The 67,007-nt window shown below is 47.7% G+C and overlaps 1 protein-coding gene across 1 annotated transcript; it reads left to right on the top strand.

Moving 5' to 3' along the window:
• Positions 1-7,094: 7,094 nt before the first annotated feature.
• LOC306815538 (uncharacterized protein) lies at positions 7,095-34,303 on the top strand (the record flags this gene model as incomplete). The annotated part of the gene is made up of 3 exons (XM_079332117.1): positions 7,095-7,161; positions 7,316-7,831; positions 34,167-34,303. The coding sequence occupies exons 1-3, from the start codon at positions 7,125-7,127 to the stop codon at positions 34,301-34,303; spliced, it is 690 nt and encodes a 229-aa protein (XP_079188243.1). The 5' UTR covers positions 7,095-7,124.
• Positions 34,304-67,007: the final 32,704 nt, after the last annotated feature.

Genomic DNA, 67,007 nt, shown 5'->3' with positions numbered 1-67,007 from the left:
CAAACCTCCTGTAGATCCAAATCCACAGTTCCTCTCAGTGGTCCTTGGGCCTCCTTAATCAGCTGCTGTTGTGGAATCAGCTTGAGCTATGCGGCTTCCTGCAGAATACTGACAGGAGGAAAATGTGTATGAACCATAATCATAATTTCACCTGTATAATCCGCATCGATAATTCCAGGTTCAACAGTTAGTCCCTGTAAAATAGTTGAAGATCGTCCCAATAACAAAGCTTCATAAGATTGTCCACTTAAAATTAAAGGTCCCAACAACCCCAATAGGAACCTTTAGAGGTTTGGAGTCTTTAAGTACAATGTCTATTGCGGTTGCCAAGTCCAGGCCAGAGGCTCCCTCTTGAGGCTGGCTGAAGTTCACCGGCAGGAGCAAGGAACCTGTTGCAGTGGCTGGCTGACGTTGCAGGCAGGGAATAAGGAGGGGCTACCGGAGGCACTTGGGTGACTTGGTTCGCAGTTGGTGTCTTCCGCGCTGCATCCCCTCACGCTCGACTTGCCGTTTTTTGACTTGTATCTGCAAACGGCTGTGGAATGGGAGTTACGCTGACAGATACGGCACCAAACATTTGTAATTTGGACAGTCTTGTCGTATGTGGCCATTCTGCCCACATCAAAAACACCTCACATTGGAGTGAGACTTGTCAGCAGTCTGAAATTTATGTGGCTTTAATGGCTCAACCGGCAGCAACAGCAAAAGCTGATCCTGAGACTGCCTGCCTTTTAGAGTTAATGTTAAATCCTTAACAGCCTCAACTAACATAGCTTGAGTTCCTTGTGGAATTTTACTCATACGATCTAATAAATCCACTACAGTCCAATCACCTGATAATGTAGCTATTATCGATCTTACTTGGGCATTGCTATTTTGTATAACACATTCCTTAAGCTGTGGCCCCTGCATATATTGAGGTACTCCTGCTCTCTCTATTGCAGCAGTAAGCTTGTCCACAAAACTAGAAAATTACTCCTGTGGACCTTGTCTAATATGCATATAGGATGGTAATTCTCCTCTCTCAGTTCTAACTAATCATATGCAGCCCTAGCTAATCGCATTGCCTCCTTTACTATATCTGGGCCCAATAATGCTTGGGCAGTCTATCCTGGCAAATTGACCTATTCCCATAAATCTGTCCATTGTGACTCCCCTAAGTGGGATCATTAGGTGCCTCTTTGAACTACTGTGCAGCCTCTTCTAGCATAAAGCTTGAAATGAGCCTGCCATAGCATAAACTGTGATTGTGTCATAATTAGTTTAAAAACATTTTTCATGTCCTCTTGTAACAATAGTTCCTGAACCCCAAATATAATTAAGCACTGTTTTGTAGGCTCCCCTGTATTCCTGCCTCATTTACTGTACTATGTAATTGCACTAACAACTTCCAATCCAAGGAGCTATTGTTACCTGCATGCCTTCTGCAGTAGGAGAATATGTAACCAGAATGCCTGCTGTTTAACTATTGAGTCTCCCTGTAATTTTGCAACAAAATTTTGGTCCCCAGCTGCTATTGCTTCCCCCATGATTTTATTCCAATCTCTAGCCTCAATTTCTACTTTTATCTTTGCTTTTTCCTCAACTTCCTTATCTGAAACTTGCTCCGTTTACTGTTTCATTATGTCCATGGGAGAGGCAGAGGGCTCTGCTACAGAAGGAGACTGAACAGCTGCATTAGAAACAGATTTTTGTGGCATTGTAAATTGTGACAGAGTTGGTGGATCTGGAAGATTATTTTCTCTAAAAACATACATACCAGCTTGTGCAGCTCGCTCTGCAGCAAGAGGTTACCATTAAATGTACAGACTCAACAGCAGCAATATTTTTCTTCAGCCTGATATGCTTCTAAAAGAGTTAAAGATAGCCTACCAAGGCCGAAACTAGCCTTTTAGCCATCTTATCTTTCCTGAATGACCTCCCAAGCTAAACAATCTCCTAGTTTTTTCCACTCCTCAACTGTAAAAAGCTCCTCAGGAGCAATAAAAATCCTTTCTCCCTAGCATAGTCTAATAACTTTAATAAGTCCTTCTTATAATCTATTTCCACCTTTCGCTTTTCTAAAAAGCATTTAAATAAATTAAAAGCTGCTTGTCCTGTCTGCTTAGCCATATTTCCCCCTTTTTTTTTTTTTAGTTTTTTAAACTAATGAAGGGGGCAGCTCAGGAATCAAAAGTTAATTTGCGTGTGCACATTACATTGCAGCCTTTACCACAGTTGTGTGAACGCTGTACGGCGGCGTAATCGGGACGGCGAGCCTCCGGAATGTGGAGAACCCAGGCACGGAACCCAGCAGTATGCCAGCATACAGGAATCTTTGCCCTCCAAGTGCTGCAACTTGGAGCTTCCCCACTCGCTTACCTCCAATGGTACGGTGGAACGAGCCCTATGGTTAGAAGGCCTTAGGGTCAGAAGCCACTTGTTCGGGCGCCACTGCGGAGGTGCGGAGCCGCTCGTGGAGGAATGGCGAGGGGATCAGCCAGACAATCAATGTGAATGATAAAGCACAATCGCACTTTATTGAGAGCATCAGACAGTTTTATAGCCCAACATAGCATAAATCACCATTATTCATATTAGTACAATCTTATTGGTTTTTACTATGTACGCCTTCTCTTATTATTGGTTATTGCAAGTGTGAGATAATCACGCCTACTGAATTTCTAACTAAAAAGCATACGTGCTATTCCGCTGCTCCTACTTCCCTTATTCTTATACTTATTGCTATATAGTATCCATCCCAGGGTTATACCTCGCTTGCTATGTGCTTCCGTGGAAGTTAAGGCCTTGATTGAACAATGGGCATATGTACTACTTATCGACTAACTCTGCAAATTATGCTAGCTCTATTGCTTTTGCAAAAGTCTCTTAAAAGCAAACACTGCTGCTCAGCAAAATCTGCTTAAGAGCAAGGCCTAGCTACTACTTAGCAGGAGCTGCTCTCATGCAACAAGGCCTCAGCCGAGCCATATCCACAGTTGTGTCCATGGCTTTCTAACCAATTCTCAACAATGGACTATTGTATTACCCTGAGGAACAGGTGGCAACAGGATGTTTCAATGCACACCAAACCATCTTTGTTGTTATGAACACACGCAGGGCAGCCCCTACCAGACCAGTCCATTGTTCTTCTATCTGTGGGAGCTTTGTTGAGTCAGTGCCCCGTGACTAGTTGTCATGAGAAACCAGTCCTGGTGGGCATCACCTGCAGAACAGTCACTTGGCGTTCCTCCCATCCCTGGCCAGCGCAGGCCTCAGGCGAGGGTCGTTGGGCAGAAACAGATAGAGAGGCTCAGACGACTCTCACAGAGCTGTCAAAAGAAGAAATCAGCAGCGACCGTGAAGATTCCAAGAAGGAGCCTGAATTGAGCAGGAGATGTCAAAAGAAGTTTCCGGAAGTGACCATGAAGAAATCCCAGGAGAAGCCTGCATTGTACGAGAACTTTCTCCAAAAGAACAAGCAGTGACCTTGAGGAATCCCAGGAGGACACCTCCATTGGGCAGGACCCATCACCAAAAGAAAGCAGCAGCTACCAGAAAGAGTCTGAAGGGGAAGTCGGCATTGGGCAGGAACTGTTCCCAGAAGAAAGCAGCAGCTACCATGAAAAATCCCAAGGTGAATTCTGCATTGAGCAGGAGCTCTCCTTAAAAGATGTCTTCAGCTATCATTTGCTCTCTGATTGGGATGGATGCAGCGAGGAAGAGCTGTCCCAAAGCGATGCCGATAGCTACCAAGAAGTGTCAGACTGGGAAGAATGCTCAGAGCAAGACCTTACCCAAGGAAAGCTGGTAGCTCCCACAGTCTGTCTGATTGGGAAGAATACAGCGAGCACGAGCTGTCCCATGGAGATGTTGACAGCTACCAAGAAGTGTCAGACTGGGAAGAATGCTCAGAACAAGGCCTTGCCTATGGACAAGTCGGTGGCTCCCACAGTTTTTTGACTGGGAAGAATGCAGTGAACATGAGCTACCCCATAGAGATGCTGACAGTTACCAAGAACCATCAGACTAAGCAGAGTCCATGGACCAAAAACTTTCTGAGGAGGAAGACTACATTGACCAGGAGGCGTCCAGTGGGAATTACAAGAGACCCTCTGTGCAATCCAGCTGGGCAAGTGGCAGCCAGCAAGACCTTGGGCAGGACATCCAGGCACAGAGCACCGGGGCCCAGCGCTCACCACGAGAGGAGGATGAGTGGGATGGAGTGAGCCTCCTCCAGCTCTGCGAGGATGAGGATGTTCGTGTGCGCAGCTGGGGAGGTTTATCCGCAGTCGAGTTCCCCTCACCATCCCCTGGCGAGGCCTGGGCTGAGCTGGGCCCATGTGAGCCGCGCTCCCCGGAGCCGCTCTGTGCCTCGGCTCCCCGTGTGGCAGCGCCGGGGCCTGTCCACAAAGGTCCCTGGCGGCTGCGGCGGGCGCTGCGGGCGCTGCGCCGCCTCTTTGGCTGCCCCTGCCTGGCTGCCCAGCCCGAGCCGTAGGGCCCGGCCCAGCCAGGCCGGGCTCTGCCATGGCGGCCCCGGCTGCCCCGGGCCTGAGGAGCCGCACGGGCTGCCTTGGCCTGCGCCGGCCCTGCAGCCTCAGCAGGGCCCGCCTGCTGCGCCGGCCCCGTGCTCCTGCCAGCCCCACACCAGCGCCCGGGGACACTTGGTGCCGCGTGCCCAGCTGGAATGCCGAGCAGCACCGAGGGGACGAGACACCTGCAGAACCTTCCATTCCCACTGGCAGCCTGGCACCACCACCATCACCTGAAACCGTGTCCTGAAGTGCCAAATCCAACACCTCAAGCACTTCCAGAGACAGCGACTCTGCCACCGCCCAGAAGGAGTTCTTCTAATGCCTGACCAAAGCAGGATTGTGACACAAGGAACTCTACTTGAACAAATGAATGTTGCTTTTAAAAATAGTAGTAGTTGTAGCAAAAAACAAAACAAAACAAAACAAAACAAAAAAAACCCCACAAAAATCCCAGCCAAAAATCCACAAAAAACAAAAAAAACCCCCAAAATAAACATAAAAAGTAGAATTAGAATAGGAATGCTAAGAAGAAATTGAAGAAGATGAAAAAACAGTAGCAGTACATAGGAAATAGAATAGTAGTTAGGAACAGAAAAATAGAAGAAGATGAAGAAGAAGATTATAATAGGAATAAGAATGCAAATAAGAATGCAATAAGAATAGGAATAAGAATAGGAATAAGGATGGGAATGAAATGAAGAGGAAGAAGAAGAAGTACGAAAAGTACAAGAGGAAGAAAATAATAAGAAGGAGAAAAAGAAGAAGGAAAAGAAGAAATAGTAGTAGAAGTAGTAAATAATTACAATAAAAATTAAATATCTGATTATCTTGCACACTCTTTGTTTCCCTCTGAGTCCTCTGAATTCATTCTAGCAGCTGCGCGTCCTCCTCATTGTGGGGCCCCCACACGGATGCAGAGCTCCAGGCAGGGTCTCACAGGAATGGCCTCGAGGGCCACGCTCAGCTCCCTTGGCTGCTGCTCTTGCTCCTCTCCATGCAGCCCAGCCCATGGCTGCTTTCTGGGCCGGCAGCAGCGACTGCCGGCTCGCGCTGAGCTTCTCCTCCGTGCGCAGCCCGAGCGCTTCTGCTCAGCCCCTGCCCCGCTCGGCTCCTGTCCCTGCACAGCCCGTGCTGAGGGCAGCTCCAGCCCCTCTCTGGGCCACTGCCAAAGCCATTGCAGAGCCCCGGGGCCCAGGCAGAGCCTCCCTGAGGGACACCCCTCATCCCCGGCCTGCAGCCGGCCATGGAGCCGCTGAGCACAACTCCCTGGCCGCGTCCATCGGCCAATTGCTCTGGCCCCGCACAGCCCGGCCTGCAAAGCCAGGCCTGGCAGGGGGGCTCGGGGTGTCTGTCCTGGGGCACCGGGCCTGGCAGGGCTCTGGGCACTGCAGCACTGTCCAACACTGAAATTATATGGGGAATGGCTGAAACTCGGCTGTGTTTTGGTCTTTATATTACTATACTTCTATTTTCATTTTCCCAGTGAAAAACTGCTATTCTAAATCCCATATCTTTGCCAGGGAGCTCCTTAATTTCCAAGTCATATTAATTTAGAGGGAAGGAGTTTACATTTTCCGTTTCAAGAGAAGCTCCAGAGCTCCTCAGCAGACACCTGTCTTTCCAACCAAGACAGTGCCCTGCTGCAGCTCCATCCCCATGGCAGGATCCGCGCTGGATGATCCCCAGGGACCCCCGGTGGGCAGAGCCCCCCTGAGCCCTGGTGCTGCTGATCCGTGTTGGGAAGACACCTGGCTGGGGGCTCCACATCCTCCCCGTGGCCTGGATTTCCTCGGCATTTCTCTTTGTCCTTCCCAAACACCCAAAACCAGGGAAAAAATAGAGATGTTAAATAACAACCTGCTTGGGGACACGGGGGGGATCTTCCAGGGGATGCGGGGGACGCTCGGTTCCAGGGATTTGAGGGGTCCTGGGAGGGACCTGGGGGTTTCTCAGGGCGTTGGGAACCCCAGTTCCAGCGGCTCTGGCTGCGCTGGGAGACGGCTGGGAGAGGATCAGCGGGAGGAGACGAGAGAGAAGCAGCGGGAAAAAGAGGAGGAGCGATTTTGGAACCAAGCGCTTCTCCCGCACGCCCGCACAGGCCTCACCGTTTCCCGGGAGCGGCAGAATCGCCCCCCAAGAACCCGCAGGTGAGTGGAGAGGGGGAGCTCGCCCCAAATCCATCATGGGGTGCTCCGGGAGGATTTTATTTTGTGGTTTGTGGTTCAGGGGATGTTTGGATCTTGCAGGAGCCTAAAGCCGAGCCGGAAATGGCGCTGCGGGATCTTGGCGGTTCCCATGTGGGATCGCCCGGTATCGGCGGGGAGGGGGCGATATCGACCCTGGGGATCCCCGGCAGAGCCAGGGGGGAAGGCGGGAACCCTCGGAGCGGGGAGAGCGCGGAGGGGCGATCCCGGAGCCGGGGGACCCCCGGCAGCCTGGAGGGGTGCGGGAGGTTGGTGCTGAGCGGGCTCCGGGCCCCCGAGGCTGAAAGGGGCGCTGACTGCTCCAGCTGCCCTTGGGCAGCGCCACCATCAAACCCAACACGCTCAGCCCTTGTTTTCCTTCCCAAAGCAGGATTTCCCAAACCTTGGCTGCATTGAGGAGGAGGCCATGAGGACGAGGTCGATGGCCCGGGAGCCGCAGGCAGGTGAGGAGGAAGTCAGTGCCCCTTTCCCCCTGTGTCCTGCTCCATCTCCCAGCCCAGCACGGCCCCGGCTGCAGCACAGCCCTGGTGGGATCTCCTTGCCCTTCCCTCTGGCACGGAGGCAAATCCCATCCTGTCCTTGTCCTTCCTCCCCCAGACAAGGAGCTGAGCACGGACAGCAGGGAGGACAAATCCCCGCGGCACAGCCTCGGGCAAGAGGCCGTTTGCAGCGGCTCCACGGCGCAGGAATGCAACGGGGAGGAAAAGCCCCGCAGATCCCGCAGCAGGAGGGGCTGCAAACGCACAGCCCGGGGATCCCAGCAGGAAAGAGCCAGCCCGGGCCGGGGAGGCGGCCGGAGCTCGGAGCTGGGGCTGCGTGAGCAGCTTCACCATGGGGAGAAGCCCCACAAGTGCTCGGAATGTGGGAAGGGCTTCAAGTGGAGATCCAACCTGATCAGACACCGGAGAATCCACACGGGGGAACGGCCCTACGAGTGTGGGGAGTGTGGGAAGAGATTCACCCAGAGCTCACACCTGGCTGTTCACCAGAGGATCCACACTGGGGAGAGGCCCTACGAGTGTGATAAATGCAGGAAGAGGTTTCAAACCCGCTCCAGTCTCCTCCGGCACTATCGCATTCATACAGGGGAGAGGCCCTTCTGCTGCCCCGACTGTGGGAAGAGCTTCAATCAAAAGTCCAACCTACTCACCCACCAACTCATGCACACAGGGGAGAGACCCTACGAATGTAATAAATGCAGGAAGAGGTTTCAGAGCAGGTCCAGCCTTCTGCAGCACTATCGCACTCACTGGGATGAGAGGCCCTTCTCCTGCCGCGACTGTGGGAAGGGATTCAAGAAAAACTCCAACCTCGTCAGCCACCGGCGCATCCACACCGGGGAGAGACCCTATGAGTGTCCTGAGTGTGGAAAGAGCTTCTCACAGAGGTCTAACTTGACCAGACACCAACGTCGTCTCCACTAAGAGAAGCCCTGTGAGTGCCCAGAGTGCAGGAAAAGCTTCGTGCTGCCTCCCTGTGGCGTGGATTTTCTTTGCGTTTCTCTTTCTCCTTCCCAGACACCCAGTTCCGGGGTAAAAATGAAGACATTGAACTAAGACATTCCTGCTGACACAGGGGGATCTTCCAGAGGATGTAGAGGACCCTGTGTTCCAGGGACTTCAAGTTTCCTTGGGGTTGCTCAGGGCTTTGGTCACCCCAGGCCCAGCGGCTCTGGCTGCACTGGGAGATGCTGATGGAGGTTCTGGGGCAGCTGATCAAGGACCCCCTGCCCTGACACCCTCCCCGTTTCCCCCTGACCCGGCTGCCACTGCCCCCTGTCCAGGATCCTCCTCTCCCCACTGTCACTGCCCTTGCCCCCATCCCATTCCTGTCTCACACCACTCTTGCCCCTGTACCAGTTCAGATCCCATTCCCGGTATCATTCCCTGTCCTGTATTCTCTGCCTGGTTACCGTTCACATATTCCCAGTCCCATATTCCCTGTCCTGTTCCCCTTCTAGTATTCCTGATCCCAGTCCCATTCCCATATTTCCATTTCTTTATTTCCAGTCCCCTTCCCATATTCCCATTCCCACTCCTTTTGCCCTATCCCCATGTCTGTTCCCTGTCCTATATTCTAAATCTCCATCCCATATATTCTTTCCAATTTCTCTTTTGATATTTCCTGTTCTGTTCCCATATTCCCATTCCCTGTTCATGTTTTCATTCACATTCCAATGTCCCTTTCCCAGTCCCCATTCTCTGCCCCTGTCCCCATTGATGGTTGTTGGAGAGTGGAACAGAGAAGCCTCTCTGACTCCCTCCAGGAGAGAACAGTATGCAAGAATTAAATTTAAAATATTTTGAGAAGTTAAAGTACAAGAAACCACACAGACATTAAATAGATGTCTAGGTTTTAGTTTCAGGAATTAAAAATATTAAGTAGCATAGATATGAAGTAGACGTTTAAATCTTAGTGTGAAGCACGTAGAAATATGTTTCAAATACCATGAAAAGTAAAAGCTGTGGAATCTCCTATAAAATACTGGCTGATTGAGACATTAAAAACTTAGTCCCAGACAAAATAAAATTACAATATTAATATTTTATATATTCTTCACATAGAACAGATAGGCCATATGCACAAGTTATATGTAGACTTTAGTATTATGGAATTCTAAAGGTTTAGGAGAAATTTGTCAGGTTCATGATTTTGGCTCATTGGGTAATTTGTCCAAAAACATCCCTGTATTGTATCCAGAGCTCTCTCTCACTCCTCTCTTGTCCTTCTCTCTTTCCCCCACCATCATCATCACCACTACCAGCACACGAGAGAAGAAGAGGAAGATGAAGAAGAAAAGAACAGAAGAAGAAAGGCCAGGGAGCATCTGCCTCTGGAGACTCTGCACCAGCCGCAGCTTCCACCTCTTGCAGCAGAGAGCTGCTCCTGCTTCCATGGGGACTTTATGGCAGAGAGATTGAACAGGGACTGGAGAGCCTTGGGCTCTTTGCCTTTGGAGCCTGACGTGCCTTGACAAGAAACAACTTTACAGCAGCCAGCAGCTGCTCTGCTCTGGGAAGATCTAAAGCCACAACCAATCCCCACAGCCGGTGCCAGTCCCGGTTGTGGACACTGCTGGAGGCCTAGGCACATTTTAGCTAGGCCTTTTTCTCAAGTTCTAAGTATTTTTCTCAGGCCATGAAACTTTCTCAGCCTCTAGCCAGGATTTTTCCCAGGCTAGAGATTCCTTCTTTACTGTAAACACAAAAGAAAGAATCATAACAGAGATAAACACCTGCAAGGTCCATGAGAAAGTCAGGGAGCAGAGGTGTCTCCTTCTCTGACCAATGATCTGTTTGTATTTTGTTTTGCACGAATTGCCTTATTTAAGGCAATGGTTTCTTTCAGTAAATTGCTCTTTCTTGCTCTTTCCTGCACCAAACAAGAGAGTGTCTTGTTGCTGATTTTTCATTGCTCCATAACCCTTCCACAGCAACAGAGCCAGACACAGCATCAGCAAATCACCACTGCTGTGTTTTGGCAGGACTTTGGTTCTGCACGTTCAAAGCAACAGCAGCTTGTGGCATTTTTGTCACTGAAGCTCAGCACTGACTGAAGTGGCATTTTTAATGCACTCCCTAACTGCAAAACACCTTCAGACACACTTTAATGACAGACAGGCAGCAGTAAAATCTGTGCTTTGCCTGCTATGAGACAGGTCAGAAGGGCAGAGCATATCAAATAAAGGGACTGCTGCTTTAGCTGCCAGGCTGTGCAGAACACAGCAGCACTGCAAGTTAATTCACTGCTCTCACATTCCAGTCATTGTACTGTAGTCATTGCACACCAGTGGTCTTTGAAATACTAATTATTTATTAAAACTGATCTTCAGAAGAGCTTCAGCAGCATGTGACTGACCAGACACTGCTGTGAATACCATGAACTGTGTGGACCACTCTGAAAACTTAAGCTTGATGAAAGTAAGATCGGCAACTTCTGTTTCCCAAAAGATCAAAAGGCACTGTAAATGCAGGAAACAAAAGAATTATCTTTCAAAACAAGATAATTATCAAATTCAAAAGAATTATCTTTCATCTTTCTGCTGATGGCAGTTTCCCTAAAACTCTCCTTACTGCACTCAGAGGAAGCAACAAGTTTCCCCCTGCCCAGCACCCGGTCTTGTATTTCACACTGCAGTACAAATGCAGGTATCCTAACAGGACTGTGCAGTCCATGTGCAGTTTTTAAGGACATGCCCAAATGGATGATTGGCTGTATTTACACTGACCAGGACACAGCCATGTTCACTAAGTGTGTCTGACCAGGAAGAATTTTCTCTAGCATACATTTAAGAGGTTTTTATTACTTATATCCATTTTGTTCTTAGTGACAACAGAGCAATTGCTCAAATTTAAGTTTCTGTTTTCTTCATCTCCTTAATGCATGCAGCAGAAGAACCTGCATCCTTTAATGCAATGGTAAGCTTTTGACAGCCATGACAGAACTTAAAATTGGAGTGTGAGTAAACCAGACTGGATGTCAGTGTGACTCACCTCAGTTTTGGCCATGCTAAATTGTATTAGAATCATATATTCTGACATCTGCACAGTCTAACTAAAACAGTGCAGAGCCCTTGGTGTTATGGGATTGCTGATGTAAAAGACCTTTGCTTCCACACCACTTTTCACAGCTGACTCACAGCTTTCTTTCAACTTCCTATCAATTCCTGCAATCGAATCTTAAGAGCAGATAGAACTCTGTTTCCTGCAATTTCTGTGTAGGATTCAGTAAATCATTTACAAAGATATAATACCTGCAAAATCCCTACATAGAGCAGTGTAAAAAAATACTTTGGCATTTTCCTGTCTTCGTAAACAAATGTAAATGTCAATACTAACAACTTCAAGCCTTTTTTTTTGCTGCTGAGTTTTTAGAACTGAGCCTCTAGCATTTTGACACAGTGTTCTCATTTTGTTCACTTTCAGAACCAGTGCTTATTTTTAGTCATCAGAGATTGTATTATCCAAAAGAAATAAAACTGGCATGAATTGGCAATAAATGAAAAGAAATTCATTTAACAAAACACTCCATCAAGCTGCTGCATGTAAGACTCTCTGATTGTAAGAGCCTGAAATGAGGGATGCAGAACTCCAGGCGGGCTCTTTAAAATGCTGCTTATTATATCCAAATGATGCAGTAATTTATTTATCATTTAAAATGCTGTTTATTGTATCCAAGTGATGCAGCAATTCATGGGCCGTGGGTGACAAGAGCCCAGCCCACAGCCTGACAGCCACATCTGTGGGTTCCTCTGAAAGCTTCCTCTAGTTCTGGTTACAATGCATTAAATAATTTTCATTACAGAGCATCCTAAGACATGACAACCAATCAATCCTTCACTATCACCTGTAGCCTATCATACCTACTGACATTACAATATTCTTGTTACTATTTTCCAATCACAAAAGGTTAGTGTGTTTCAGTTTAAGCTAGAAGTTGTTTTTCAGTTTTCTTGCAGTGGAAAATCCTGAGATCTTTTCTCTACTTGCAACATGGTATTTTTGTTTGCCTGTGAAAATTCTTTTCCTTGGTAAAAACATCTTTTGTTTGAGGTGGATTTATCCTTTGCTCAGAGTCATAAAAGCCCCTTCCAGCTCACTGCCCTTTACCTTCTCAGTTACCCAGTAAGACTGGCTCAGCAATTCTTTTCTTCTACATCAAAACTTGCTCTCATCTCTCTTCCTTCTTCAGATTCTACATTCAAAAATCTTTCTGCTATACACACACATCTGTGAGACCTTCCTGTCAACTCCTCATCCTTCCTAACACATGGGGCTGTGCCCTATAGGGAATGGGGTCCTGCCCTATAGGGGATGAGGTTGCACCCTATAGGGGATGGGGGCTGTGCCCTATAGGGGATGGGGTCCTGCCCTATAGGGCACAGCCCCTGCAGGAACAAACTGGACTTCTGGACAGCAGATCAATATGATTTTGCAGAAGCCAATTTATTGTTTATAATTCACCCTAATTATCCATTTCTAGAACCATCACCCATGTGGGCACACACTCTACAATTGGTAATTTTAGGGTGTTGATCCACCCATTCAAACCCCCCAGAGTCAGTAATTTGTGGTCACATGCAGTTTCACTGCCTCCTGTTATCTTGAATCTTCTAATCTTGGTGTTCTGTGTTTTCAACTTCTTCTCTCTCCATTTAGCATAGTTTATGTTCCAGCGGCCTTGGGGGGTTTCAATCAAGTTATCCAAAAAAACTCCTAAAACTTTCTCATGCTGTGCACCTATTATAGACACTGGTCTAAACTAAGAAATGCACAAAAACAGCTGGCATGTGAAAGAAGCGTGTGAACAAACAGCAAAATATGCAGAAAGAACTGAACAGCAAAACAGAGCAACTAAATATGGTTTTGGCTGGTGCACACCACACAAGGCCCAGATTTGTACAGACATGTCCACCAGCATCTCAACCTTGTTCAGCATTACTACAATTCCCCTTCTTTTTTTGTACCAGCCAAATCGTCCTTGTTATCTTATCCTTATCTTATCTTGTCTTATCTTATCCTAGCCTTATATTATTGTATTCTTATATTATCTTATCCTTATACTATCTTATCTTTTATGATATTCTATATCATATCATATCATATCATATCATATCATATCATATCATATCATATCATATATCATATTCTATCTTATTTTATCAAGCGAATCACTAACTTTATTTATGGAAAAAACAATGTGCTAATAACGAACAAAAATATCCAAACCCCTTTGATTATATCTTTCAACCACCCAGGTATTCCCCATCCTTTTACCCATTCATCCAAACCCCAATCGTCCACAGTTAACTTCCTCATATTATCTTGCAGTTGTTTGATCTTCTCGTGAATGGATGCAGAATGGTCAGAAAGATACATACAACACATCCAATCAAAATCCTCACACCCGTGCCCATGTGCTGATAGCAAAAAATCTATAGCAGCTCTATTCTGCAGTGTGGGGTGTCTAATGCTATTTACATCTGTAAGCATTTGTTTCAAAACAGTGGAAGTGATATTCAGCTGTTCATTCACTCAACATCTCAGCTTCTCAAGCGTAGTCAATGCCTGAGCAGCAGCAACACCTGGGGAAAGAATTGATGCTATTATTTGTGCCAGAGGACCCCAGAATTCCAAACGATTGTAAAAATTAGGCTCCAAATCCCCAATTTCTCTTTTAGCTCTTTTGCTGTGCCCTGCTCTCCAAAGGGTCTGATTCAACAACTCATGCGTGCCAGGAGCAAACATAGTTAACTTTCGGAGGATATTCGGGGGAAATTTGGGGTTTTTTGGGAGTTCTCAGGAGTGTTATAAATGGATATTTCGATATGTTAACTTTTCAACCCTTGGCCATATGCATTTGCCTCTCGCTTGGTGAAAGCTGCTGTGGGCCAGGGCCAGCACCGAGCTGGGCTGTGTGGGCCAGGCAACGTGGAGAGTCTTGGCTGATCTTGCTGTGTCCCTGGCCTCAGCAAAGGCTTGGAGGATTTGCCTCCCAAGGCATCCTGCTCATTGGCTCTTCCTGTGCCCTTGGAGAGAACAAGGATGGCATTTCTGGCAGCTGGGCATTAGCAGCCCTTCAAACGGGGGCGTGTTGTGGAGCAAGCCCAGCTGAGACACCCTGCGAGGAGCCAGCCCAGTGCTCCTTGCTCCTCTCTGCTGACACCAGATGGTTGATGTGGTTTTGGGATGAGCCCAGCTCCGTGACGGGGTGCTACGTGCACACGAGACAGCTGCCCCTGTCCCGCGGGGTCCCAGCAGTGCCTCGCAGTTGTCCTGCACACACATCAGGATGTGGCCAAGAGAGGTCCTGGAAGCTGAGGCAGCCGATTTGAAGCTTTTGCAGGTGCCTACAGGTCAAGGCCAACGGTGTTCCCTCAGGATGCAGCAGTCCTGAGGGTTCACCCCAGAGCTGCCTGATGCTGCCCACTCCTTGTGGCACCAGTTGCTTTCCTGTGGAATGTTCTACCTCCACCAAGAGGGAACTGGAGAAAGAGCTTGCCAGGCCACTCTCGATCCTTTCCCAGCAGTCCTGCTCCCTCCCTCCAGTCCTCAGACTGTGCCCATCCCTTTTGTTCCCCTTAGCTCATCCCTTTGCTTTGCTTTCCATCAATAAAGTTTGGCTTCTTCATTTTGCCTGCATCTCTGTGGAGCAAAAGTGGTGCAAATCCAGAGCCCTGGGACACACAGGCCCCTCCTGCTGTTCTGTTCCATGCCGTGTTCTGTGCAGAGACTCAGAGGAACGAGGGCAGATCAGGTTGGAAAGGTCTCTGTGCTGAAGCTTCAGTTCCACAACACTGTGAACTTCAAGGTCTTGCCACAAGGCTGATGGCTGCTGCCAGCTTGGCCCCATGGCACCCACTGTGGACGTGGCCAGGGACAGGAGGGCAGAGGGGCCGGGCAGACACCCCGCAGCGGCCGTGCTCCATCCTCTGGGGCATCCCGGGGCTTTCCCTGCCTGGGGAGCGCAGGGCTGGCCTGTGTTCTCTGCACATGAACGGTTGATATTATCCACAGGAAGCAAAATCAGCATCCCCGTTTCCAGATGTCACATTGGAGAAGGCATTTGACAGTCCAATGACAGCCGTGGTCCGAGGATATGGCAGCTTTGCTCTGGGAGAAATCCTGCACCATATGGACTATGAGAAGTTTGTAGGTCAGTCCCAGCTACCGGACCCTAGTGGCTCTTTTCCATGTGAAACAAATCTAACCATCCCAATTTCCTGATGTCAGTTCAGAGGAGGCTTTTGGCACACCAAATGCAGCCATGGTCCTAGGAGTTGGCAGCTTTGGCCTGGGAAAATCCTGTTACGTAGGGAATTTTAGCATAAACAAACCCATTACCACTCCCAAAGGACCATAAAGAATAGTGCCTTTTTCCACAGGAGAAAAACATCAACATCCCCATTTCCAGATGTCAGTTATGAGGAGGCATTTGGCACTCCAACAGCACCCAGGCTTCTCGGTGGTGGCAGCTTTGGTCTGGCAGAAATCCTGCACCCTATGAAATTTTAGCAGGTGGAAGCCCAGTCCCAGTGAGAGGCCCCTGGATATCAATGTTGGCTCTTTTCCATGGGAAACAAAACTCACCATCCCAGTTTCCTGATGTCAGTTGAGAGGAAACATTTGGTGCACCAAAGGCAGCCACTGTCCTAGGAGGTGGCATCTTTACAGGGCACACACCCACAGATTTTTCTCTCTCGAGGATTCAGAGAGTGCAACCTCCTTTTATCCTTAACTCCCGGCCACACTTTGCCCTCTTCCCTTCCCCGTTGGCCAAGGTACTCGGAAGATACAGCCTTCCCAACCCGTGTACCCCATATTCCCCCTTGAATCTGGCATTTCCCCCCAAAGTTCAGAAGTTCAGCCTTGTGCAGACTCTTGTCTGGTTCAGGAGCCAAGCTGTGTGGGCCCAGTAACAAACCTGCTGCCCAAAGCTAGTAGAAACTTTACAACCCATTTCAAAGACCCTAACAGCCATCCCTTCACCCATGAAGTGATTTGTAAAGACATTAGCACACATCTTTCCTCTCACATTGATGTTTCCTCTGCTGCTAACAGACTTTTAAAGCCAGCCTTTGGCCTGACCTCTCTGCTGTTGTAGTTCCATGCACAGAGGTTGTTGTCTCTTCCCCCTTCCATGGGCAGGCCGCTGTTCAGCCATCTCCAGGACAGCAGGGCCCCACCCCACAGCACTGTGACGTAGGAAGACAAAAACCATCACTCCAAATGTCCCCCATCCTCCTTCTTCCCAGGCATGTGGCTCTGCCAGTGGGGTTTGCTGCTGGTTGCCACAGGAAAAAGAAGAGCACTGTGATACTGTGGGGCTCAATGGAACCAAACATCCATTGTGACACTGCAGAGCCTCACAGAACCCAGAGTCCATGGTGACACAACAGGGCCTTGTGGAACCAAGGAGTCCAAAGGCCTAAAACAGATCTTGCATGGCTCTGCCTTGGAAAGAGAAACCTCCTTGGCACACACTTAAGAAGGGTGTCTGTTTGTAATGGGGAAACTCAGGAGTTTTAGATTGCTTCAAAAAGAGAAAAGGAAGAAAAGCCCTGTTTCCCTGAATGCTGCCAGATCTCCAAGCAAAGCAGATCCCAGGTGATTGAGGACAGACAGGATGGGGTTGGGCAATGTGGAGCAAGGTTGTCCACACTGGATCAGACCTCAAGGTAGAGCTTCTCTGAGCAGGCCAGATCTCCTGAAGAGAGACCCTGGATCAATACCAATCACAGAACGCTGCAATCAACTCTGCTCTGAAGAGAAACAGTAATAAAAGACACTCTTTAAAATAGGAACACTTATTTCTAAGAAGCTCTTTGAAATATTTCTCCATAACTCTAGAAAAAAACTTTCCTAATCAACTGCCCTGGACCAGAGGGAAAGAAAGGCAGAGCCATGGTTTGTCAGGACTGACTTGATCCCAGTGAGCCCCGTGGTGCATTTGGTGCTGAGCCCTTGAACCTCAGGGCCTGAGAAGAGATTGCACAAACCTTTCCAGGAGCCCCAGTCAGAAGAAAAACCCAAAGTGTCTCAAAGCATTAATGGGTCCCACTGAGGTCCATCCCCAACACAGGCTCCTCATGGACTCCTTATAGGTGAGAATTGGAGGCCATGATTGCCCAAAAATCTCTCAGAGACTCAGAAAATGTTATAAATAAATATATTCAATTTTGTCCAATTAATTGAAACAACAAGGTTAAATTTCGCAGCAATTTATTTAATAAATACTAATTTTTTTAAAAATTAAAAAATTAATAAAAAATAATAATAACAGCAATTGTATTTAAATGAATACAATCAAAATATATTAGTTACATAGATTTAAGTAAATACAAAATCTGGCAGTGAGTAATTTAGTATAAATGAGATTTGGTTTGAATAAAGCAGAAGCAAAACTGACTGGGGGTACGGGCAGGGCCCTTCCTCTCACACCGTACCAAACCAATTGAGCTAAAAATCTCACTCACATACTGTTTACTAATACATATTAATACAGAGGCTTCTGGAAAGCTCCTCCTCGTTTCTATTCCCAAAATCCACGTCCCTGTGTTGTGTTGCCATGCGTCACCAGTGGTCGGGGTCTCTCCTCCTTTCGGGGTCTTGTTTCCGATGAAGGCTCTGGGTCTTCCTCAGTGTTCGCTGTGTGACCTCGCAGGGAGCGCAGGCAACACTGAGCTTAGGGTTATATAATTAAATATATATTCCCACATGAGGCCTCAGTCCAGTGACCAACTCTGTGGAATCATCCCAATTTGGCCCAGTTAAAGGTCGAAAGCCTATTTCTAGCCACTTGTTCTTAGACCTATACCCTTCCTATCCTACCTCCCACCTAACATCTGGTGGATAATTTTTCTGCTTTTTTTAACCATTTCCTTTATCTCTTTTTGCCTTATAGCAATTAGACACAATTATTGATTAATTATAATGCCACAATTTTGCCAATATTGATACAATTTAATTAGCACGAATCATTTATAACACCTGGAACTGATTCCAGCATCTTTATAAACTTCCTGCAAGCCATTGCAACCAAGCCCAGCCCGATAAATATTCTGGTCAGTGCCCCTCTACTACAGAAACTATGAATAAGGGACAGTAGTGGAGCTATTTCTGGATAAGAAAATAAACCTAGGAACCAGAGAGGTATTAAAACCTCAAAAAACCCTAGTGACCAAAGACACATGCCAGCCTCCATTATAAAAGACATTATAAGTTCAAACAACATCTATACCAATACAAAGTAATAACGTTTTTTCCACTTTCTTGAGCTGCACTTTCAGCACCAAAAATATTTATCCTGGTGTAGGACAAATTAGGGGAAAATCTCCAAAAGGAGCCCCCCAGAGAACAAACCCCTACAACTCCTCCCCTCCCCCACACTGGGTTCGGGAAGAATTTCCTCAGAGGAAAAGTGGAAAAAACCTGTTTATTTAGCAAACACACAAAGGAAAAATACTCCCCAACACAAGAAAAAACAACCACAGATGACAAAAGAAACTCTTTCAGCAGTCTGAGAGGATGTACAGACTCAGAACGTTTTGGATGCCGGGGAGGGCAGAAGGCGTAATGCTTGTCATGAAAATGCAGATTCCAGGTGCTTCTCGATGTTCCCAGGTCCCGGTCCAGAACAGGTTAGGGTGGTATTCCCAGCTAAACTAACTAATAATAAAAAACAGAAGCGAAGCAAAGCGAGGCGGAGCGAAGCCAAGCCCCCAGCGCAGCCGCCGAGCCGGCAGAGCGGCAGCCCCGCCCGCCAGCCCAACCCCAGCCCAGACGATGGGGCAGGGGCGCCGGCTAACGAGACAAAACAAACCTGCACTGTCAGAGCAACTCTGAGAGCACCCAACATAATTCCAGGCATGAACAGCACACACGGCTGGGATACAAAGCATCGCAACGTCACCCCAGGACATTCCACCCCTTATCTCCATATTGTGAACATATTAAAAACTTCATTAAGTAAAACCTTTCAGTTCACTTGCTCAGACCTTCAACACTAACACATTTCTTTCCATCTCACTTGCTCAGACCTTCAACACTTACACATTTCCTTCTGTCTCACCCCACAATCAAATCTCCCTGAGGGACACATCGTGTTGTTCCATCTCTCTGCATTATCCACCATGGTCACACGTAGCGCTTGCCTTGGCGGGTCTGAGGCAGTGTGAAATAATCAATCTGCCAGGCCTCTCCGTACTTATACTTGGACCATCGCCCCCCATACCAGAGGGGCTTCACCCCCTTGGCCTGCTTGATGGCAGCACACGTCTCACAGATGTAAAAAATTCAGAGGAGAGAAAGGAAAACAAAGGCTGAAAAGCCTCCTCCCCTGCTTCTCCTCTAACAAACTGAATGCATAACCATAACCAGGATCCAGAAGATATCCCTGGAAACAATTTCAGCATCTTCATAAACCTCTTACAAGCCATCACAACCAAGCCCAGCACAATAAATATTTTGGTCAGTATCCCTCTAGTACAAAAGCTACAGATAAGGGACAGGACTGGAGCTATTTCTGGATAGGAAAATAGCCCTAGAGACCAGAGAGGTATTAAGACCTCAAAAAACCCTACTAACCAAACCCACACACCAGCCTCCATCCCAAAAGACATTATAAATCTATACCAATACACAGTTACAAAGTAATAAAGTTTTTTCCACTTCCTCCTGTCGCACATTGGACGCCAAAATATTTGTCCTGGTTTGGGACAAAGTTAGAAAGAAAATCTCCCAAAGGAGCCCCCAGGAGTGTGTCTTGTCATGAACAGGGTCCGGGATCTTCTTGAGGTTTCAGATCAGGTGGAGTCCGAATCAGGTTCGGGTGTTATTCCTAGCTAATAAGGGAAATAGATGCAAAAAAGCAGCAAAAAGTAGCTAAGCCAAGCAAAGAGGGGGGAAAGGAGGTGGGGGCAGCCAAGCAGCAGCAGCTGCCGAGCAGCAAGAGGAGCAGCAAGCGGGGCAGGGGGAGGGCGAGCGGGGAGGAGCGCGGCAGCCCCAGCCAGCGGCGGCGGCACTGGGCAAAACAAACCTCCCAAGCATGAACAGCACACGATTTGGGGATACAAAGCATTGTAACATCAACCCAGGACACCAGTTTACAAAATCTGGCCCAATTTTTGTACGGGGAAGCAACCGAATCTATTACACATGATTGTTTACGGAATACTGAAGAGCAAACCAAAATTAGGCCAGATCTTGAGGAAGAGGAATTAGAAACTGGAGAAAAACTTTTTGTGGACAGATCACCCCGGGGAATTAAGGGTAAGAGGAAATCAGGACATGCCATAATTAATGGTAAAACTTTTGAGGTAATTGAGTCAGGCCTGCTAAGTCCTAGCTGGTCAGCACAGGCTTGAGAACTGTGTGCAGTTTTAAGAGCACTCAAGTTGTTAAAAGTGGGAACCATCTATACAGATTCTAAGTATGCTTTTGGCATAGTACATACCTCTAGGAAAATCTGGGGAGAAAGGGGATTAATAAACTCACAGGGAAAAGGATTGATACACCAGGAATTAATAATTCAGATTTTACATGCCTTGTGAGGGCCTGAAGGAATAGCAGTAATTCATTTAAGAGGGCATCAAAAGGGACTAACTCCACTAGTTAGGGGAAATAACCTAGCAGATCAGGAAGCTAAAAAGGTGGCCTTGCTGGTAATAAGAGAAAAAGAAAGTGAAGAAGAATGGACATGAGAAAAATGACTGACTTGTGGGCTAGATTTATTTGAACCTGCCTGTAATGAATGTTGGGATGATTTTAAAAGTAAAGCTTTACACTGTAGTGATGATATTACACATAATTTTGTTGCTTACATGGGAAAAAGCATTATTTGTTCACCTTCACAGTCAAAAAAAGCCTAACAAACAAACAAACAAAAAAATTCAACCCCCCCCCCAAAAAAAACAACAAAAACCCCAAAACCACACAAAAAAACCCTAATTAGCACAAATGGGAGCAAAAGAGGCTGAAGAAGGAAAATGGGAGCTTCCCGATGGCTGAGAAGCAGACCCTAAGGAACTGCTATAGGCATTTAGATAATAAAGGAGGTCTTTGATGCCCTGGGAACTAAATGGGAATAGTATACCCCTTGGCATCCACAAAGCTCGGGAAAAGTGGAAAGGATTAACAAGGAAATAAAAACACAGCTAACCAAATTAACCATGAAAACTAACATGTCTTGGGTAAAGTGTTTCCCATTAGCCTTAATAATATCAGGACTCAACCTCGTACTGATGTAGGAATTTCCCCTTTTGAAATGCTGTATGGAATGCCATATGATCTAGACATTCCCAGAGACCATCCCATGCTTGACAATCACCAGCTCCAACAGTTCGTTACACAACTCATGGTTTGACGAGGTCAGTTGTTAAACAAGAGCCTCGTGGTGCAAAGACCTCCACTTGAGATTGCAATCCACAACATAAAAACAGGGCATAGAGTTCTAATTAGAACACAGAAAGGGACCTCACTGACCCCTCGTTGGGAGGGACCTTATCTTGTCTTGCTCACCACAGAAACTGCCACTGGAACTGCTGAGCGGGGCTGGACGCCAGTCGAGTGAAAGGAGCCCTCCCTGAGGAGCAGTGGGAATGCCAGGGAAACCCAGAGACACTGATCTTAAACTGCATAAAAGAACTAATGAATTAAGTTAATACCATATTATGTCTTGGAAAAGATTGTATATGTTATCCTTTTGCATGCATAAGGTGTAAAATTTGTAAGGAAAATGTGTAGGCGAAGGAGGCAGAGACGTAAGGAAGGGGAGAATGCTGGAAAGCCCCAGGGGTCAGCACAAACACATCCTATGGACCCCGACCACAAAATCCCCCAGCCTTTCACCTAAGGGAGGCACAGAAACCGAGGTCAAAATTACAGCATTACGGGAACCAGCAAGGGGAATTTTAATTAAGAAAAGGAATCCACCACTTTTCTTTTACTTTATGTATTTGATAATCATTTTAGGCTGCATATGGGAAAAAGGAGCGCGGGCAGAAGGTAACCTCCATCAACCATTTAAGTGGTGCTTAATTAGATAGGAAGATCAACATGTGATACAGACTATTACAACTCCTGGAGCACCTAGTTTCACGATCACTCTGTGCCAAATAGTGCCCATAGGCCCTTGCTCAAATCTGAAAGGATTCTATTTCTGTCCTAGCTCCAACCCCGGACCAGGGTATTGTAATAGCCCTGGACAGTATTATTGTGCACACTGGGGATGTGAAACAATTGCATCACACTGGAATCCAGGAGCAGGAAGAAATAAAGCTCTTAGTGTAGAATGGAAACCAAAAAAATGTATACCTCCCAAGAGAGAATGCAGCGGGGGAATAATCCAAACAGGACAAGTGATGATTATTCCCAGAATCACATACCACCCTGAAGAATTTGTGTATGATAATCAGAACTCTCCAAACCATCATTTACAAAAACGAGAACCATTTATCACTTTGACTATAGCCACCCTGATGGCTGTAGGAATTGCAGGTGCAGGGACAGGGATAACCTCACTTGTGCAGCAGAACCAAAAGTTTCAATCACTCGGAATAGCTGTAGATAAGGACGTAATTCCAATTGAAAAATCAATCAGTGCATTAGAAAAATGGTTAAGATCGCTGTCAGAAATAGCATTGCAAAACCATAGGGGACTTGACCTTATGTTTTTACAAGGAGGATTATGTGCTGCACTAGGGGAACAGTGTTGTGTTTAAGCAGACCATACTGGAGTTGTTAGGGATACCATGACTGAACTCAGGGAGGGCCTAGAGAAACAGAAACGAGAAAGAGAACTGCAGCAGAGCTGGTATGAGTCCTGGTTTAACCATTCTCCATGGCTAACTACCCTACTGTCCACTATTGCAGGACCCCTAATATTGGTGATTTTAGTGTTGACCTTTGGACCATGTATTTTTAACAAAATCATTCAATAGTCAAAAGAAAGCTGGAAGCCCTGCACTTAATGTTGGTAAGAGCACAGTATGAGCCTATACAGGATGAAGGGTTAGAACTGAGCCATGCAGAATTGCAAAGATTTGATCAGCAAAAATGATAAAAAGGGGGAATTGTAACAGAGTACGTGTAAGACTTTGCTAATCAAACATTGCTAAATTAGGGAACACGGCCAAAAGACCACTGAGACTTGCTTAAGCTAGCTGAAAGATTATATCTCAAATAGCCACAAACATCTGTATGTGTATGTGCCCAGTTTGTGGATGCTTGAAAAAAAAGATAGGAAAAAGTCAACCAATGGCTAAGAGAAGAAGACCACAGCCTTCCTCCCCACGACCACCAGGAGCCAGAAGAGCCCCCAGCAACTGGCTGTGCAGACACAGAAAGAACGTGAGAAGATGCTGAAAGGCACGGACATGGGAGAAGATGAAAATAACAGAGGGACTGACACGGAGTGGGGTGCGCGCCGCTGGTGGAGCGGAGACTCCCCGGACCCCAGCGCTGATTTGCTTATTGCTGCTTGATCAATAAATTCTTTATTGATTCCATTTATTGGAGTTGATCAATTTATTACAGAAAAATTTATAACAATGCAGACCTAGAATGGGGCAGGGACCGGGAATGGGGACAGGGAATGGGAATGCGATCAGGGACTGGGAATTCTGCACTTGTCATGGGGACAGGGACCTCGACAGGGACCAAGACCTGGAATATGAGACAGGGATAGGGAATAAAACTGGAAATGGGACTAGAAAGGGAACAGGGACAGGGAATGTGTTCAGGGACCAGGAATGCTAATGGGAATAATGAAGTGGAACTGAGAATGGGACCAGGTGTGGGAAGGGGACTGGAAGGAGGACAGGGACCAGGAATTTGGCTGATAGAATGGGGACAGGGAGCTGGATTAAAAGACTGAGAGCGTGAAGGGAACAAGGAATAAGGGACAGGGTCTGGAACTACAGGATCGAGACCATGACTGAGAATAGAACAGGGAATGGGGACAGGGACTGAGAATGGGGACAGGGACCAGGACTGGGACCGGCTGTGGGGATTGGTTATGGATTTAGATCTTCCCAGAGCAGAGCAGCTGCTGGCTGCTGTAAAGTTGTTTCTTGTGAAGGCACGTCAGGCTCCAAAGGCAAAGAGCCCAAGGCTCTCCAGTCCCTGTTCAATCTCTCTGCCATAAAGTCCCGATGGAAGCAGGAGCAGCTCTCTGCTGCAAGAGGTGGAAGCTGCGGCTGGTGCAGAGTCTCCAGAGGCAGATGCTCCCTGGCCTTTCTTCTTCTGAACTTTTCTTCTTCATCTTCCTCTTCTTCTTCTCTCACAGGTTGGTAGTGGTGATGATGATGGTGGGGGAAGAAGAGAGAGCAACGAGACAGGAGCGAGAGAGAGCTCTGGATTCAACACACGGATTTTTATTGACAAATTTCCCAATGATCAAAAAACAGGAACCTGAAGCATTTCTCCTAAACCTATTAGAATCCTGGTTTTCTAATACAAAAGCTTATGTCTAACTTGTGCACATTGACTATCTGTTCTATCTGAAGAATATAAAATATATTTTTAATCTATTTTTATTCTGTCTAGAACCCTTTTTAAGCTCCAACTGCAGCTTGATTTTTACATGAGATTCTATGGCTTTTACTTCTTAGGGCATTTAAAACATATTTCTATGTACTTCACACTATGATTTATACTTCTACTTCATATCTATGCAACTTAATATTTCTACTTCTTAAACTAAACCTTAGAGATCTATTTCATGTTGGTGTCGCTTAGTATACCTTATGTCTGAAAATGTTTTTAATTTAATTATTGCATTCTGTTCTCTCTCGGAGGGACTCTAAAAGGCTTCTGTGTTACACATTCCAACAACTGGGAATGAGGACAGAGACAAGGAATGAAACTGGGAATGGGGACAGGGACATGGGAACGGGAGTGAAAAGAGGAACCAGGAATATGGAAATAATAACTGGGGAGATGATATGGGATGGGGATTAACATCATAGGACAGGGAATGGAAATGGGAATATGGTAACAGGATTGGCAATGGGGATATGGGAAGGGGACTGGAAATATAGAAATTGAATTGTGGGAATGGGAGTAGCACTGGAAATACAAAAAGGGAAACAGGGAATATTGGACTGGGAATATGTGAATGGCAACAGGGCAAAGAATATGAGACAGGGAATGAAACCAGGAATGGGATTTGCACTGGGATGGGAGCAGGACAGGAGTGACAGTGGGGTGAGATGGGAACTGGCCAGAGGCAAGGGGAGTGACAGCGAGGAGAGGGGGATCCTGAACAGGGGACAGCAGGAGCTGGGAGAGGGGGACATGGGGACAGTGTCAGGGCAGGGGGTTGTTCATGAGCTGCCCCAGAACCTCTGCCAGGGTCTCCCAGCACAGCCAAAGCCACTGGGGCTGGGGTTCCTAAAGACCTGAGCAACCCCCAAGTCCCTCCCTGGAACCCTCAAGTCTCTGCGACCCAGCATCCCCCACATCCCCTGGAATATGCTCCCACGTGCCCAACCATGTCATTATTCAACATCTTTATTTTTACCTGGATGTCGATATTTGGGAAGGACAGTGAGAAATGCAAAGAAAATCCAGGCCAAAGGGAGCCAGGAGGATGTGGAGCCCCCAGCCAGGTGTCTTCCCAACACGGATCAGCAGCACCAGGGCTCAGGGGGGCTCTGCCCACCGGGGGTCCCTGGGGATCATCCAGTGCAGCTCCTGCCATGGGGATGGAGCTCGAGCAGCGCACGAAGCTCTTCCCACACTCGGGGCAGTTGCAGAGCTTCCCTCAGTGGAGACTCCGTTGGTGTCTGGTCAAGTGAGAGCTCCTGGAGAAGATCTTCCCACACTGAGGACACTCGTGGGGTCTCTCCCCAGTGTGGATGCGCCGGTGGGTGACGAGGGTGGAGCAGAACTTGAATCCCTTCCCACAGTTGGAGCAGCAGAAGGGCCTCTCATCCCAGTGAGTGCGATAGTGCTCGAAGAGATGGGACATTCGCTGAAACCTCTTCCTGCATTTATCACACTCGAAGGGTCTTTCACCAGTGTGGATCCCCTGATGAAGATTCAGGCTTGCCCACTGGGTGAATCTCTTCCAACACTCCCCATACTCATAGGGCTGTTCCCCTGTGTGGATTCTCCGGTGTCTGATCAGGTCAGATCTCCACCTGAATCTCTTCCCACATTCTGAGCATCTGTGGGGCTTCTCCCCATGGTGAAGCTGCTCACGCAGCCCCAGTTCTGAGCTCCGGCCGCCTCCCTGGACCGGGCTGGCTCTTTCCTGCTGGGATCCCCGGGCTGTGCGTTTGCAGCCCCTCCTGCTGCGGGATCTGCGGGGCTTTTCCTCCCCGTTGCATTCCTGCACCATGGAGCCGCTGCAAACGGCCTCTTGCCCGAGGCTGTGCCGCGGGGATTTGTCCTCCCTGCTGTCCGTGCTCAGCTCCTTGTCTGGAGGAGGAAGGACAAGGACAGGATGGGATTTGCCTCCGTGCCAGAGAGAAGGGCAAGGAGATTCCCCCAGGGCTGTGCTGCAGCCGGGGCCGTGCTGGGCTGGGAGATGGAGCAGGACACAGGGGGAAAGAGGCACTGACATTCTCCTCACGTGCCTGCAGCTCCCGGGACATCGACCTCGTCCTCATGGCCTCCTCCTCGGTGCCAAGGTTTGGGAAATCCTGCTTTGGCGGGGAGAACAAGGGCTGAGCGCATTGGGTTTGATGGTGGCGCTGCCCAAGGGCAGCTGGAGCAGTCAGCGCCCCTTTCAGCCTCGGGGGCCCGGAGCCCGCTCAGCACCAACCTCCCGCACCCCTCCAGGCTGCCGGGGGTCCCCCGGCTCCAGGATCGCCCTGAAACACTAATCTTAGAAAATTAAGATTTTAGTTACCGTACTGAAAAAAATTAAAAGTTAGAAGGGAGTAGTAATCTGAAACTTAAATATTTGATTGTTTGTCATTTCATGTGTGGGAGTCCAGGGTTTTTCCCTGGCTCCTTTGGGGATGCAAAAACCCCCCTGGCAGACCCCTCAGAGACCCCTGAGTGCTGCCCAGGAGCTGCAGGGGCTGGATTTGGCTCCTTGGTAGAATCTGCCCACATTGAGAGAAGAGACACAGAAAATAATGATGAGTAGAGTGTAAATTAGAATGTTAAAATGTAGATAAATAGGTTTTCTTGAATGTTTATGATAAGGGACACGTGGCCAAGATGGAGAATTTGGGGGGTGGACACCTTTTCCTCCTTCTTCTCCATGTCATCCATGTTGGGTGACACGTTGGCACTCTTGGATTGGTTGGGATCAGGGCTGGACCATTTAATAAAATTGTATTGTATTGGTAAAATTTTGTAAACATGTAATACGTAGTACTAACTATATAAGATAAGCCCTGCCTTGACCAGGCGGATTCCACCATGGATGCCAGGCTGAGCAGACCGCTGCTGGCCAGGCAAAGTGTCCCAGAGATAAGAAACAATAAACTGTCCTTGGAAAAAGAGAAAACTGTCTCTGGCACTCTCTCTTCGGCGGCTTCGGGGAAAACCAGGTTTTGAACCACCTTCGTGTCCCTCTGGGGTGATCTCGGGGCAGAGGAGGAACCCCAGACTGGGACACCTGGCGTCCCTGGCTGGGCATTGACATCTGGCATCCCCCTGGCTGGGCAGTGACATCTGACGTCTCTGGATGCACCACAGCCCACAAAGGTGTGTTTGGACCCCCAGAAGGGCAAGGTCAAGAAGACGCACCGAGATGGAGGAGACACCCCCAGGCAGAGACATTTGGCACGGACCCTGGTGGATCCTTGTAGCCTGCAAAGGCAGGTACAGACCCCCAAAAGACAGAACTTCAGAAGAGGCACGCTGTTGAAAAGGACTGTGGAGGAGATTTATGGCCCTCTGCCAAGAAAAGCCGAGTTCCAGACGCGAGTCGGAGAGGAGGTGTCCTGGGAAGCCTCGCTCCTGTGCACTGCTGGTCAGTTTCAGGAACCTCCGAATCGATTTTGGACGGATTGCTTTTGGGTAAGATGGTTCAGAATCAGACGCATCATAGGATTCCCACCTAGCCATGAGCAGGGGGTGGGAGGTTTACGGCTGCCTTGCTATCAGCAGGCGGAGAAAGCAATTAAAGTTCCTCAGAGACTGGGGAAGGATTCTCACCTAGCTATGAGCTGGGGGAGGGAAGTTTATGACTGCCTTACCAGCAGCAGGTGGTTCAGCAAGGGCCTTGCCATCAGCAAGGCCAGGGAAAAAATTAAGTTAGAAATATTTCCAAGTGAGTTGCAGGACATACATTTTTGCTATTTCACCCCTTCAGAAACCCTGACCCCAGAAGGTGGGAGAGCGCTGCAGGCGACTCCCCGGGCGTGGGGGACAGAGGGGAGGGGGACGGGACCACGAAAAAATGCGGGCTCGGTGCCGCAGGGATGTCCAGGGAGAGGCAACCTGCGGGGACTGGGACGCAGAAGGACAGGACCATGCGGGCGGCTCTCAGCCCAAAGGGGGAAGGGAGCAGCAGCCTTCACACTGACCGGGACAAAAACAGGAAAAAAGCGCGGATTCGGTGCATTTAGCTGCAAGGGATGTCCAGGGAGGGGCAACCTGCGGCAATGGCCGGGACGCAGGAAAGCGAGAATTGCAAAAAGACACAGACAGACCTGTCTCCAGCTGTCAGAAATGCTGGGGGAGGAGATGAATGCCCTGTTTCAGGGAAACCTGAGTTGTCCACATTAGAACTGGCAGATTCTAATGGGGAGAGAAATTTATGCTTTTTAAGTCAAAGGTGAAAAAATTAACAACTTTGAAGCAATTGCAGGCAGCTGCCCGGACAGAGCCGGACAGAGCAAACCCAGGCACAGCAGCGTGAGGTCACAGCCCAGGCTCACCGAGAGAGGGGGGGAGGCACAGCCACCCTGCTCCAGAGGCTCCAGCAGCACCCCCGCTGCTCCCCCTGTGCCTGCACAGACCCAGTGCTGCAGACGGGAGGGGAATGGGGGATGGAGAGAGGCCAAGAGCTGCTTTTTATCTATACTGTGGAGAACAAACAGAACAAGGGAACAGGACAAGAGAGTCAGTTTTATTTTCAGTTCTTGTATGTTAAAATAAAGGTGTTTGTTTTTGCAATTTTGTTAAAAAAATAGCTGAAACTTTAAGAATGGTAAAGGTATTTTAATAGTATTAGGTATTTTAATAATTGAAGGTATAATAAGGTATTTTGTGTTTTATTTGAATATATATCACCTATATTTAGTGATTTGTTATTGGTCAGATATGAGTGGACATTAAATGTCAACATTGAGTTTTAATTTTCCTATAGTTAATTGTTTTAGAGAAGCCAGTTTATAAGTATTTGCAATATTGTCAATATAAATCAATAGATTTTGAGTTGGATTTTAAAACTGAAATTTAGTTTCTGTATTTAATGTTAAAAACACTGTAATAAGATTGTATGAATTCTATATCACAGAACGATTTTGTTTTCTGTTTCATTGTTTAATCTGAAATCTTTCAATATTTTAAGTAAGTTTTGGAAAGCCCCCAGATGTGTCCTTGAATCAAATGTATGAAGATAATCAGCTAAATTGTGAACTTAATGTTTCTTTGTTTTCCTTTTTATTAATTCTCTCTTTTATTTTGGCAGGTCTTTTGTGACCTGGCACTGTGCTGTCTTATGGTTTTGAATATTTTGCAGAATTCCAGAAAATTATTTGAGCTTCATTCTCAGAAAAAAAAAAATTAATGTTATGGTTTTCCTGAGTTGTTATCATAGAAGCACTGCAGTGTCTTGCCATGTTCAAAGCATCTTACCCTAAAGATGAATTTTAGAGAAAATGAGTTGCTAGAGGAGTTTGATTTCTTTTTGAAATGTTTAATTGTAACTTTGTTGTTAAGAGTTGGGGTTTTTTCTTTAATAAGAAGATGTCAGGGAGTTCTCTTCCAATTAGAGTTTAGGCTCTGGCCAAGCCTCGATTCTAACTGAAAGAGAAATTGTGTAAACTCAGGTGTTTTCTGCATCAAAATAATATTCCAATCGTTTGGATTGACAATTTGACTTATCAATATAACAGCTGAAGCTGACTTTGAAGTGAATTTGGTGTTCATTTTCCAGAGATGACCATCTAATTCCTCATTGAATCAAGGTTTGTCAGCTGTCTGCAGACCCTGAGGTGATGACACAGTTTTTTTTTTTAATTGATAATTATCTAATCTTGTAAATGTATGTCTGTTATTTAAAGTATTGTTAATTATTGTATAATGTTTACTTGCAGAAGATTGTAAACTTTGAGTTTGTTTTCTTTGTTAGATAATACTTGAAATAATAGTACAAGGGAAAATTTTCCAGTTTTGATCAAAAATTTAGAGACAGAGAAAGTTGAAAAGCTTACAAAGTAAGCATTTGGGGGAAGGGTTCTGTTTGTGTCTCCACAGAGAGAGGACGGAGATGGTTGAAGCCTGCAGCAAGATTGGAACACCACAACATATAGCTTCAGTTGTCAAGGAGCAAATGACAGAAGTTCTTCAAGAACAACATGAAAAGGTTTTTGCAAATTTCAAGAAGAAAAATAATCCATCTAAAAGACAATGCTACAACTGTGGGGTTTTTGGACATTTTAGGAAAAATTGTCCTCAATCCACAAAGACTTCCAAGCCACCAGAACTTTGCCCTAGATGTCGCAGAGGAAGACATCTGGCAAGTGAATGTTATTCTCTGACGGATGTGGACAGAAAACCATTGCCACTGCCAAAAAACACGAAGTGCAGGACCATCTTGTGCTACGACAGAAATGATGGCAGTGCAACAAGGAACAGCAACAACACCGGCACAGACAATACAGTTGTCGGGGAGCGTCAATCTGACTCCCTCAGCAGGGTGTTAGGGGACATCCCCTGTGACAGGGATTTGCTGCCCAGGAACGCAGTACATCCTGTCAGCTTCAAAAGTGACTTGTTTTTTTGAATGAAGAATCTGCATCTATACATACAGGACTGAAAGCACCGTGCCGAAAGAGACAAGATTTTTTGATAATAGGCAGAGACCGGTGCAGCAATTTTGGAGTGACAATGTATCCTACTGTTGTTTCAGCAGACTGCTTTGAAGAGATGACAATTTTAGCAAGGGCTCTTCGACCCCCATTGACAATTCCACAAAATACTCAACTGGCAAAAGGGATAGCTCTGCCATCGCATCCATTGGAGCATCAAGCAATGCTGGTGATGGGCGAAGGGCATCCACACTATAATGACCATGTCGAAGTACACACATTATGGTTGAAGTACATAACCCGTGACCAGCCAACTATTACTTGGGACTTGATATACCATAACAGGAAAACAACCATCACAGGGATGGTGAACACCGGACGTGACACTGATTTCATATATTTTCTGACCTCGAGAATGGAACTTGATTGTACCTTTGGATCAAATCACAGGCATTGGAGGAAGTTCTGTATGCCTCCAAAGTGAAAATTCAATAACATTCACAGGACCCGGACAGAAGACAGCTATTACTCGTGTAAAAGCCATTCACTGTATGGGGAAGAGATCTCCTTTCACAGTGGAACATGTACCTGACAATGGATTTTTAGTAGGACTTACTGTGGCACTCGCCACTCCACACCGATACGTGGACTCTTTACCATTCCATTTAGTAGTGTTGGGAGAAGAAACACAGCTATATGGTTTGATTTTTCAGTGGGACGAATACAAAAAAGACCCTCTTTTAATTATAGAATGGGTTTTCCTATCTTACAGATCTTCAAGGACAATTCTTACAGATTTAGAAATGACAGCACAAGTGATAATAAAGGGAAGAACAAGGTTGATGACAATAATGGGCAAGGACTTTTCAATGAACAATGCGGCAAGGACCGCAGATTTCTACAATACCAATGAATCAAAAAATAGATGAGGCAGCAGCTTGGCCTCAATCTCAACAAGTAATACCTTTGAACAGACAAATTCCTACAGAGACACACAGACCTGCAACAGCAGCTCAAGATACTTTAGTTGATTGGACAAATATTCGAATGGACTTGACAAGAAGCAGAAAATGTCCTGCAACTGGGACTGGTGAAATAGCCATGCCAGTGAATTATGACCCACAAGGACAAAACCAAAGATGGCAAAAATTAAATTATGATTTAGTTAAAAATTTTATTAAGGCAATTAGAGATTATGGACTGGGATCTTCATATTTTAAACCGTTTTTAAAAGGTATTCTCAATGAATATGACTTGACTTCATGTGACATGAAATCTCTTGTGTCATTGATACTTACTGACACACAAGGACTTATGTGGGAGCGCAGATGGAGAAGAGCTTTGAAGGAGCTGCGAAGGAAATACCAAGGTGGTGCTCATGCTAACCTCACCATGGCAGAATTAGCAGGAGACCCTCCTCACAATGATCCAGTACAACAAGCCGCCAAGATTCCAAGGGGAGTGTTGGCAGACATCAAGGAAAAAGGATGTGAACTTCTCTTCAAACAAGATTTAAAAGACTTAAAGACTGACAGTGAAAAATGATTGTTTATATGCTGTTGTATCTTATTTTTTGTCAACTGTATTAGGTGAAAAAGAGGATTTACCAGTGATGCAGCCAAGGGAGAGTGTTTGGGAAAGTTTATCATGGACAGTGGGGTTGGAAACAATTTGTTTGAGGCATTCCAGGCAAAAAAGCCATTTTCAACATGTCTGGTGGGATTGCCAGTGAAAGAATGGCCCATTCCAGAGGGTATCCCTTCATGGGTGATGTGAGTTGTGACAACTCCTGTGAATGGATGGCATGTGTGGGTTCAATTTCTCCCTGTGGCTGTTTTCAAACCAAAAGAATTAGAAATTTTTGGTTCAACAATGGATTTTGGAATTGTATGTGATGTTTTAGGGGTGAAAAAGAACCAAACAATGGATGTTACTTTGAATTAGAATGTATATAGCAATTATATTGTAGTCTCAAACTAACCATCCTTCCGAGTTCTAGCACAGTTATTGTGCCTGGATGGTCTGTTTGACCTTTTTGATCTTTTACCTTTGTAAAAAGAAATTTTGAAAGTAGGTTTTTATATATTAGTGGAGCTTGTTACTATTCTCATTGCTTTGCCATGCATCATCCCATGCACTAGGCACGCCTTGAACAAAGCTGTGAAAAGGGCTCTGGACAAAACCGTGAAGGAGGTCTTTTTGGTGCAAACAGAGGGGGGAGATGTGGGAGTCCAGGGTTTTTCCCTGGCTCCTTTGGGGGTGCAAAACCCCCCCTGGCAGACCCCTCAGAGACCCCTGAGTGCTGCCCAGGAGCTGCAGGGGCTGGATTTGGCTCCTTGGGAGAATCTGTCCACATTGAGAGAAGAGACACAGAAAATAATGATGAGTAGAGTGTAAATTAGAATGTTAGAACGTAGATAAATAGGTTTTCTTGAATGTTTATGATAAGGGACACGTGGCCAAAATGGAGAATTTGGGGGGTGGACACCTTTTCCTCCTTCTTCTCCATGTCATCCATGTTGGGTGACACATTGGCACCCTTGGATTGGTTGGGATCAGGGCTGGACCATTTAATAAAATTGTATTGTATTGGTAAAATTTTGTAAACATGTAATACGTAGTACTAACTATATAAGATAAGGCCTGCCTTCACCAGACAGATTCCACCATGGATGCCAGGCTGAGCAGACCCTGCTGGCCAGGCAAAAAGGTCCCAGAGATAAGAGATAATAAACAGTCCTTGGAAAAAGAGAAAACCGTCTCCGGCAGTCTCTCTTCGGTGGCTTTGGGAGAAAACCAGGGTTTGAACCACCTTCGTGTCCCTCTGGGGTGATCTTGGGGCAAAGGAGGAACCCCAGACTGGGACACCTCTCATCTTGCATCCAGTCTGGACTATCCCAGCTGCACTTTGCATTCATTCTTTCTTTCTTAGGCTGTTTTACACTATATCAAAAGTGTCTCTGAAACAGCTATTTAAGCACTCTGATGACTCTCCTCCACTGTCCTCAGTCTCCACTCCACTGAGCACAGAGCTCCTTTGTCCCTGTACTGTGGTCGTGTACCTGAAGCCTGCATACCTCACCTTGGGAGTTCTCTGGGCCCTCTCCAAAATATTTGCAATTGATAACATTGAGCTCATAATCTAAGAAAATCACCAGAGGAACAACACCAGCCAGACCGCTCTGTTCTGGCTACTTTTGTCTAGGAGCAATCCTTGGACAGATAGAATCTGGAAGGCCAAATCCCAGTTTTTGCTGTAGGCCCTGGATGAGAAAGTCAGGTTTTTTCCATAGGAAGTAAGGAATAGAGACTCAGTGTTTCAGGGGAAGATGAGAGCTGACCACCAGAGACAAAACAGCCATATCTGGTTGTCATGGATGCTTTTGTTTGAGAGAAGTCCTTGTGGTACTAATTTTGGCCATGGACACCAGGAAGGACAGAGAGTTCTTTTCCATAGGAAGGAAAGCCCAGAGCCCCAGTGCTCCAGGAGCTGATGAGAGGTAGCCCTCGACATGCCAAATTCATCTTGACCTGTCTGGTGGTCCATGGGAGGCCAAGCATGCCAGACCTTTTTCATGTACCCTTGGTTCTGTGGGAACCCACAGCATCATAATTGTCTCCATGATTCCATGGGGCTTGGCAGTGCCACAATGGTCTCCATGGATCCACGGTGCCCTGCAGGATCAGAGTGGGCCTTTGGCTGCACAAGGCCCTGTAATGCAACAATGGCCTTTTCGTTCCACACAGCCCTGCTGCTTCACACTGGCCCCTTGGGACCATGCGGCCCAGCAGTGCCACAGTGATGTCCTTGGTGCCACGAAGCCCCACAGTGTCACAATGGCCCCCTGGATCCATGGTGCCATGCAGTTCCACAGTGGTCTCTTGGTCACAATGGATGGACTTTTGGTTCCATGAGTTTTCATACTCTCAGCAATAGTTCTGCAATGTCACCATGGACCCTTTTTTCCACGAGGCCCTGTAGTATAACATGGTTACCATGGTTCTGTGAGGCCCTACAGTGCCACAGTGCACCCATGGCTGCAGGAGGTTTCACAGTGTCACCATGGCCTCCTTGGATCAGCAGTATAACAATGGACCATAGATTCCATGTGACCCCACTGTGTCAAAATAGATTTTTGGCTCCATGCCGCCCCATAGAACAGCCCCACAGTGTCAAAAGGCTGCTTTGTTCCTTGAGGTTTCGTAGTGGAACAGTTGACTTCTGGTGAGGCCCTGCTGTCACCAAAGCTTCAAAACAGCAGACTAAGACTTCTTGCCACTAATTTAGTGTTAAAGTCGGCATCATTTTTTCCAGAGCTCAGGTCCAATGTGGTCCAATCCTATGTGGACTAATCTTCATGTGGACACGTTATTCTACACATCCAGATTGCTCAGCATCAGAGATACTTTTCCTTTGTTTGTTCCCACCTGTTGTCATGCCTCCAGTGTTCTGCTCTAACTGGAACCTGAGGATATTTTCTCAATCATATTCCTCAGTTGAACCCATTACAACTTCAAGAAACATTGGACTTTAAACCTCATTTTGAGATCTTGAGAAGCTTCTTGAACACTCTCTCAGGGACTGAGTCTGATGTAAACAGCACCAAAGCCCTGAGAGGGTCATTAAAGTCATTGTGCTGTGTCTCAGCTGCTGAGCTGGGCCAGGCTCCTGGAACAGAAGGAGCCCTTGGAAACCAAGAAGAGCTTCAAAAGCACATTTCTCTTGAAAAGCAGCCCTTCTCCCAGCCCAGGAGGGCTGGGACACTGCCTGCAGCCATCCCAGGCACAGCACAGAGGCACAGAGGGCTTCAATCAGTCATGGCTGAGAAGATGCTCACAAGTGACTGGGGCAGAATCACTCCCAGCCCTTGACACAGGAAGCCTCTGGCTGCAGGACAAGGCAGCAGCAGTTCCTGGAGTGATCTCCTAAAGCTGGAACATCCCAATGCCTACAGACTCTGTGAGTACATTCTCTGATTGTATCTTGTGCAGAGCAGCCAGGGGTGCCCAGGACTGTCCTGCAGAGCAGAGTCCTGCAGCCCAGGGCAGTGTGCTGGGGCAGGGACTCTGCTGCCAGCCAGGGACAGCTCTCAGCCAGCCCTGGGAGCTGCTCCCAGCACTGGGGAACAAGGTCTTGGTGGAAGGAGACAGCTGGGAAGGCTTGGAAGTGTTATCCTTGTGTGGTGAGGATGCTGCATTTTTCAGGACTCATGTGTCATGACTCTAGCATAACGTTTAACTGCAGAACATTCTGAAATAGATTATACAGGGAGCACAGCAAGGCAGGAGCTGTTATTAAATCTACTGCACTGCGTTGCCTGGATGGGAAATAGCACACTGATATTTATCTCTCAGTTCAGGTTGAGAAAAAAAAAAAAATTCACTACATCTTAATAAAAAAGGTGAAGGGAGAAATCAGCACAAGGTCCCATAAAGGCAGCATCAGTGTCACTGTTCCAGCCTCCTCAGGGTTGCTGTGATATTGCCATCAGAGCCTGCAGAGGCAGAGCTGGCCCTGAGCAGTGCCCTGTGCTGGGTGGGGTCTGCAGGGCAGAGCTGACCCCCCAGGGCTTGGCTGGGCTCTGGCAGCACTGGTAGGGCCCAGTCCTGGCACAGGGAAGCAGCTGCTGGCAGGGACAGCTCCAGGCAGCAGAGCCCTGGGCAGGAAGTGGGGGGAAAGTGCCACTAAGCTGGGCTGGGATATTTAAAGTCCTCTCCAAATTACACTATTCCACAATTAACTTTTTTACAGATCCCCATGCAAATAAACAGTAAATGTCCAACAGCAGCTCCATCAGCCGCTTCCTCCTGCTGCCATTGGCAGACACAAGACAGCTGCAGCTCCTGCACTTCTGCCTCTTCCTGGGCATCTCCCTGGCTGCCCTCCTGGCCAACGGCCTCATCATCAGCGCTGTAGCCTGCAGCCACCACCTGCACACCCCCATGTTCTTCTTCCTGCTCAACCTGGCCCTCACTGACCTGGGCTGCATCTGCACCACTGTGCCCAAAGCCATGCACAATTCCCTCTGGGACACCAGGAACACCTCCTATGCAGGATGTGCTGCACAAATCTTTTTTCTTTCTGTTTTTCATTTCAGCAGAGCTTGTGCCCAGATGTCAGCAGCTGCCTGGGCCAGTGGCTTTCTCTATTCACTGCTGCACACAGTCAATATATTTTCCCTGCCACTGTGCCATAGCAATGTCCTGGGCCAGTTCTTCTGTGAAATCCCACAGATCCTCAAGCTCTCCTGCCCCAAATCCTATCCCAGGGAACATGGGCTTCTTGCTGTTGCTCTCTGTTTAGGAGTCATATGTTTTTTGTTCACTGTTATCTCCTATGTGCAGATCTTCAGGGCTGTGTTGAGAATCCCCTCTGAGCAGGGACAGCACAAAGCCTTTTCCACCTGCCTCCCTCACCTGGCTGTGACCTCTCTGTTTATCAGCACTGCAGTATTTTCGTACCTGAATCCCCCCTCCCTCTCCTCCTCATCCCTGGATCTGGCACTGTCAGTTCTATACTCAGTGGTGTCTCCAGCCCTGAACCCCCTCATCTACAGCCTGAGGAACCAGGAGCTCAAGGGTCCTTTGAAAAACATGATGACTCTGTATTTTCAGAAACATTAAATGCTCTCTTTTATTCTGCTGAGCCTTTAGAATGTAACTCTTTACCATCCTTTGTTTTTCCCCCGTATTTGTCCATTTTTTCTTTAGTAAATTATTCTACTGCTGCTGTTTTGTGTAAGATGTTGTACTATTACTCTATTAATATCTACTTTTTTTTCTGAAACACAAAGACTTGCAAGAGGCCTTTTCCCTGTGCATTTAAATAAAAGCAAAAGCCTGCCCTGTCCTGTGTGTCCAGAATTCTTCCTCAGTCCTTCTCTGTCTCTACAGAGGCAGTGCCTGTGAGCAGAGGTGGAGGGAAGAGTCTCCCAGCACAACAGCACAGCCAGGGACAATGGCCCTGGCACTTCCCACATCTGCTCTTCCCCACTCCACCCTCTCCTTGCCAGCCCTTTTGTGGCTGTAAGGCCTCAGTGCTCTGGCAGCTTGGGCACTGTCCTGCTGCGTGTCCCTGCTGTGAGCACAGGCAGGGACAGGCCATGGGCACTGCTGGGACACAGCTGGGCTCCAGCACAGCAGCTCCATTGCAGAGGGATCTCCTGAGGGCAGGGCAGGAAGGCTTTGTTCTCCTCCAGAGCTGCTGTCAGGAATGTGCTCCAGGAATGCCCTGGCCAAGCAAAGCCCAGTGTCAGGGGCAGAGGGGCAGTGTGCAGGGGGCACACAGCAGTGTCCTGGCACAGCCAGAGCTCCTGGGATGGACCTGAGGAAACAGCAGAGCAGGGCCTGGGCTGTGTCTTTGTTCTGGGCACAGCCTGGGAAGGTGCCCCACGGCAATTGTCCCACACCAGTCCCTGCAACAACCATACCCAGCACTGGCCTCTGCCCCACCTGCAGGAGGTTTTTTGTCCCTGCATGGAGGGACACCAAGTGACCAGTGAGCAGTCTGTGTTTGCTCTGTGCTGAGGAGATTTCAGCAGTGCATCGTGTGTGTGGGGGGGAGATGAACCCGAGTGAAAACAAACACCACCATCAGCACTCAGGGGTGGCACAGTTCTGGTGGCACAACAGTGCACTTTCAATTCCTTTGTGTATGCTGCCAAGTTGCAGGCAGTCTGTGACCAAACTCTTCTAGTTGATAATGACTGCAAAACACAATTGGGCAAGATGACTGAGTTGAATAGATTTGCCTTGCCATCAGGTACAAACCAAGCAACATGAAAAGGGAGAAAAAACTTATGCAGCAGAAGAAAGTCAATAGGGAAAAAAACCAAACACGATGAAAAATAAAAAACTAAGCAAAACCTACCCAGAATAAAAAACACCCATAAACAAACCAACTAAAAAAGCAAAGACCACAAAAAGAAGGAAACAAATCCCCAGGAAATCTCCAATCAGTGGAAAATGTTTAAGTACCCAAGGACAGAAGTGTAGGTGGTATTTGGAAAGAAAAATGTCTTAAAGAATAAATCAATCCCCTATTTCCCTTGTGCCCCCACCACATCTGTCAATTTATTGCTGATTATGGTGTGACAAGGAATGGAACATCCCCCTTGTCAGTCTAGCCCAGCTGTCCCATCCCTGTTCCCTCAGGAACATTTGCCCACCCCAAGCCCATGGGTTGGAGGAGGTTGCAGACACGCCTCATTTGGGGTGAAGACTGTGACAAGGACAGGAGAAGATGACACATATTTTATCAAGGACAGTACAACAGAAGAGCACAACCTTGGACAAACAGATCAAAGATGTCACTCAGGCAAACACAACTCATTCAAAATGCAAGCAGAATGGCAGCTCAGCTCTGAAAGACTGCTGATAAAGCAGAAATTATGCAAAACAAAGAAATTGCCATCATTCAAAAGCAGGGATCAAGGAACAGCCACCTTTACCAGATATTGAAGACAGACCCCAATGAACCACATAAGGATTTGTGATGATGGGTACCATTATGTCAAATAAAGTCAAAAGAAGTGGGGATAGCTACTGAAAACATAATCAGTCTGTGTGATAAATCTCTGTCCACCTTATGCCCAGTACACACAAATGGATGAGGGATAACCTGAGTGACCACCATGCTGTAATAAAGAACATGTGCTTTCAAATACTTAAAATTGTGTTCAAAAATTTCTATCCAGCACATTTCCGTATCAGTGCTGTCCTTGACTCCATTATGTCTCTTGTACAGTTTCACAATAGCCCCTTGGCTCCATACTGTCCTTGGTTCTGTACTGCCACAATGCTCTCCTTGGTTTCACAAGGCCTTGGGATGTCACAACAGCCCCTTGGTTCCATGAAGTGCCATAGTGTCACCACGTTCTCTTGGATCTGCTGTATCACAATGGAGAATTGTTTACAAGCAGCCCTGCTTGGTCACAATGAATATTTGGTTCCATGGGGCCCCAGTGTCAAAATGGCCTCTTGGTTTCATGAGGCCTCGCTGTACAGCAACAGCCCCTCAGTTCCATGAGGTGTTATTCTGCCAACAATGCTCTCCTTGGTTCCACAGTATGAAAATGGCTGCTTGGTTCCATGGGGTTCCTCAGTATCATAGTACTCTCCTTGGTTCCATGAGGCTCTGCAGTGTCACAATGTCCCAGAGTTTCCATGAGCTTCTGTCTCATCAACCATGTCCTTTGTTCCAGTGAGGCCCCACAGTGTTCCACTGGATCTGTGATTCCATGAGGTTCCATAGTGTACCATGACTGCCTTGATTCCAAGAGGTTCTTCTGTGTCACACTGGACTCTTGGTTCCATGAGGTTCTGTGGTATCACCACAGTCTCCCTGGATCTGCAGTATCACTGTGGACCATTGGTTCCATGCCTCCCTGCTGTGTCACAGCATCTCCTTGGTTCCATGAAGCCCCACTGCATAACAATGGAATCTTGGTCCCGTGAGGTTCTGTACTGTCACAATGTTTTCCTTGGTTCTGGACTGTAAAAATGCTTTTTTGGTTCATGAGCTTCCAAAATGTCACCATGGTCTCCTGGGATCTGCACTGTCATGATGGACAATTGGTTCCATGGGACCCTGCTGGGTCACAATAAACTGTTAGGGTCATGAGGTTCTGGAGTGACACAATGGTCTCCCTGGTCAACAACACCTTGGAGTGTCACAATGGCTGATTGGTTCCATGAGCTTCCATATTGTCACAATGGTCTCCTTGCTTCTGCAGTGTCATAATGGACCCTCGGTTCCATAAGATTCCTAAATTTCACAGGTTTCCTTGGTTCCATGTGGCCCTACTGTTTCCCATGGTCCCTGAGTTCCATGAGTTTCTGTGCTGTCAACAATGGTTCCTTTGTTCCAATGAGGCACTGCTATGTCACACTAGACTCTGGGTTCCATGAAGTCCTTCAGTGTCCCAATGGCCTCTTGGATCTATGAGGTCCCATAGTGTCACCATGGTCTCCTTGGATCTGCATTGTCACAATGGACCATGGTTCCCTGTGGCCTTGCTGTGTCACAAGGGTCTCCTTGATTCCATAATGCCCCTCAGTGTCACAATAGAGCCTTGTTTCTGTGAGGCTCTGAACTGTCACAATTGTCTCCTTGGTTCTGTGAGACCCCACTGTGTCACAAAGGTGTCCTTGGTTCCATGAGGATGCAAAAGCTTTGCATAAACATTGAGCAGCACCTGCCTAACACACCTGGGAACATCTGTCTGCATTCAGAAAAGGGGTTAAAGGTGACAATGGCACCAGCAGCTTCCATCTGCACAGAGATCCAGGCAAAGGACAGGGACAGAATTCAGCTGAAAGATTCATAGAATTCTGCTTACAGAGATGAGTTCTAGTCACACTGTCTCTTGTAGAAAGGTGACATCATTCCAGGCAGTCTGTACTGAGCATGTGGTTCCTGAGTAGGGTTTGTTGTTCGGGAAACCTGCTCAGGCGTTTCCATTCTTTGCTCACAAACAAGAAAGCTTCTCCTGGGCCTGTGTGCAGGCAGAGCCCTGAGGAGAGCACATGGGACATGGTAACAATATGCATGTCTTTCTACAGAGCTTCTCTCATTCTTTCTCTTTCTTCCCCTTCTAATACTCTTTACATGAAACAGTTTCAGGTACCTCAACTACTGAAGTATTTAAAGGTTTTGAGGTTGAATGGGCAAAGCTAATGAAGTTACTGCTATGAGAGGTTATTTATGACAACTTGTATGCAATATTAAATCCTTTTCCAAAATTCCTTGATTTTCTATATTTTGAAAGTAAAATCTGGGTGCCATTTGACCCATTTCTGGGCAGAATATCTGGTTGGGGATCCTCCTGTGCACCAAGCTCGAGTAAAGGAACCTTTTGTCACCCCCAGCATTTCAGTGTTCTGGGGTGTTACAGGCCCTCAGGCTCACAATGGCCGCTTGTTTCCATGAGGCCCCACAGTGTCACACTGGCCCTTGGATCCATGAGCATCTGGAGTGTCACACAGGGTGATGCCATTTGTCCTTGCTGCCACTCCCATCCCAGTGCCCCAGGAACAGCCCCGAGCCACCCGTGAGGGACAGGCCCTGCTGGGCCAGGCCTGGGCTCAGCCCTTGGCCTTTCTGCTGCCTCCAACCAGCCCAGGCCTTGCTCAGCATTGCAGTTCCTGCTCACAGCCTTTGGCTCCTGCAATCCTGCCCTCAAGGATCTGCTCTCAGCAGTCCCTGGGGAGCCTTTGGCAGTCCCTGCCCTCAGTGGGGTCACTGATGCTCCAAGGGACTTGGAGTTTTGCTTCTGCCTCCTTGAGCAGCTTCTTCAATGTTCTCTCAGTGCCTGGGGCTCCTGGACTCAGCCCCAAATCCACCCTGGGGGTCATAAAAATAAAGCAAGCCACCAAGAGTTTTTTGTCTTCTTTCAGTTGTCTTCAATTCTCCAGGGCTTGTGCAGCTGCTGGGAGTCAGTTTTGAGCTCTGTTTAAGTGGAAGATTTCAAAGTGCATCTCTTGACTTTGTTTACCTCTGGGGAATAGTTTTCTATTTTTCAGTGCAGAGAGAAACTGATAGAAGAATTTCCCAAGTGATCTTGATGCTGAATGAGGTCTGGGCACATGAAAGAAAGAGCCTCTTTAAACCCGTTTGGACAACCTGATCCTCACCCTCAATCTCACCATGTCATGCTATCTCTCACCTGGGACTGACAACTCATAATATCAAAATATCTTATAAATTTCTCTTTCAAATAAAGATGTTGTTAAATATTAAAATTACAGTTATATTTGTCTTATTTATAATATTAGTATTCTATAGTTTTAAAACTTACTTTTATTTTTTATATTAAAACTCTATACATTATCAGCAATCAAAAAATTATTGGCCATTCGTTCTAAGTTACACAATTCCCTTAATTAAATAAGCTCTATTGGTTTCTAATTTCTGCTTCTTTAAAATAATTCATAATATTTGCAGTGATTTTGTAATCTTTATTATCATATTTTTCTCAAACAGGGTCAAGGTGGGCACTTCGGGGTCCAGGGAGACATGTGTGGGGCACATTTGGGGCAGTTTTGGGTTTGGGGAAAGAATTTAGAAGGAATCTGAGAGACAGGAAGACACTTGGGGGTATTGAGTGGGATCTAAGAGAGAACTTAGGGATCCTGAGGGAAGGTCTGGGCTTCAGAGTGCCACTTGAGGGTCCAGGGGTGCACTTGAGGTCAGGGAGGGGAATCTGGGGCCCTTTGGGGTCTGGGCAGGCACTTGGAGGGCTCTGTCAAGGCTGTCTGGGGTGCAGGGGATGATGGGAGTTGTAGGCGTGGGTATAATACTATTTAATGGGGCCGTGGAGCATCATAGGAGTCATAAGCGCAGCTGCAATGTCTGCCGGTGGGGCGCAGGGCATGATGGGAGATGAAGTCTAGGCTTGACCAGCACTCTATGGAACTGTGAAGCCTGCTGGGAGCTGTAGTCCCGGAATTGGCTCAGATGTTTTGTTTGGGGGTCCAAGAGGGCACTTGGTGGACACCTTTGAGTCCAAGTCATGATTTCAAGTCCTCCAAGTGGAACATAGATGGCTTGGGAGCACTTAGGGGGGAGCTTGGGGAGCTCGAACCAGGCCCTTTAGGGCACGGGGCACGGCAGGAACTTTAGGTGAGTGATTGGGTTCTGAGCCGCTCTGAGCTCGCAGGAATGAGAGAAGATCAATTCGTAGAAGTTGCTGTAAGGGGCACTTACTGTGTTGGGAGCATTCAGGGGATCTGGGGAGGCTTTTAGGGATCCCTGAATGGGAGCTGAAGGAGCACTTAGGGATCCTTGGGGGTCTGAGGACACTTATGGGACATATGGGGGTGATTCCAGGGTTCTGTGGAGTGCAGGGCATGATGGGAATTGTAGTCCCGGCTCCAATTGGGCTCTATGGAGCCACAGGGCATGATGGGTATTGTAGTCCTGGCTCTAAAGGGGCACTATGGGGCCACAGGGCATGATGGGAGTTAGAGGCACAATGGAAAGATGGCGCCGACTCCAGGCAGCAGCCCCGAAGCGCTGATCCCCAGCCTGAACCTCCTTGGTGGAACCTTGGGCTGGCACACACCTGAGCAGTGTGTCTGTTTTCCATGGGGAAAGATAAGAGTTTTAGATAGCATCAAAAATAAGAAAAGAGAGACATCCCTGTGCCTAAGTGAAGCTGGTCTTCCAAGCAAAGCAGGTCCCAGGTGAGGAAGGACAGACAGGATGGGGTTGGGGAATGTGGAGCAAGGTTGTCCACACTGGGTCAGAGCTCAAGGCACAGCTTCTCTGAGCAGGCCAGACCTCCTGAGGAGAGACCCTGGATCAATATCAATCACTAGATGCTGCAATCACCTCTACTCCAAAGAGAACAGCAATAAAATACACCCTTTAAAATTAGAATGTGTATTTCTCAGAAGCTCTTTGAAATACTTCTCCACAACTGGAGTAGGAAAACTTTGTGATGAACTGCACCAGACCAAAGGGAAATCAAGGCAGAACCATTATTTGTTAGGAAACCTCTCAAGAATTCATACAGAATCAAACTCCAATATTTCTTAAAGTTTTAGTGGGTCCCTCTGAGGGACACAGCTGAGAAAGTGTCCCCAGGTTCCAGTTAGAGCAGGAAATTGGAGGCAGAGATGACAGGTGGGGGCAAAGAGAAGCCAAGTCTTGGTGCCCTGGGGCACAGCAGGGTCTGTGCTACCAAGGGCTGTGAGGAGACACCTTGTCCTGAGCCACTGGGGCCTCCTGGCACAGCCCCAGCAAGGCTGGGCACTGTCACCCCTTGTCCTGCCCTCAGCATCTCCATTTTTCCTTGGAGTCTCTGAGAGATTTGTGTGATCATGGCCTCCAATTATCTGCTTCAATTAGTCTCTTGAGAGGCTTTCTCAGTAACAACACTCAGTGGGGCTCAGTGCCTCTAGGTGCTTTAGCTTTCAAAGGTTCTTTATATTTTCCTTTCCACACTGAGTTTCTGAGAACTGACAACACTCAGGCAAAGAGGAGATTTCAATTTTTTTTTAAGCAATCCAAAATTTTTAAGGTTCTCCACTGCAAACAGCCACAGGGGGCCACCAAGGAGATTCCTCACCCCCAAGGCAGAACCCTGCAAGCAGTATTTGACACCTTTGCACTCCTTGGTTCCCTGAGGCCTTGCAGTATCACAAAGGCCCCTTGGTTCCATGAGGTTCTGAACTGTCACAGTGGAGATTTGGGTCCATGGGACCCCACCATGTCACAATGCTCTTTTTGGTTCCATGAGGCCTTGATCTGTCACAATGGACCCTTGGTTCCATGAGGTTCCTGCAGCAGGACTTCCCCTCTGGCCTAGCAGAGCTCATCTGTTCTGTCCATCAGCTGGGCCATAACTCAGGGCATCGTTCCCCCTCTCAGGAATTGCTGAGATAACCCAGGCCAGACATCTGTCCTGTCCTGAGTTCTCTCTGGTGCCAGGGAGGTGGAATTCCCAGCTGAACATGAACAGCTTGCCTTGTCAGGAGACTGAAGGGAGATAATCAATTTGGTGGTAAATTACACTGACTCCCGATCTCTGCTATTTCTTCACTAGCTGTAATACAGGTAACTTTATTGTGCACTGTGTTTGTATGTACCTGTTCTTCTTTTGTTTATCCTGTGCAGTAAGTAGTCCATTTAAAGTCTCTTGTCTTTTAATCTTGAGTCCAACAGTAAATTATTCAATTTATAGTACACTTAATCAGCCATTTTTAGGAACTTGAGGAAGAGCGATTTGGGGTGCAGGTTGCCTGAAACAGAGTGACTTCCAGTCCTTTAGGAAGGACTTGTCCAAGCTTTCATTCCATTCAAAACATATTTCATTTAAAACCAATTAGTGAGAAAATCTTATTTTCCTGTTTATTCTTCTTCTGTTACAGATTAGTGTCAGCAATCTCAGTTGATATTGATCCCCAGCACCTCCTAATGTAGTCGGAACAGATGCGAAAATCAAGACCCTCTATGGCTGACAATCAATCACACTTTGCCCCTACTCCCACCCCACCATTTCCCTTATCCAACCCCTGGCACTCAGAGCAGCCTTGTGCAAATCTGAACTTCCTCCACTCGAGGACGTGCCTGCAGCTTTCAGCTCCTTGGCACCAACTCCCACCTGCTTTCCTTGCAGATGGAGCTGCCTGAGACACAGAGGGATGTTCAGTTATTGTAAGCAAACAAACCAAGGGAAGGCACAGCTCCATAAAAACTAAATTCATTCCTCTGCTGGATATTAAATCCACTTTCACAGCAGACAGTCTCGGACCAATGGAAAACATGTTCTGTGCCCATACAGATCCCAAGATGCCCCAAACCCTCCCTGCCCCGATTCTGCCCAGATTTGCTCTTTGCACACACGAGTCATACGCTGAAGTCACAAGCTCCCTTCATGACCAGAAGGAGGAAAAGAGAGAAAGTGGCTGCAGAGCATTCTTGTGCACTGCTACGGCTGCACTAAGCTGCACTCCATGCCAATCTTCTGGGCTCACAGGAACTTGATCCAACAGCCTCTGCAGCATCTGTTCCCTGGATAGAAATCTGTCTGGATGGCTCTATGTTCTCCCATCACCTCCTGGCTGGCACTACCAGTCTGGGATGTGGAGCTCCTCAGCCTTCCCTGCTCCGGGCTGGACAAGCCCAGCTCCCTCAGCCTCTCCTCACAGACAAAGGACTCCAACCCCACCTTGAAGGCCCTTCCCCCACCCTGGTCCAGCTGCTGGAGATCTTTCCTGCCCTGGGGAACCCAAACCAGGCCCCAGTGACCCCAGTCCACATCATTGTTGTCCTGGTCACAGCCCTGGCCCCTTGTCCCATGTCAGGCTCTGGGGTTGATTTGTGGAACATCCTTGGGGGAGTCTGTTGCCTGTTTTGTTAGGCAAGGTGACCTGGTTCAGATGGAAACTACAGTGAACGTACAGGCTGGCCGGGCAAATCACACACAAACACACATGGGGTGAAAGGCAAAATGCGTTTATTTCCTGAAAGCGGTGGCTTAAGTTACTGCGGTTTGCTTACGTAACTTCCTGAAAACCGCGGGATACAATATGATTGGTTAGCGTCATGGAGAGGAAGGGGTCCTATCTTTCGCATACATCCCGAGATCTTCCGAGTGGCTTTCTGGCTAACCACAGGAGGCTGTGGCTCCAGGCGGAGCAGGGGGATACAGAGGGACACGGACCCTGCTGGGCATGAACAGCATTGGACTTGTCTGGGGAAATTGTGAGAGGGCTGGGGCAGAGTGACCAACCCAGTGACCTCACACAGCTGTGAGAGTCTGTCTGAGCCTCTCATCTGTTTCTGCCCAACGACCCTCGCCTGAGGCCTGCGCTGCCCAGGGATGGGAGGAACGCCAAGTGACTGTTCCGCAGGTGATGCCTACCAGGACTGGTTTCTCATGACAACTAGTCACGGGGCGCTGACTCAACAAAGCTCCCACAGATGGAAGAACAATGGACTGGTCCAGTATGGGCTGCCCTGCGTGTGTTCATAACAACAAAGATGGTTTGGTGTGCCTTGAAACGTCCTGTTTCCACCTGTTCCTCAGGGTAACGAGCTCCACATACAATAGTCCATAAATCTTCCCACCTTTTGGCCAGAAGCCACTCGCTTTGGGAAAGGACTATAAAAGTGACTTTCTCAGAGGAGACCACCGAGATCTCCCCAGATGGCAACAGACATCTATTGGCTGCTCCACAAGGATTCATCTGCCCGTCCTGGTAGCTATAATCCCAACCCCCTTCTCTCTCTCTCTCTCTCTCTCTCTCTGTCCCACTATCGCATTTTGGTCGGCACTAAATAAAGTGCATTTCTGTAACAGTAAACTGGTTTTGTCCCCTGCTGTGTCTTTTGCGCTCTGAGATCCATAAAAGAACCAGTCACGACTCTTGCTCGGGTTGGGCGGATCGTGACACACCTCAACAGCACACAGCCAGCAGTATCAGATGAATCAAGATGCCATTATCCCCACCCATAAAATTTAGGCTAGAAAGTCAAAGGGTGCTCAGTAAAACCCACTCACCCTTCAACAGCCCCAGTTTACTTGTGGCAAAGTCTGACAGACAATAGAAATTGACTGTAGGCTATTGTGTCTTGAATGAAGTGACTCCACTTTGGGAGCTAAGACAGAGTAATGTGGATTTAATTAGCATAAGCACCTTGATAACCAAGATGCCTTGGCAAGAGCAAACAGAGCTTTGGAGGATCCATGAAGATTGGATCATAACTGGCGACAGGAAAGAAGAATGAATCAAATAGAAATGTTGCAAAATGTGTAACTTTTTTGTGTGATGTTTAACCCTACCAATGTGGTAAAAAATTACCAGCTTTCCTAAAAAGGGTATATAAGCATATGTAGCTGAGAGTAAATTTGGATTCTGATCAGCAGTCAGTAGAGCCCCTCTCTCTCCCAGTCGTTGATTCTCCAGTGCTGAGCGCTGCCGTGCCGGACACGCTGGATCTCCAGGAGGAGCTGGAGCCCAAGGCAGCAAAGTGGCACCATTGACATTGCCAATGCATTTTTCTCCATCTCTTTGGCAGCAGAGTGCAGGCCTCAATTTGCTTTCACCTGGGGGCACGTGCAGCACACCTGGAACCGACTGCCCCAGGGGTGGAAACACAGCCCCACCATCTGCCATGGGCTGATCCAGGCTACACTGGAAAAGGGTAAAGCTCCAAAACATCTGCAATACATCAATAACATCATTGTGTGGAGGAACAGGGCAATAAAAGTATTTGAGAAAGGAGAGAGGATCATCCAGATTTTGCTGGAAGGAGGTTTCACCACCGAGAAGAGCAAAGTCAAGGGACGTGCCTGAGAGATCCAGTTCCTGGGAGTAGAGTGGCAAGATGGACAGAGCCAGATCCTCACTGAAATGATCAATAAGATCATCACAGTGTCTCCTCCAACCAGCAAGAAGGAAACACAAGCTTTCCTAGGAACCGAGCACTACAGTTCTAGAGCCAAAGTTACAGAAAGTCTGAAGCAAACTACTCGCACAAAAAACCAAAAAAACACCCCAACAAAATCCTACCACCTATAATAAGAAAGTTGAAGCCACCTCAAAAGAAATTATCGCAGAAGCACAACTCCTCCTGGCACCCTGACTCCCGGTGCTGGGGTGGATGTTTAAAGAAAAGGCTCCTCTACCCACCACGCCACCCACACCACATGGAGCCCATGGATTGCTCTCATCACACAGCACGGCCGGATTAGAAACACAAATCACCCTGAAATTTTAAAATCACTTAAAACCGGCCACAAGATAAAACCTTAGTCTCACTAACAAAAAGGAGCAGAAACAAGTAACCCAGGCTAAAAAGCTCCACCATACAACCAACTACCAGCACAAGAAACACACTGTGCTCTTGTCACTGACAGTTTCTGTCTCATGGTTGAGATGAACCAGAAGTGGAAAGTGGCCGCAGGGAGCCCCACACGACGAGTCACACAAGCTACTGAAGGAGAAGGTGAATCAAGTGCACTTGCTGAACTCAAAGCCATTCAGCTGGCCCTGGACACTGCTGAAACAGAGAACTGGCCAAAGCTCTACCTTTATACTGAAGCATAAATAGTGACCAAGGCTCTGTGAAGAAAAAGGCCAGCTAGCAACATAAAGGAAAACCAATTGAGGCTGCTGATGAGTGGAAAAACATTGCCACTCAGACTGGAAAAACACTGCCACTCAGACAAACTATCTGCAAAAGTCCATCATGTAGATGGCCACTTCCCAAAAGTCAGGTTAATAAAGAACACTAAAACAAGGAGCAAGTAGGTTCAAGCTGCAAAAATAGAGATGTCACAAATAAATTTAAATTAGCAACATAAGGGAGAGTTTTTCCTAGCTAAACAGGCCCATTATGCCTCAAGCCATCAAGGCAAAAATGCCATATATAAGTAGGCACAAACAAAATAAAAACAAATAAAAGGTATTTTAAGACTGTTTAGATTAGGCCTACCTCAAGCAAAGGCAAACCAATCTGTACAATTGTTTTTGCTCAAAAACCCAGTTGTACTTAGTAGGTAATGCAGAAAGAAAAAGAAACCCATTGAGTACCACAGAAAAACCTAATCTTAAGTGAGAACTGTGTGTAAAGTATCACAGTGGATAAAAATATATAGCAGAGTTGAAAGAAGGTATTAATTCAGGTAGGATGCAGATGGTAATAGAATAAGGAGTAGATCATGTCTTAAGTTGCAATGCAAGATGCAAGCAGAAGTATACATTCTATCAGCATCTGCTGAAACCAGGTGGAGCAGGGCTCCGTATCTCTTCCATGACCCATCCCTCAGAATTCCTCCCCACAAGGAGTTATACCTTATGGGAGATGCCCCACCCAAGGAGAAAAGCCATGTATTTCCTACCTAAATTAAATCTGAAATTTGAAACATCAGAGCAACCTTTCCCACTAAATTCCCAGAAGACCAGGCCTATCTTCATCACGACTAGATGTTAAAAAAGGAACTACACCCTTCTCCAAAATCATTGCTTCAACAAAACCAAGAAAACTACAGGTACCATTATTCAGACTGTAACCAACACCCTGATAAACAGGGTGAGGGGTTGCCTTCTGACTTTGCCAGTGTTTTGGTCTTTATTACTATACCTTTACTTTTCCCAGTGAAAAACTGCGATTCTAAATCCCATATGTTTTGCAGGGAGCTCCTTAATTTCCAAGTCATATTAATTTAGAGGGAGGGAGTTTACATTTTCCGTTTCAAGAGAAGCTCCAGAGCTCCTCAGCAGACACCTGTCTGTCAAACCAAGACAGTGCCCTGCTGCAGCTCCATCCCCATGGCAGGATCCGCGCTGGATGATCCCCAGGGACCCCCGGTGGGCAGAGCCCCCCTGAGCCCTGGTGCTGCTGATCCGTGTTGGGAAGACACCTGGCTGGGGGCTCAGCATCCTCCCCGTGGCCTGGATTTTCTTTGCATTTCTCTTTGTCCTTCCCAAACACCCAAAACCAGGGGAAAAATAGAGATGTTAAATAACGACCTGTTTGGGGACACGAGGGGATCTTCCAGGGGATGAGGGGGACGCTCGGTTCCAGGGATTTGAGGGGTCCTGGGAGGGACCTGGGAGGTTTCTCAGGACGTTGGGCACCCCAGTTCCAGCGGCTCTGGCTGCGCTGGGAGACCGCTGGGAGCGGAGCAGGAGCGGGGGGAAGAGGAGGAGCGGGAAGAGACGGAAGAGAAGCAGCGGGAGGAAGAGGAGGGACACAGGAGAAGCGGCAGGAAGAGGAGGAGCGATTTTAGAACCACCCGTTTCTCCCACACGCCCGCACAGACCGCAGCGTCCCCCGGGAGCGGCAGAATCGCCCCCCCAAGAACCCAAAGGTGAGCGGGGAGGGGGAGCTCGCCCCAAATCCATCATGGGGGGCTCCGGGACGGCTTTACTTTGCGGTTCAGGAGATGTTTGGATTTGCAGGAGCCCAAAGCCGAGCCCCGGAGAGGGGAGAGCGCGGAGGGGCGATTCCGGAGCCGGGGGACCCCCGGCAGCCTGGAGGGGTGCGGGAGGTTGGTGCTGAGCGGGTTCCGGGCCCCCGAGGCTAAAAGGGGCGCTGACTGCTCCAGCTGCCCTTGGGCAGCGCCACCATCAAACCCAACGCGCTCAGCCCTTGTTTTCACCCCCCAAACCAGGATTTCCCGAACTTAGGCTGCATTGAGGAGGAGGAGGCTATGAGGACGAGGTCGATGTCCCGGAAGCCGCAGGCAGGTGAGGAGGAAGTCAGTGCCCCTTTCCCCCTGTGTCCTGCTCCATCTCCCAGCCCAGCACAGCCCCGGCTGCAGCACAGCCCTGGGGGAATCTCCTTGCCCTTGCCTCTGGCACGGAGGCAAATCCCATCCTCTCCTTGTCCTTCCTCCCCCAGACAAGGAGCTGAGCACGGACAGCAGGGAGGACAAATCTCCGCGGCACAGCCTCGGGCAAGAGGCCGTTTGCAGCGGCTCCATGGCGCAGGAATGCAACGGGGAGGAAAAGCCCCGCAGATCCCGCAGCAGGAGGGGCTGCAAACGCACAGCCCGGGGATCCCAGCAGGAAAGAGCCAGCCCGGGCCGGGGAGGCGGCCGGAGCTCGGAGCTGGGGCATCGTGAGCAGCTTCACCATGGGGAGAAGCCCCACAAGTGCTTGGAATGTGGGAAGGGCTTCAGGTGGAGATCGGACCTGATCATACACCAGAGAATCCACACAGGGGAACGGCCCTACGAGTGTGGGGAGTGTGGGAAGAGATTCAGGCAGATATCAAACCTGACTGTGCACCAGAGGATCCACACTGGGGAGACGCCCTACGAATGTGGGGAGTGTGGGAGGAGATTCAGCCACAGCTCAAGCCTGTCTGTGCATCAGAGGAGCCACACAGGGGAGAGGCCCTATGAGTGTGAGGAGTGTGGAAAGCGATTCATCGACAGCTCAGGCCTGACTGTGCACCAAAGGAGCCACACAGGGGAAAGACCCTACGAGTGTAATAAATGCAGGAAGAGGTTTGAGAGCAGCTCCAGCCTTCTGGAGCACTATCGCACTCACAGGGATGAGAGGCCCTTCTCCTGCCCCAACTGCGGGAAGGCCTTCAAGAAAAACTCCCACCTCATCAGGCACCAGCGCATCCACACTGGGGAGAGACCCTACGAGTGTCCCGAGTGTGGGAAGAGCTTCTCAAGGGGCTCTCACTTTACCAGACACCAACGGAGTCTCCACTGAGAGAAGCCCTGTGAGTGCCCTGAGTGCAGGAAAAGCTTCGTGCTGGCTCCCTGTGACCTGGATTTTATTTGCATTTCTCTTTGTCCTTCCCAGACACCCAGTACTGGGGTAAAAATGAAGACATTGAACTAAGACATGCCTGCAGACACAGGGCGATCTTCCAGAGGGTGTGGGGGACTCTCTGTTTCAGGGACTTCAGGTTTCCTTGGGGGTTGCTCGTGGCTTTGGTCACCCCTGGCCCAGTGGCTCTGGCTGCACTGGGAGATGCTGACGGAGGTTCTGGGGCAGCTGATCAAGGACCCCCTGCCCTGACACCCTCCCCATTTCCCCCTGACCCGGCTCCTGCTGTCTCCTGTCCAGGATCCTCCTCTCCCCACTGTCGCTGCGCTTGCCCCCAGCCCATTCCCATCTCACAACTCTCCTGCCCCCGTCCTAGTTCAGATCTCATTCCAGGTATCATTCCCTGTCCTGTATTCTCTGCCTGGTTACTGTTCACATATTCCCAGTCCCATATTCCCTGTCCTGTTCCCCTTCTAGTATTCCTGATCCCGTTCCATTTCCATTTCTATATTTCCAGTCCCCTTCTCATATTCCCATTCCCAATCCTGTTGCCCTATCCCCATGTCTGTTCCCTGTCCCATATTCTAAATCTCCATTCCATATTTTCTTCCCAATTTTTCTTTTGATATTTCCTGTTCTGTTCCCATATTCCCATTCCCTGTTCCTGTTGTCATTCCAGTTCTGAAGTCCCTTTCCCAGTCCCCTCTCTCTGTCCCTGTCCCCATTCCCAGTTGTTGGAGGGGAACAGACAAGCCTCTCTGACCCCCTCCAAAAGCAAACATTATGCAAGAATTAAATTTAAAATATTTTGTGAAGTTAAAATACAGGAAACCACACAGACATTAAATAGAGGTCTAAGTTTTAGTATAAGGAATTAGAAATATTAAGTAGCATAGATATGAAGTAAAAGTATAAGTCTTAGTGTGAAGTATGTAGAAATATGTTTTAAATACCATAAAAAACAAAAGCTGTGGAATCTCCTATAAAATAGTGGCTGCATTAAAAACTTAGTTCTAGACAAAATAAAATGACCGTAGTAATATTTTATATATTCTTCACATAGAACAGATAGGCCATATGCACAAGTTATATGTAGACTTTAGTATTATGAAATTCTAATAGGTTTAGGAGAAATGCTTCAGGTGCTTGCTTTTGGCTCATTGGGTAATTTGTCAATAAAAATCTGTGTATTGGAGTCAGTGCTCTCTCTCGCTCCTCTGTCATCGCTCTCTCTTTCTCCACCACCACCTTCCTCATCACCACTACCAGCACGTGAGAGAAGAAGAAGAGGAAGATGAAGAAGAAAAGAACAGAAGAAGAAAGGCCAGGGAGCATCTGCCTCTGGAGACTCTGCACCAGCCGCAGCTTCCACCTCTTGCAGCAGAGAGCTGCTCCTGCTTCCATCGGGACTTTATGGCAGAGAGATTGAACAGGGACTGGAGAGCCTTGGGCTCTTTGCCTTTGGAGCCTGACGTGCCTTCACGAGAAACAACTTTACAGCAGCCAGCAGCTGCTCTGCTCTGGGAAGATCTAAAGCCACAACCAATCCCCACAGCCGGTGCCAGTCCCGGTGCCGTTCCTGAGGGCGCCTCTGCCACGGGGGCCTGAGGGCTCCACAGCTCGGGCTGCCTGTGCCACACGAACCCTTCAGCCCTGCTGCTGCCCTTGGCCAGCTGCAGAGAGCACAAGGCTTTGGGCATTGCTCACAGCCCCCAGCTGGCCACAGCAGCCCATCCTGCCAGCAGCCCTGGGCTCAGAGCCCTCCCTCCTGCTGGGGCCGGGCAGGGGCCATGGGCCTGCACCAGGCTCCTGTTCTTGCCACTGGGAGTGACTGGGAATTACTGCAAGCATGCTGAGGGACACTGGGATCATACTGGATCATACTGGCAGCAACTGGGACTGCACAGAGCGTGACTGGGAGTGGCTGTGAGCAACTGGGATCAGGCTGGAACAAACTCAGGGCAACTGGCAGTGACTGGGAACATGCTGGCAGCAACTGGGATACACTGGGAAAGACTGACACTATAGTGGGGGTAAATGGGAAGAACTGGAACCACATTGGATAATAATGGGAGCAGCTATGCCTGTGCCAGAGCCATACTGGGATGCTATGGGAACTGGCTGGGATCATATTGGAATCAGACTGGGAGTGACTGGAAAATTGCTGTTTGTGACTGGAACCATGCTGGAGGTGACTGGGAGCAACTGAGCCCACACTCGGAGTGACAGGGAGTCACTCTGGGCATGACTGGAATAATACTGGGAATGACTGGGATCATACTGGGGTGACTGGGTGCAGTGGATCATACTGGGAGCAACTGAGATTGTAGCAGAAGTAACTGGGGCCATACTGGGAGTGACTATGGGTTGTATTGGGATCATCCTGAGAGCCACTCAGATTACAATGGGTGTGAATGGAACCTGACTGGGGGTTACTGGGAGCTACTGGGCCCATGTTGGGAGGCAAACATGGACACATTGGGAGCAGCTGGGATCAACTGGAAGCTACTGGAAATATGGTGAGGGAACTGCCACCACAACTAGAATCATACTGGGTGTAAGTGGGACTATACTTAGAGCAACTGACAGAAATGGGTCATACTTGAGGCAACTGGGAGTAACTGGGAAAGACTGGGATCATTCAGAGGTAACTAGAACAATACTGTGCAACTGAGATATACTGGGAGTGTCTGTAACCATACTGGAGGGACTGGAACCACACTAAGAACAGCTGGGATCGTGCTGGGGACAACTAGGAGTGAGTGGGACCATGCTGAGACTAACTGGGAGGAAATGTGAGTGACTGGGATACAGTGGGAGAGACAGGGGGTCACAGGGATCTTACTGGAGGCTGCTGGGGTCATGTTGGCTTTGACAGGGAGCAACTGGGATCACAGTGGGGGCCACTGGCATCATACTGGGAGTGACTGCGACTGTACTAGGGGCAACTGGGAGAACTGGGAACACATTTGACAAAAGCTGGAGGAACTGGCAGCAACTGGGACCCTGCTGGGGGCAAAGAGTGTCACAATAGGAGTGACTGGGAATGACTGGGTTCATACTGGGAGCAACAGGGATCCCGCAGGCACCGACGGGAAGAGACCAGGATCATACTGGGAGTGACCGGGCTCATACTGGGAGCAGCCATTCCTGGCACCGGGACCCCCGAACCCCTTTGCGGCCATCGCGCCCCTCCAGCCCCAGCACCCCCGCCGGGGTCCCGGCAATCCCAGGGGTCCCTCCCCCCTCTCGGGGTCCCGCTTTGGGGTTCTGGGGCTCTCCTCTCTCTGGGGTCCCGCTCAGGGAAGCCGCGGCTCTCCCGGGGCTCCCCCAATCCGGTGTCCCCCCGCCGATGCCGCCGGCCCCGCGCGGTCCCCACGGGCCCCGGCAGAGCTCGCAGGGCCCGGCCCGGGAAGCCCAACCCCCATTGCGGGGAGACCCGCATCCCCCCGCCCCCGCCGGGGCTCTGCCGCCACCGGGACCCCCAAAAACACCACCCGGGGACCCCCCGATGTTCCCCCGAGGGGCATCTGCGGCTCGGCTCTGGAGCGCTGCAAGCTCCAAACATCCCCCAAAACACCCCAAACCCAGGGAGCCCTCCTGGGATATTTGGGGCGAGCTCCCCCTCCCCGGGCACCTGGGATGTGGGGCGATGGTCCCGGGGGGGCTGCGAGTTCAGGGAGCTCCGGGTTAGCGCGGTTGATTCACTCCTTCTCTCCTCCTGCTTCTGCTGCCGCTTCCTCCCTCCTCCTCCTCCTCCCCAGTTCCAAACAGCGATGGGATGGGTCAAGGAAAGGGTGGGAACTGTGAGGGGAAAGGGGCGGGGCCAAAGGGACACAGTCCTAAAAGGGACTGGTTTGGCCTAAAATCACCCGAAAGGGCCTCAAATGCAGCCTCAATCCACCAGGTTTGGCCTAAAATCAGCCAAAGAGACCTCAAATGCACACCACAGTGGTCTAAAATCCTGAAAATGGACTTAACATTGTCCAAATGGTGCATAAATTCCAACCTAAACTGCCCACTTTATCCTAAAATCACTCAAAGAGGCCAAAGTCTTTGGTACAGAGACCAGCACCAAAATGGGCTCCAGAACTGGCACTGGGACCAAGACTGAGACCAGCACCAACACTGGGACCAGCACCGGGAGAATTCTGGGACTGAGAGCGGCACAACCCTGGGACTGAGACTGAGAGCGGCACCGGAACCAGCACAGAGACTGAGATTGGCACTATGAGCACTCTGGGACCAGCACTGGCACCAGAACCAGCACTGGGACCAGAACCACTCTGAGACTGTGACTGAGACCAAGACTGAAAACAGAACCAGCACCGAGACTGGTACTCATATAGGACTGAGACTGAGACCAAGACGAGCCCTGCTCTGGGATTGGGATCAACACCAGGATCAGATTCAGCACCAGGAGCGCTCCAGGACTGCTCCAAGACTGGGACCAACACCGGGAGCGCTCTGGGACCTCCACGTTCACTCCGGGGAGTTTTGGCTGCGCTCCCGAACGGGACTGGGGGGGACCCCTGGGTGGGGCGGGGCCCCATCGGTTCACATCGTCCTGGTGCAGCCAGAACGGTCCATATGGTCCCAGTTTGTACAATCCCAGTCCATGTGTTCCCAGTTTGTACAATCGCAATCCATATGGTCCCAGTTTGTACAATCCCAGTCCATGTATTCCCAGTGTGTATAATCCCAGTCCATATTGTCCCAATTTGTAAAGTCCCAGTCCATGTGTTCCCAATTTCTACAATGCCAGTCCATATGTTCCCAGTTTGTACAATCCCAGTCCATATGGTCCCAGTTTGTACAATCCCAGTCTGGAAGGCCCTGATCCATCTGGTCCTAGACTGTGCAGTCCCAGTCAGGAGGATCCCAGTCCATGTGATCCCAGCCCCCATGATCCCAGTCTGGATAGTCCTGCATGAATCACTGGAATACCAGTTCCAAACCAGGAAAAGTTGTTCCTGCCTGTCCTGGTTTTGGATCTCCAATTTGAGATTTCCCAACCAAGGCACCTATTTATAACACAGCTTTAGCACCCCGATCTTGTTCCCAATCCCTATCTCGTTCCTGTTCCCCTTCCCAAACTTGTTCCCCGTCCCAATCCTGTTCCCAATCCCTATCTCGTTCCTGTTCCTGATCCCATTCTCAATCTTCTTACTCTTCCCCTTCCCATTCCCAGTCAGTTCCTGATCCTGATCCCGTTCCTATTCCCATTCCAATCCTGACCCCATTACTGGTCCTGGTGCCTATCTCATTCCCATTCCCAAACTTCATCCCATTCCTGTTCCCATTCTCAATCCCAATCCCATTCCCATTCCCAATTCTATTCCCGTTCCCATTCCCGATCTCATTCCCGTTTCTGATCCCTGTCTCATTTGCAATCTCAATCCCTTTCCCATTCCCAAACTCGATTGCATTCCCAATCGCTATTTCATTCCCATTCCCAATCCCGTTCCCAATCCTGATCCCGTTCCCATTCCCAATCCTGATCCTGTTCCCAATCCCGTTCCCATTCCCAGTCTCTCTGCTGTTTCCAGGGAATCGTTTTGATCTCAACCTTCACCCCAAACTGAGGGGGTCAAAACCCCCAATCCCCAAACGTTGGGGTTTGAAGTATTTGGGGTGTCCAACACCTCTGATCCTAAAATTTGGGATTCAGCCCCCCTGATCGCCAAATTCTGAGGTCAAAAACCCCCCAAACCCAAACCCTGGGGTGTCAAACCCCCCCAGATCACAAATATTAGGATCACCTCAGCCCCCAACTGCTAACTCTGGGGTTAAATCCTCCAAATCCCCAAAATTTGGTGTCAAAACTCCCCAAACCCCAAATCCTGAGGTGTAAAACACCCTTGACCCCAAGTTTTAGGATCAAACCCCCCCAGACCCCAAACTTTGGCGTTAAACCCCCCCAATTCCTAACCTCTGGGGTTTGAAATATTTGGGGTGTCCAACCCCTCTGATCCCAAAATTTGGGTTAAATGCCCCTGATACCCAAATTCTGGGGTCAAAAGCTCTGATCCCAAACCCTGGGGTGTCAAATCCCCCCAAACTTTAGGATCAAACCTCTCCCTTCCCCAAATGTTGGGGTCAAACCCACCAGACCCAAACCACTCCAGCCAGGGGGACACAGCTGGGTTCATTTAGGGTTGATTTAAGGTTGATTTGGGATTCATTTGGGGTGGGGGTAGCTCCTGGTGCATATTTGGGGTCTTAAAAGGACATTGGCTTGAAATTGGATTAGAAATCCAAATTGCTCAATTCCAAGAGGTTGGAATTCCAGGTCTACAAAGAAGTTTGAGCTTAATTTGGGGTCTCAACCTGGCAAATTAATTCCTGGATCATTCCCATAACAACAAATCTGGGAATGAACCAAGGCAGGGGGTAAGGTAGGATAAAGTCAGAAGACATCTGGAAAATATGAAGCCAATGAGTCAGGAGAGCAGAGGAGCAGTAAAGCACAAGAGGAGAAAAGAGCAGAAGAGCAGAAAAGCCTCACTGCTGCCTTGGGCAAGTTCAATTCTGCTCCTGCCTGTGCCACTGGGTCCCTGCTGATGTCTCTGAGGATTCATCCCAAGTTCTGAATTCCTCATTTTCCACAGGCCAAACCAATCATGGTTGCCACAATGTTGAAATCTAGAACTTCAATCAGACTTCAGCCTGTTCTTGGATGTTGGTATCAGCGATAAGAAGGCTGAAAAACAAAACTCTCAGGCTCTTAGAAATGGAAAAATCAAATTTCTGAATGTTCTGTGACAGTGGAGTTCATCCAAAAGCTGGATATGATGTTCTTGGGGGTGCTTTAAAACAAGGGTGTTGCACCCTCTCCTTCCAGCAGGCCACAAAGAGTTAAAAATCCATTTTTTGGAGCCCCTGTGAGGCAACCTTACCACAGGAAAGGCAATGAGGAAACTGATATCCCATATCTGCAGGGCAGGCTCTGGGTTGTGCAACAAGCAAAGCTGAGCACAGAGCTGAACTCCTCACTATTTGTGTGCAGCCCCATCCTGTGCTGGAAACAGCAGCTCAGGGGGAAAAAAAAAAAAACAAAAAAAAAGGAAAGAAAAAAAATTTTAAAAACCAACTGTTAAAGCTGTCATGAAGAGCACAAAAAGGCCAGAAACAAAAGTTGCACAAGTGTCTGAAAATGTCCAATTTCTGAGCCTTGACTTTGCAACCTTAATAAAGTTCTTTTAATTACCAAGAGTTTGTTTGTTTGCTTGTTTGTTTGTTTGAGGAGGGTGATTGCTTTCAGTCATGCAAGCAGATCAGCAGCTCATCCTTCCCTGGATGGATTCTTTCCAAAGTAGGGGATGATCCTGCCTGCCTGGCTTGGGATCACATAAAACAGGGACAAGGACCTGGCCCACAGGGAGGTGGAACCCCACGCTGCATCCCTGTGCTTAAACCTCTCCTTCCTCACACTCTTTTATCCCAAAAAGTCCAAACTTTGCTCTGTGCTGCTTGGAACAGGCCCAAATATGACCAAGGAGTTTGTGAGGAGTAAATTGTCCTGGTTTGAAGGACAGGTGTCTGCCAATAAAGGCAGAAACTTCCCTTTGAAATGGAGATTATTAACCCCCTTCATCCAAATTATTATTATCATTTTGAAATTAAGGGGCTCTCAAGCAAAGAGATGGGAATTAGGAATAACAGTTCTTTCCTAGGAAAATTAAAATAGAAATGCAGTATTACACAGAACAATCCCAACCCTGCCAGAGTCAGAATCCAGGCTGGCACAGTCAGTCAGTCAGGGTGGTGGCAGCAGTCCCATTCCATGGTGCTGCATCCTCCTGCAGGGGCAGATGTGGCTCAGCTGGAGCAGTGCTCCTGGAGAAGGTGCAGTTTCCTCTGAAGCTCCAGGGATGATGTGGAAGGGTCTGGTTTTCCTCTGGAATCCAGTGGAAAGAAGGTGCCTTGGTGTCCAAAATGTCATTTTTTCTCTGGGTAGGAAAGGCTTGGCTCCTGCCCTGGCTGGAGCATCTCCCAGTGGGATGATGGAATTTTATCAGCCGTGCCCTGGGACTCAGTGGCCATGAACAGGAGATATCTCCTGGAGGGAGGATTGGCTGTGGGAAGATAAAGATGATTGCCCAGCTGGTTTAAAGATGGCCCATGAGCAGAGAATATGTGCCAGGAGATCAGGGGCACTGCCCCAGCCGGGTCAGCAGGTGGGACAGAACACACATTGCTGGACACATCCTGTACTGCAACCCAAGACACTGAGTTTTGCTGGAGTGAATTTCCAAGTGATGGAAAATTTTCCTACTAAAATGTGAGACTCACAACCCAATAGAGATGATCAAACCTTTCTGTCCCAATAAACTAATTACAACAAGCAATTATGAACTGTTTTATCCCTCCACAGATTTCCAGGATCCTGGAATTTGGGCTGGGAGGATCCTTCTTTTAGCAAGTTGCAAAATGAGGCCCTGAGGGTGTGAGATCCTGAATCCAGAACCCTCCCAGTCAAGGAAAAGAGCTCTCAGTTCTCTTCCTGATTTTATTAAAGTTTTTATATATTTTAATATTGTATTAATATTCCCTACCTGGATGAATTGCCTGGAATTTATAGGATATAAATTTCCATTTCTTTTTCTGCCAAGTTAATGATACCCTGCAAACCCCAAAAATACAAAGGGGACAGAAGTTTTGCACAAAAATGAAAATAAATGCTCCACTCTGGAATGTCAGCATTTGCTGAGGACAATCCAAGATGAATTCCAGGCCACATTTTGAATTCCTGTGAAAATTAATGTAGATTGCAACAGCTCAGCTGCAACTGGGTCTATGCAGAGGAAACTCTAAATTCCAGCCTCTGACTAAATGATGGGATTTAAGGTAAATACAGTTGTGAAAACAAGTTTTTTAAAAGCAGTCTGATTCATTTTGGGTTATTTTTTTCCCCTCTTCCAGGCTAGACACAGCACAGGAATAAGGTGGATGTGAGACATCCAAGAAAAAACAGGCAAATTCCAAAGGAGGCAATTGATGAAGGAGATCTATATCTCATTCACATTGTTGAATAAATAATAACAGAGGAGGCCTAAAATTAGATTGGAGAAGAAACCTGACCTAGCCTGAACACAGGCTCCCTGCTGGACTGGAGAGTTGGGGTCTCAGCTGGAGACTTGAGGGATGGCTGGAGAAATCACAAATTTAATTTGGTTTGGATCCTTGCATCTTCAGCATTCTTACATCACCCCATCCTAAAATTTGCTTTCACACAGCTTTTTAAGAGTTTTATACTTTTCTTATTTCCCACAAGGTGGGACTGGGAGTGGTGCTGGTGAGGTTCCACCTGGCTGGGTCTGAGATGTTTGTTCCAGGGAAGGAGGGGATGGTGGTCCTGGAAATCCATCACTTCTGGAGAGAATCAAAAGTTTGAGGTGATTTAGGGGATTTTTTTCTGTTTGCAGAAATTAATCTTAATCCCAGACTGGTTTGGGGTGGAATGGACTTTAAAGCTCATCTCATTCCACCCCTGCCATGAGCAGGGACACCTTCCACTGTCCCAGGCTGGTCTGAGTTCCATTTGGACCCTGAGCTAAAGAAAAATGGGAAAATTAGGATTTGAGGCCAAAAGTTGATAAATTCCCTAAAAATCAGTGCTCTCCTGACAGAGGAGAAGAGTTCTGGTTCTGACACTGCAGTAAACTGGAGCTGAAATCCCTGCTCCTAATTCATAGAAGGGCATGAAATTTAATTCCCTCCCCCTGCAGCCAGGAAGGGATGACTGATGTCTAAAATGCTTGGGAATGTTATCTTCAAAGTCTCCAAAATAACAAAGTTCACCTTTGCAACGATATTCCCTTTATTTTCATTTGTTTGACATGATCTGCTGAGTTTGACCCCAACTTCCAAACCAATTCAGATCCAGGGAGAATGTTCAGGAGTTTTTTTTCTGAAAATACCATCTGGTCTGTATGGAATACTGAAGCCTAAAGTTATCCATGTTCCACATGTCCCATAGACAGAGCTTTTCAAATGCTGGCTTTTTATAAATCCTTTTATTGATATGAATCAATAATGACCAAACTTTTGGAGAAAGAGCAGTAAATACAACCATCAATCCCACTTCAATAGAATTGCCCAGAAGGTCAAATCACTTTGTCTCTGTCTGAGTGAAGAGGATGGAGAAAAAAATATTTCAAGTGGGGAAGGGACCTTTGGAAAGGATGGATTTAAAATCATGGGGTCTTGGAATGGTTTGGGTTGGAATGAACCTTAAAGATCTTCCCAAAATCCTGAGCTTTTCCCACCTTCTGGCAGCTTTAAATCTTGCTGCTCCTTTTGCAAAACCATTCCCATTTACAAGAATTGGTAATTGCTGAGTTTCCCATAATTTGGAAATGCCAATCTGCTTCATCCTGCTTTTCCTTTGGAGTGGGAAAAGCATCTCAGTGCTGAATGTGGAGTCAGCAGCTGGACAGAGCTCACAGCAGGGGCAGCTCCCTGGGCTCTGAGGAAATATTATGGGAAACAACAAGTCCTGGGCCAGAAATCTGGGAGAAGGATTAGGAAAAATCAAGGGAAAATTGTGGTTGAGAAAGTCTGAAAAAAACAAAGCTAAACCCAAAAGAGACTTCAGGGTTTTAATAAGCTTAGGAATTTACTGATGCAAAAATATGGAATTATTCATAAAACTGAAAAAATAAATTCCTTTAGGAAGAAGAAACACCTCAAAACAAGTTTTTGGTGTCTGGACAGAAACAGGAATTATACAAATAATAATTTGGAAGAGCAAATAATAATTTGATGAGCAGCACCACTCACCCAGAGTGAGAGATAATTTCTAAGCAGGTATCTGCTTCCTCTGGCTGAAGGATTTTAGATGGCTTATAATGGATTGCTAAAATGTGTGGCACACTCATTACTGTCAAAATGAGTGGATAACTCTCAAGCAGCACAGATATTTTATTTATGAGTGAATAAAAGAATTTTATAGCTGCCTATCACCCATCTCCAATGCTGCAACGGAGTAAGATCAATTCAAAGTTAAAACAAAAAAAATGGAGGGAGAGAAAATTATTTTTTTCTGTTTTGCTTTGGTTATTATTTTTGTTCTTTGATTTGTTTGTGCTTTGATTTGGAGCTTTTGACTTTGATTGCTGCTTGGGCTGAAAGGCAAATTGAAGTGAAGCAGCCAGGCTTTAATAAAGAGATGTGCAGCGTCTCTGATGCATTTGAGGGAACCTTTGCTGCCTGTGGTTTTGTATATGGTTATGGTAAATAACCCTCACGCTGATTTCCATGGTCTGCCCTTTGCTGTGGGTACTTGACCACCAGAGACTCGTTGAACCTAAATAACCCAACCCCATAGCCAGCCTCCAAGAGCCAGCACCCCAATAAATCCTGAGGAAACAGCGATGCCCCCGCCGAGGAGAAGCTGAATTTGGGGAACAGCCCTGACAAAGGCCAGCTTTGTGTTCCTGGGGGTTGTCACTGCAAAATCCCCCTTTCCCCATGGCTGCTTCCTGCCAGCAATCCCAATAAATGAGCCCAAGAGGGAGACAGGATGACAGGGCTGAGGCTGGCTGTCCCTCCTGGGGGAGCAGCCCTGACGGGGGGCACTGAACCCGAACTGACGCAGCCTCAGCCCCAGGGCCCAGCAGGATCTGCACTTTCCCTCCAGCAATTCCTGCTGGGCTTGCTCCCAAAAAAAGCAAATTAAAGCAGGTGGTGAAACTCCCTCAGAAAAACTCTTTGTGGGTTCTGCTGAGCTCTGCCAAAAAAAGATCCTCCCTCATACATCCTTCCTGTAAATATGCTCCATAAAATGTATATATTTAGGCAATTCCCCCTGTAAATATGCTCCATAATATATATATATATATATTTAGGCATATCCCCCCTGTAAATATGCTCCATAATATATATATTTATTTAGGCAATTCCCCCTGTAAATATGCTACATAAAATACATATATTTAGGCACACCCCAACATCATCCTCTATATTCAAGGCTACACATCTGTGCACACACACACATTTATATTTCAGGCCAAAACAACAAGAGAGGAGATGATTTTTTTCCACCCACCAAGGTTAAAAACACAGCTGGACGTGCAATAAAAACACAAGCCACATGCAGAGGGTGGGGGGGAAATCTCCCTGAAATCTCCCTGAACTTTCAGGGGGGGATGTCAGTCAGAGCAGGCACTGAACCACAAAGTCAGAAGCACGACATGAGCACGAAAAAGAACTCACTGGGCAGAGTGACATTTATGATTCATCTCACTATAAATTTGTGTCCATCTGAAGACAAGAGTTTGGTTGTTTTTGGTTTTTTTTTTTCTCTCTTTTCCTGTGGAAATTTCTCACGTAACATAAAGCTTTGGGGCTTAAAACAGAAGCTAAATTTTACAGCTATGGTTTTTGGAAGTCTGGCTCCCTGCTAAATACAGATGTTTTCCAAGGGGGCAGCTGACTTGTAAAATAAATTCACTGCAGTGAAGGTGTTTGCTGAAAAGCAGAAAATTTTCTGAATCCTGTTTGATGCAAAGGAGGGATGGTGGGGCTCTAGAAACAGCAAGGAAAAATGTCATCTTCTGACACTGCTTTTCTATTTTCATTTTTCCTCTTGCCTAAATGTCATCAGGTAAATGATAATACCTTTTTAGGAGGTTTAATTGATATCAGAGAACAATACATAACATTAAAATGTAAAATGTAAAATCAAGGCATGATTGTCCTTGTACTGCAACTTCTTATGTAATTCTAATTGGATATAAATAGCTAATCACCCCTTCTGTTTTTTCTTCCTCTCCTCTCCTCTCCTCTCCTCTCCTCTCCTCTCCTCTCCTCTCCTCTCCTCTCCTCTCCTCTCCTCTCCTCTCCTCTCCTCTCCTTCCTCTCCTCTCCTCTCCTCTCCTCTCCTCTCCTCTCCTCTCCTCTCCTCCTCTCCTCTCCTCTCTCCTCCTCTCCCTCTCCCTCTCCTCTCTCTCCTCTCCTCTCCTCTCCTCTCCTCTCCTCTCCTCTCCCCTCTCCCTCCCTCCTCTCCTCTCCTCTCCTCTCCTCTCCTCTCCTCTCCTCTCCTCTCCTCTCCTCTCCTCTCCTCTCCTCTCCTCTCCTCTCTCTCCTCTCCTCTCTCCTCTCCTCTCCTCTCCTTCCTCTCCTCCTCTCCTCCTCTCCTCTCCTCTCCTCTCCTCTCCTCTCCTCTCCTCTCCTCTCCTCTCCTCTCCTCTCCTCTCCTCTCCTCTTTCCTCAGTTTAGGTAGAAAAACATACAGTTCCCAAGCCAGGCATGGCAGGAAAGAGAAATAATCACTGGGAAGGGCTGTTGAGATGAACAAGGAGCAAACACCTCTTGAGACCTCAAAAAGAAGATTTGGGAAGAGACCCCAAACTAAGATTTCCTCGATCAAAACCCCACAAAGACACAGTGAGCAGGTGGAGATATTAAACACTTAATCTCCTTGCTTATAACCTCATTTTTTTAGCAGTTTTGTAGTTTCATCCTTCTTTGAGGAGCTCTCTTCTTTGAGAGCTCTGGCAGACTCAGATGCTGTCACACTTTTCTACTCAGCTTCCAGGGAATACAAACAAATCCCAGTTTAGAACAGAACCATCCTGTGCTGGTCCTGCAGGTTCCTTCCCAAAGCTGTTCCTCAGCTGCTTTCCTCTCCTGTTTTCCTCATCCCAGTCTTTGTGCTCAGCCCCTTCCATTCTTTCCCTTCCAGCTGTTAATAAGTGAGACGGGGAATGCATGAGAGCAATTGGCCCATGGAGAAACCTCCTGAATTGAGGCTAAAATTCCCCTTCAGGGAGCCAGATTGTATTTGGGTTTTTTGCACTTACAAGAAAGGAGAGGCAGAAGCCAGCACAGCTGGCAAAGGAGAAATTGGTCTGCTGGAAAATCGACTTTGTTCCACACCTCAGCTTTATAAAACTATTATATATCATAATTATGACTTATTAGATACTCATGTTTTAATATCATATGCTGCCATATAAATACACAATATGTGAGAAAAAAAAATTAGACAGTTGTTTGATAAATTCAATTTTATTTTAATTTCTTTATTCTTAAGTTTTCTTCTTATTCTCCTAGTTTCTAACTAGTCTTGTTCTTGCTATTCTACATTTTCATCTTTCC

Source organism: Erithacus rubecula (genome assembly GCF_903797595.1).
Source record: "Erithacus rubecula genome assembly, contig: scaffold_150_arrow_ctg1, whole genome shotgun sequence".
In the NCBI taxonomy this organism is placed as follows: Eukaryota; Metazoa; Chordata; class Aves; order Passeriformes; family Muscicapidae; genus Erithacus; species Erithacus rubecula.
This window is presented reverse-complemented; position numbering and strand designations above follow the sequence as displayed.